Source organism: Neomonachus schauinslandi, chromosome 2 (genome assembly GCF_002201575.2).
Source record: "Neomonachus schauinslandi chromosome 2, ASM220157v2, whole genome shotgun sequence".
NCBI classification, from domain to species: domain Eukaryota; kingdom Metazoa; phylum Chordata; class Mammalia; order Carnivora; family Phocidae; genus Neomonachus; species Neomonachus schauinslandi.
Window position 1 is genome coordinate 58,437,185 of NC_058404.1, and position 72,089 is coordinate 58,509,273.

The 72,089-nt window shown below is 42.6% G+C and overlaps 1 protein-coding gene across 1 annotated transcript; it reads left to right on the forward strand.

The window, feature by feature from the left end:
* Nucleotides 1-23,317: 23,317 nt before the first annotated feature.
* MFAP3L (microfibril associated protein 3 like) lies at nucleotides 23,318-59,962 on the forward strand. Its single transcript, XM_021698789.2, has 3 exons — nucleotides 23,318-23,438; nucleotides 44,872-45,297; nucleotides 57,024-59,962. The coding sequence occupies exons 2-3, from the start codon at nucleotides 45,003-45,005 to the stop codon at nucleotides 57,953-57,955; spliced, it is 1,227 nt and encodes a 408-aa protein (XP_021554464.1). The 5' UTR covers nucleotides 23,318-23,438; nucleotides 44,872-45,002; the 3' UTR covers nucleotides 57,956-59,962.
* Nucleotides 59,963-72,089: the final 12,127 nt, after the last annotated feature.

Consider the following 72,089-nt stretch of genomic DNA (forward strand, 5'->3'; position numbering starts at 1 on the left):
AGAGGGCTCAGTGAAGCTGGGACAGGTCACAGCTGAGCAGAAAGCAGACTGCAATGGGCCAGGCAGGTATCTGTGAGAAGCACTCCTTGCAGGGGGAGCTGGGAGGGTCAACGGCTCTGAGAAGGGACAGCGCTTGATTTGTCTGAAGAACTATAAAGACCTCAGACAGGCTAAAGACTAAACCAAGGTCCATTAGACTGCTCGGCTGCCATGACCAAGTACTGCAGACTGGTGGCTTAAGAGAAATTTATAGTCTCAGTGCAATGTCCAAGATTGAGGTGTCAGCAGGGTTGGTTTCTTCTGAGGTTTCTCTCCTTGGCATACAGATGGTCACCCTCTCCCTGTGTCTTCACCTGGCCTTTTCTCTGTATGTGGCTGTGTCCTAATTTCTTCTTCTAAGGACACCTGTCACACTGGTCATATTGGATCAGGGCCCATCTTATGACCTCATTTTAACATAATTCCCTTTATCTCCAAATACAGTCTCATTCTGAGGTACTGGGGGTTGGGACTTCAATACAAGAATTTTAGCAGGACACAATTCAGCCCCTAACAAGAGGTAAGTGGTAAAAGATAAAAAGTCAGAGAGGGGGCGCCTGGGTGGCTCAGTCGGTTGGGCGGCCAACTCTTGATTTTGGCTCAGGTCACGAGGTCCCAGGATCGAGCCCTGAATCAGGCTCTGTGCTCAGCGGGGAGTCTGCTTGAGATTCTCTCTTCCTCACCCTCTGCCCCTCCCCCTGCTCACACTTTCTCTCTCTGTAAAATAAATAAATCTTAAAAAAAAAAAGTCAGGGCGCCTGGGTGGCTCAGTTGGTTAAGCGACTGCCTTCGGCTCAGGTCATGATCCTGGAGTCCCGGGATCGAGTCCCGCATCGGGCTCCCTGCTCGGCAGGGAGTCTGCTTCTCCCTCTGACCCTCCTCCCTCTCATGCTCTCTGTCTCTCATTCTCTCTGTCTCAAATAAATAAATAAAATCTTTAAAAAAAATAAAAATAAAAAATAAAAAAATAAAAAAATAAAAAAAGTCAGAGGGATGGGAGGGTGAGGGGAGAAGATTAGGTAGGGCCTTGAGTTTGAATTATTCTGATGGAAATGGGAAGCCATTAGGGGGTTTTAATCAGGAGAACAGCATAAGCTGTGCTTGGTTTTCAAAAGGTCACTCTGACCCTAGCGTGGAAAATGGATGGGAATGGAGCAAGGGTAGAAGCTGGGAGATCACTTAGTAGTCTGGAGACAAGACCTTCTCTTTTGCTTAGGACAGTCAAGAAAGAACTCCCTGACGACAGAGCATTAAAGGGAAGTAAATGAATAAAGGGAAATTCATGGAAATACCTGAGGAAAGAGAGAAGCAAAACAATTTTTCAATAGAAATTGAATGTAAAGAGGCTACCTAATGAATTTAAGGTGAAATAAGTATTAGAGTATTCCTACTCTCACATGATTTGAATATGTAACTCATTTATTAATCTTATTAGCCTGACTTGTCTAATTTGCATTTCTTTCCTATTCCTGCTTTCAGATTTTTTTATTCCCATTTTATTTCACTAATTTTGCAAGCTGTTTTGTATCTTCTTTTATTTGGAATTTATAACTGAAATTGAAAATTTAAGTACTAACTTGAAATATGGTCATAATTTCAGTAACACTTAGTGTTGAAATAGCTAGATTATCCGGATACTACAACCAAGTATTCATTAGAGTCACTGAAAAAGCAATCAAAATCAGAACTTAATGAAGCTCTTAATAATTTTATGTGTTTAAGGAAGAAACTATATAAAGAGAAAATAAAAACATTTCTTACTACACTTCAGACATATTGGAAACTGCTTTGAAAGTTCAGATCATTTGAGGCTCTCCGTGCTTATGGCATTTCAACCATCTGCCACCCTCAACTCGCAGACCTGCCACAGGGTCTTCTTTTCCAAGACTCCTTGAACCCCATCTTGGGAAGGAAGCAGCAAAATAACAGGGGTCCTAGAATTCCCTAAACACCTAAACTTCCACCCTTCCAGCAACATAATACATGGAAAATTTTGAGAGAGGAAGAAGGAAGGAGGGATGGCAAGAAGACAGGGCGAACCTGCATATATTTTGACCTAGCAATTTTAGTTCTAAGAATTTACCATAAGGAAGTATTTTAAAGATCTCATCACCACATCTACTCATGAAAGAATGAAACAGCCTGGAGGTCTAGTCATAACAACCTTCCTTCTAGTGCCCCTACTTGGCCCTACTTCCTTCACTTGCCTAATTCCTACTCATCCTATAGGCTCAGCTTAAATTCCACTTTCTGAGAGAACACTGCCCTGACCCCCAAGGTGAGATTAGGGCATTCTGCTAGTGACTCATATAGCACCCTATCTCTCTGATTCTGTAGCACTCACCACAATAGTAAGTAATATTTGTGCAGTGCTTAGTTAATATCTGCCTGTCCTCTTCTCTTCCCAGACCATAATCTCTGTAAGGACAGAAACTATGCCCATTTTCTTCACAGCTATATCCTCAGAGTGTATCACTGTGGGGCAGATAGCATGCTCTCAATAAATATGTGTTGGCACTGGATCCACTTTAAATGGATAAATTTTATGGTATGTGAATTACATCTCAGTAAAGCTTTTTTAAAAAGATGTTACCATTAACACATTAATTAAGGGGTGCCTGGGTGGCTCCAGTCGGTTAAGCATCCAAATCTTAATTTCAGCTCAGGTCATAATCTCAGGGTCATGAGATCAACTCTGGCATGGGCGTCCGGCTCTGTGCTCAGCAGGGAGTCTGCTGGAGATTCTCTCTCCCCCTCCCTCTGCTCCTCCCCCCTGCATGCTCACTCTCTCTAAAATAAATAAATAAATATTTTTTAAAAAACATAAATTAGGGGCGCCTGGGTGGCTTAGTCGTTGGGCGTCTGCTTCGGCTCAGGTCATGATCCCAGGGTCCTGGGATCGAGCCCCACGTCGGGCCCCCTGGTCAGCGGGAAGCCTGCTTCTCCCTCTCCCACTCCCCCTGCTTGTGTTCCCTCTGTCACTGTCTCTCTTCTCTGTGTCAAATAAATAAATAAAATCTTTAAGAAAAAAAAACATAAATTAATTAATTAAACAAACTAATGAAAATTGCCAGACAGTGGCAAACAGTGTAGATACAAAAAAGTATTTGAGCTATATATCTATTGACATAGAAAAATCTTCAAGAAATATTATGCAAAAAGTTTTATAGAACAATTTATACAACATGATCTTGCTGTTTTTGCTTGACAAAAGGATATACCCATATATGTAACTAATATATATATATAAATATATATATAAAACCAATATTAAATGTGCCCATATTTCTAGGCACAGTTCTAAGGGTTTGTGATACCAGTGAATAAAGATCCCCATTATTGTGGAGCTTACATTCCAGCATGGGAGACTGGCCATAAGTAATAAACATAATAAATAAGAACATTTTACAGTATGTTAGAAGGCAAAAAGGGCCATGGGCAGGGGGGTGCAGGGGGTTGGTAGATGAGGATTTAAGAGTGCTGGGAGAGGCATGCTGCAGTTGTTGTTTTTTTAAGATTTATTTATTAGAGAGAGAGAGAGAATGCAAGCAGTGGGGAGGGACAGAGGGAGAGAGAGAATCCCAAGCAGACTCTTCGGTGAGCGTGAAGCCAATGTGGGGCTCCTCCTGTGAGATCATCACCCCAGCCAAAACCAAGAGTTGATGCTCAACCGACTGAGACACCTAGGGCACCCCCATGCTGCAGTTTTAAATAGGGAGCTTAGCCTAATCTTTGGAGAAGGATTATCTGGATCCTACAACCAGAGAATTAGCCAAGCGGGTATCTGACAGAGCAGCAAGCCCCCGAAGCATGTTGTAGCCTTTCCTGTCAAGGAACAGTGAGGAGACCAGTGTGGATGCAGCAAAGCAAACAAGAGGGAGTACATTAGGAGAGGAGGCTGTGGCAGCCATAGTCCCTGCTGCCGTTGTGGGAACTTCAGCTTTCACTCCATGAGGGATGGGGGCCATTGCAGGAATGTCACCAAAGAGAGAGATGATCTCCTTTTTGAGAGGATGGCTCTGGCTGCTGAAATGGGGGGGAGTAGAGAGGCTGTTTAAAGGTTAGTGCAGTAATCCAGGCAAGAGAGGACGGTGGTTAAGACCCAAGAACAAGCAGAATAGGCGGCTAGGAGAAGTTAGTGCCCAGATTTCCAAAGACGGAGCCAACAGGATTTCCTAATGGACTGAATGTGAGGTGTGAAGACAGGAATCAAAAACCAAAGTTTGGGGTCTAAGCAACTGGGAGATGGAGTTGACAATAACAAAAATGAAAGCAGAGGATGAAGGCTGGTTTGAAAAGAATTGGAATTTAGCTTTGGATGTGTTATTTTTGAGCCGTTTACCAAACATTTGTGCTAGATTATTTTCAAATTATCATCACTGGCACCCTCTGCTGAAGTATCTGCCCAGAAGCCAGGACTACACTTCCCAGAATCCCCTTCTCCATTAGTTAGCCAATGAGAGATGTTCCAAGTGGCTTCTGTTTGAGCTTTCTGAAAAATGCTCACCTGGGGATAGGTGCTTGTTATTCACAGTAGCTTCAGGACTTTACTGACTGTTGCCTGAAGGAGCTGGTGGGAGGATCCTGAAATCTGTGATAGCTTCCAGACCTGTGCTTGCTGCAGGCTGAAACACAAGTGACAATTTTTTGTCCTTTCTTCTAACCAATGGCCTTCTAACCATCATTTAAACTTCCAATTCATAATCAGCACACATAGTCTTCTGTTTTCCTGACAGATAAAACATGCAAATGGAGATGGGCAGTGGGCAGTTGGAAATGTCAGTCTGGAATTTGGTGGGGAAGTTGGGGCTGGAGATGAGATTTGGGGGTCATCAGCAAATGACAGCATTTAAACCTTGAGCTTGAATGATCACCGAATGAAGAGAGAGAAAAGTTCAAGAACCAAGCCTGAAGCAAACCAACCTGGACAGGCTGCAGGAAAAAAGAGGCCATATCGGCTGAGAAGGAACCAATGAAGCAGAAACATCCAAGCCAGCCTCACACTCCGGAAGCCAGAAGACAAAGAGCAGCAAGGAGGAGAGAATGGGCCACCCATGCCAAGTGCTGCTGACGGGTCAGTTTTTAGCTGACGGCTGAGAACTGACCCACTGGATCACGAGGTCACCGGTGACCTGGACAAAAGCAGTTCTGTGAAGTGGAAGGGTTTTTTTTTTTAAGCCTGACTGGAGTGGGTTTTAGAAAGAATGACAGGGAAAGAATTGCACACAGCTGTGTTCGTTGTAAAAAGCCTGGTGACTTACATGAAGAGGTGGGCAAGCAATATCTCTGGGTCATGTAATCACAGGTGAGGTTTTGTCCCTTATATCTTTTTATTGATTAGCTGAAATGAACATGCACTCCTTCTCTAATAAATAAAAATAAAATTATTATCAACATCTCATCTCTCTGTTTCAACTACCAACCTGCCGTGGCCTGGGGCTGACTCTGAGTTCCAAGGGGCTCAGGTCTAAGAAAAACAAACGGTAGACACATACAAGTTCTTGGGTGTCAGTCTCAGTTCCCAGACATTGCTCCACCTTCTCTTCACCCCAACACCATCAAATGATGCACATGCTGTCTGTTGTTCCCAAACTCCAATTACTGAGCATTTTCAAATTAAATAGTACCTTGACAACTTCAAAATCCTTTTCAATAATTAAAATAAATGTTTATGGAACACTTCCCATGTAGTAGGAACTTGCTAAACACTGCATTTAAAAAGATGAACGTGATTGCCAAGGGCTTAATTTATACTGTGAGCACTGTTTATGCAGGAGAGCCAAAGATCCGTCTAACAGATACACCTGTCAACTCTACTGAGGAGAGAAGGGAAAGATGAGAAATGTCAGGCACTTGAAGCCTGTAAGACCTAAAAAGGTAAAAAAGAATCCTTGGGAAATCCAAATGTGACATTTTATAAAGAGTGTTAACCTGTTATTGGAATTAAAACGCCGAGAGATTTTTGTGAACTGCTTCTGATCCTCTGTACCCAGAAGCACTTAATTAACATTTATTGAACTAATTACCTCACTTGCTCTCCTTTACTGAAGTAGTCATAATGATTATCCCCTCTTTCTAGCAAATACAAAGTTAGGTTTAATGAGTGCAGACTAATTAACATACAAGTAAAGCTAGAGAATCTTCAAATGTTTGGAGGGCCCACGGGGGCATTTCTCTCCAGCCTCCAGATGATTTCTGTCATGGTAATGGTGATGTGCTCAATTTCTAGTCCCTGGGGTTGCAAAGTCCATCTGCCAAAGAAGGGGGTCTCCAAAGTACAAAAGGGAAGAAAACAAGGATAAAAAAATGGATATGACAATATAGCTGAGGTGAAAAGTCATAGTGTTAAATCTTGGTGAATCTCCTAACTACTGATAATAGACATACAGTAAAATCTTACCAGGTTAATGAATAATAATGATGAAGCTAAGTGCTTTTCACTAATTTAATGCTTTCGCCTAATTTAATGCTCAAAACAACTGGAAGCAGAATTATTAGCCCTATTTTACAAATGAGGAAACCGAGTTTCTGGATGGCCTGAGTGATGAATGACCCCAAGGCTGGCTCAGGGCCAGCCAGATGAATGGGGGCAGCTGCAGGCTGGGGTCCCACAAGGCGACACAGAAGCATTACCAGTATGTTTGTGCAAGAGTGATCAGAAAAAGAAGAGGCAGAGGAGTGCAATTCTGCAGGAGGTTTTCAGCATTTAGGGACCTCTCACCTATAGCTAGATTCTTGGCACACAATGGCTCAAGAGAAAGAAGCCAGAATCGAACTCAGATTATGTCAAAGACTCAGAAATAGACCGCTGTAGATTTATTATCAATGGTCATCAAGAGGGAAGAATCAACATGAAAGCCTCGTGGGGATGACAACTGTCAGAATGTACAGGCTTCAATAATTTGTGACAACCTAGGAAATCTCAAAAGTTGGTATGCAGAATTGCTTCATATTGTATTACACTACTATGTTGTAATGAAAAATGCCAAATTTATTTAAAATGTAAAATGAAGTGACAAATCTTGACCAGCAGGTGGCAGGCTTACCTCATGATGATGTCTTAAAAACCTTGCGGAAGGATTACAGTAAACTTTCGAATCTAGGTAATATCATTACAAAAATTCAAATATATCTCATACTTAGCAGGAATTAGGAATACAACATGATTTAATCATACTATGTCCTGTAACTTCATGGCTAATGTTGACTAAATGTGTTCATTCAATTAACTGCAAGAACATAAGATAATACATGTAGGTATTAAGTGAATTCATCATCAAGACATTTCCACACACTAGACACAAAGTACAATGTCTAGACCATTCTAAATTATAGTGGGGGAAATGATATATTTAATTATTGATTTCCCACTAAGATATTTAATATATTCTGTCTTCCTATGTGAGGCTTGTACAATTTTATATTGCATACTCCTGTTTCACTTAATTTTTTAAAAAATGTTTAAAGTTTTCATTTATTCTACATTTAAAAGTATATTTCACATACTATTCAAAGTTAAAATGGCAAACCCCATCAGATAACCATGGTAAATTTATGCTTACTCTTAAAATATATGTTGAGTCTAGCAGAGTAAGATAACACATTTTGCTTTATTGAAAAGAATATTTCTTTCTTTACCTTATTTACATTACGACAACTTCTGGCTTCACTAACTAATGTAATAAGTTAATAAGCATGCCTTCCCCCAGAAGTCTGTTGGGCACTAAGAAGGAAAAGAGAAGTTTCCTGCCTTTGAGGAGCATATAACCATATTACAGAGACAAGACCAATGGAATCTTATGTTTCTGGGAACCTTCTAAAATTCCAAAATATATGATTGCATATACATTGCCTTCAAAAGGCTTACATTATCAAAGTGCAACACGGCAGCTGGTTTGACTTTTGAGTAAGGAATGGTCAGCTAGGCACTCCTTAACTGAGTTACTCATTAGCACCTCACACCTGAGCCCGACCTTCACACATTCACGCAGCCACTCTTCAAAATTCAGGTGATTACAATTTGTATCTCAGAAAAGCTTCACAGGCCTAGGTATCTGAGTCCCCTTTACTTACAGAACCAGAAAATGTTCAATCTACAAATGCCAGGCGTCTAAGAAACTCATGGCATGATAAAAACATAAGGGGGTGCGTACATTTCAAATGTCGGCTAAGAAAAGTCAGGAGACAGAATGGACCAAGTCACGGAAGGCTGGGGGTGCAGGTGACAAGTGCAGAGCTGGACAAGTGCGGGTGCGAATAGCTAAGGAAGATCTCCTGACAGCAATAAAGGTGAGCTGGAGCTGGGATGATGGCAGAGATTCAGAGAAAGAAGGGCCGTTTGGGTTGGGAGAGAGATATGAGAAAATATAAAAGAGCTTTAATTATTATAGAACATTTGGGAGACACTTCACCTAATTTAATTTTTAAAATCATGTGCTCTTTACTGCTCACTAATCTTCTACGAAGTTTGTATCTAATAATTAATCTTCTAGGATCCTACTGTGCTAACCCTCCGTAAGCTGATTTTCTCCATGCCAACTGCACTGTTATGGGCCAAATTTTGTCCCCCCCCCCCCGCCCCAAATTCATATGTTGAAGTCCTAACTTCAGTTACCTCAGAATGTGACCTTATTTGGAAACTGGGTGGTTGCAGATGCAATTACTTAAGATGAGGTCACAATGGAGTAGCGTGGTCACAATGACTGGTGTGCTTATCAAAAGGGGACATTTGGACACAGACACACCCCAGGGAGAACACCATGTGAAGACTGGAGTGAGGCTGCCACAAGCCAGTAAACTACCAGAAGCCAGGACAGAGGGGCCTGGAACAGATCCCTCCCTAAGGCCTTCAGAGGGAGCACGGCTTGCTGACACCTTGATCTCAGACTTCTCGCCTCCAGAACTATGACACTAGTTTCTATTTAAGCCACTCAATTTGTGGTACTTTATTACAGCTACCCTAGAGCAAACTAACCACGCACATCAACCAGAATTCACTACCTTGACTCAGTGTTGTACAGGTACAAACGGATACAGTGAAATCCAGTAGGAGTATCCAGATGTAGCCGTCTATTGGAATATCAGAGCAGGGGACAAACTGTTGCAAGCAGAGGCTGTATACATCCAGAGACTCTGGGTCAATCTTCTTTTGCCAACTTGAAATCAAGTGCGGCTGCTGGTGGAGGCCCGTGAAACAGGAAAAGGGGCCGGATGAGGCTCCTCTCTGGGTTCCCATCATGGGGAGGGCGGGCCGTGCCCCTGCTCTATCAATCATCTGCTTGTTTGCCACATCAGCCGGATGCGAGGTATTCACACTGCGCTCCTTGACTCTTCTTGTTCTTTTTCTCATGGCTTATAGGTTGGCAGACAGACTACCTTGCATGGCAGAACTGGGCTTTCAGCTCCACTGCCAACCCGAAAAATGATCCAGAATGCTCCTGACCCTGATCCACACATCTACGACTCTCCACCTTTGGTGGCTGTACTGTGCTGATTCTGAAAAACAGAACAAAACAAAACAAAACAAAATAAAAAACCGTCCATATCTCTCTGCTTATTTGGTGACTTATTTATTAACTGACATCCCCATTTCTGAAAAGGACTTGAGGTGACTTAAAATAAAAACACCTGGCCAACATGTACATTGAAACTCTATGATCTGAAATGGACAGGGTAGCTACCCATTCCATAAAGTCTATTTTTATGGAATTGTCAGGTTTTCCCAGATACCTAGTGGAAACATATGCCCATCTGTGCTATTAGAATGATGTGTGCTTTCAAACTCTGAAATAAGTTTTATCAGCTATCATGTTGCCTTTTACACATAGCAGATAACCAAAAGTAAATTGATCAGTGGGAATAGTAGAGAGAAGGGGGGGGAAATGTTCCCATTTCTCATTCTTATTATCTGCTGATTACATTTCCCTAAAACAGACTCAGTAACACAATAAACTCCTCATGCAGGAAAATTCACTTTGTGGAAAATGTTTTGTGTGTATTTCTAACTTGTTACTGTACATACTCTAAAGGTGACAGAACTTCTAAAAGAGACAGAAAAAACTATAAGAGCCAAATATATAACAGAAGAACAAGGAGAGGCTAAAAATAGGAGAAATAAAAATGAATTGAGTGAATCATTTTTTTCTATGAAATAAGCATTCAAGCACTACAACTCCTTACAAATTTTTTTACACAGAGAACTGCAATTCCAGAAAAGAGGCAGGGGTGGGGGATGACTGACAACATTTAAAATTTGTAACAAATTGATTTTTTAGAAAATTTTTAAAGAAAACAAACAGAATCCAAGAATTTCAGTGAGAGCAAATGATCATAGACCTTTTCAGTAAGAGATGTTTTGAATTATCTTAAAGAGTCTCAAAATAAACAAACAAAAAACCAGAACCATTTCTTCGAAAAACGAACATATGGTACAGTTGCATTCAAAACCCAATCCCATGCAAACCACATTCAAACTGCATGGCAACACAGCCGCCCTCTCCCGAAAGATTAATCATTTAATTGCATCCTTACAAAAAATAAAACTTCTCAGGCCCTCATGCTAGCAGCACATTGCATTAGCGTGACACTAATGTTGGCCGCCTCTGAAATTGTCACTCATTTGCCCTGCTGTAAGCTGATTCTTCCATATAAGGAGACATGAGTCAGCGTAAGACTATTACACTGAAGGATGACACAATGTTCTAGACAAACGTTTTCTGGAAATACATGGTCTTAGCTCTGGTTACTATAACAAAATACGATAGTCTAGGCAATTTAAACAACAGACATTTATTGCTCACAATCTGGCAGCTAGAAGTCTGAGACCAGGGTGCCAACACGGTCAGGTTCTGGTAAGAGTTTCTTCCTGGCTGCAGAAGACTGCCTTCTGGCTGTGTCCTCCCATGGCAAGGAGAAAGATCTTCTTGAGTCTCTTCTTGTAAAAGCGCTAATCCCAGCAGGACCCTACCTTTAGGACCTAACTACTTTCTAACCCCACTCCTAACACCATCACGTTGGGGGTTAGGGTTTCAACATATGAATCTGGGGAGGACATAACTCAGTCCATAGCACACACACAGGATCTATCCAGTTCTGCTCCCCTTTTGAGGTCCTCTCTCACGTAAATTACTCATCTGCGCATAGCACCCAAACCCAGCAGAACTCACCTCAGTGGGTTTTGAGCCTGTACTTTGGGCTAAGACAGTAGGGCACCTGCCACCTCAATAGCAACGGGATGCTGTGCACGTTTGTGTATAGAGCTTCTCGGCCACAGGTAAACACCATAGGCAGTCAGCACTTTTTTTTTTTAAAGAGAAAGGAGGCATTTTTTTTTTTTAAAGATTTTATTTATTTATTTGACAGAGAGAGAGAGAGACAGCACAAGTAGGCAGAGTGGCAGGCAGAGGGAGAGGGAGAAGCAGGCTTCCCGCTGAGCAGGGAGCCCGATGCGGGGCTCGATCCCAGGACCCTGGGATCATGACCTGAGCCGAAGGCAGCCGCTTAGCCGACTGAGCCACCCAGGCGCCCCCAGTCAGCACTTTCTTACACCAGATCACAAGCACTCAAAGGAAGGATCAGTACACACATTTTGTAAATGAGGTGGAACTCGCGTGGTAGGTAGGCTACACGGCTGGGAGGAAAGTAGCATTCGTGGCAGGCTGGCCAGAGAGGCAGGATATAGAAGACTCTTATTTCCAAGCAACTCCATCTCTGGAGGTCCAGCTACTCTGCCCCCATCGAACACCAGGCCTGTTGGAAAGGGCCTCATTACATTCCACTTTGGGCTGGAAATGTTAAGTGTAATTAAATGAGAAGAGCACAAAGATTCGTGGAGCTCATGAACTCCATGCTCTCCATCATTCAGCTTTTATCAACAATATGCCTAGTATCAGTGCTCTTGTGACCATCGTGAAACACTGGACAGACTCCTCCAAAATCCAGAACAAGGTGAAATCAAATTCCAAACATAAATGATATCTTGGTTTTCCTGGCATGCTGTAGTATGTTGTGATCTGAGACCAGTAATCAACCAATTAGGCCTTCATCAAACAGTCCAAACTGGATTAAAACCTCTCTGTGCAACCCCACTCCAATGTGGCCACAGCAACTCTCAAGTAATTTGACTGAATCAAAGAACTGCCACGGACTCCCAGTGTCCCTTCACATAACAAAACCCCTACTTATAGGGCAAAGGGCAGTGGAGTCTCTGACTTCAGCATCCGATCCCTATAAGATACAGAATATATGAATCCTTATTATATTTAATCCTCATAGTATCATGCATTCCTTAGGTATTACAGTTATAGAGATTTAATATTAAGCCAGAATGGAGCCAACCCTGTGGGCAAGCAGGAACCTTTGCAAGTCTCCCCATAGGCTCCATTCACCTGGGAATTTGATAGGTATCTTCAAAACAGATGGATCTGATGCCCAGATATTTACATAGAGAATTTCCTTTCATCCCTCCCTTTGGAAATAGGTTATATACTCAAACAGGTATGTTAAATTTTATGGTTAATGGAAGGGATTTTCTTTTTTCTTATTTAAATTCAATTAGCCACATAGAGTACATCATTAGTTTCAGATGTAGTGTTCAGTAATTTATCAGGTGCATATAATACCCAGTGCTCATCACATCACGTGCTGGAAGGCATTTTCTAGATTAAGTCTTACTATATACTAATTTTAGAACCCAACTCTACAAGAGAAGCCACCTCCCCAAGTAGCAACTTGCTTCTAACTAAATAATCATTCTTTTTTTTTCTTAAGGCAAGCAACCATTCAAAATGAAGTCATTGCCTATTCTCCATATATCTCCTTTCCTAATATAGACTAGTTTATTTGAAAACTGTATAAGTCACTATTAAGCTCATATTTTATTCAACAGATATTTAGCAAACACCCACTATGTGCAGGATAATACCCTGGATGCAGAGCCTGTAAGAACATGAGCCGTGGCCTCTATCCTCCAGAGTTTTAACTAGTTTGGGTGGATAAGAAATGCCTGTTAAATGTAGCTTGCAGGGCGCCTGGGTGGCTCAGTTGGTTAAGCGACTGCCTTCGGCTCAGGTCATGATCCTGGAGTCCCTGGATCGAGTCCCACATCGGGCTCCCTGCTCGGCGGGGAGTCTGCTTCTCCCTCTGCCCTTCCCCTCTCTCATGCTCTCTCTCTAATAAATAAATAAATAAATCTTAAAAAAAAATGTAGCTTGCACAATAAAACAGTTTTAATGTTGTACCAGATAAAAATGAAATCACTTCATTTGACGTTTAGGAAAATTTTTTAGACTGATTAAAAATGTAAAATTCATTATATTTTTACTGTTGCTGGTATTTATTCTTGCTGTAGGCCTGTCACTGAAAATTCATTCATCATGCTTAATGGTTTTATTAATCTTCCACTATAAATAACTCATGGGATAAGAGTCACTCTCCAATTTGTTTGATAGCTAACAAAAAAAAAGGCACCCTAGTTCCTTTGTAAATGAACTGTCACTATAAATTATGCAATGTCCCCAAATTGAAGACAAATCTGGCATATCTATTTTGTAATAAATTAAAAATGTATGCATTAGACTTGATTTTCCCTCTTACTGCAATATTAGTTTCACTGATCCAAAATACTACATCTAATTCATTCTCAAACTCAGGAATTATATGGCTAATTATTGTGATGACATTAAGAGCCAATCATACTGAAACTCATAAAACATTACTCAATTTACCATGCCCTCATAGGTATGCTGGTGGGCCACATCACCTTAATGTTTAGGATGACACAGCTTGATAGTTAATGCAACAAATAAAAAATAATCTCACTCTAAACTTATCAATATGCACTTACAGATATTAAAGATAATTATTCCATTAAAAAGTCGCTTCCAGGGTGTCTGGGTGGCTCAGTTGGTTAAGCGACTGCCTTCAGCTCAGGTCATGATCCTGGAGTCCCGGGATCGAGTCCCGCATCGGGCTCCCTGCTCAGCGAGGAGCCTGCTTCTCCCTCTGACCCTCCCCCCTCTCATGTACTCTCTCTCATTCTCGCTCTCTCAAATAAATAAATAAAATCTTTAAAAAAAAAAAAAAGTTGCTTCCAGTTGATAAAGAGTACGAAGTGAAGATATACAGACCCCCTTCCTAAATTCCCGTTTCCTATCACTCCATGGCCCCACCTCTAGACCTTCTAAGGAACTCACAGCTCTAACCACCACTCCAGATGGAGGTGTGGCTCTGAGGGTCCTACTGGCATTTGAGGAGCTCTGAGGAAATCCCCGAGTGATCCATTGGATGCCAGATACCTTTACTAGGACTGCGTCAGGGGTAACAGTGCCTCAGCACTAAAAACCAGCAGGTCATCAGCCTATACGCTTGGTGAAGCAGAGATGATAAGAGCAAGGGGGAGAGTCATTTCAGCCCCAACACCAGGCTTCCAGCTGGTGCCACCATAGGGAATTGGGAGATTGGGGCGGGGGGGGGGGTAGCTAAGGGAAGTGGCAGAAGACTACTAACTATATTCTTTCATCACCCTCAACCCCGATGACAGAAGACAGGGGCCAAGAAAGAGCTGGAACACGAAGCAGGACACAACGCTCCTGACCCAGGGTAACCCTGAGCACCCAGAAGACCCCCAGCACCCTGTGTTTGGACATGAGCCTCCTGGCCCCTAAGCACTGCCTGACAAGAGGGCCACTTAGACTGTGACCTTCTCCTACAGCAAGTGAGCCCCTGGTGGAGCCGGGGGCAGGCGGGGCTCTGGGGGAAGCCGGGGAGGTTGAGCAAGGGAAACCCAAGAAGGGATCTGGTAACGCAGCAGGCTCTCTGAAACTGCCAATACTACTTTCTCAGTGTCGTTTCTTTTTTTTATTTTTTTTTTTAAAGATTTTATTTATTTATTTATTTGAGAGAGAGAGAATGAGAGACAGAGAGCATGAGAGGGAGGAGGGTCAGAGGGAGAAGCAGACTCCCTGCCGAGCAGGGAGCCCGATGCGGGACTCGATCCCGGGACTCCAGGATCATGACCTGAGCCGAAGGCAGTCGCTTAACCAACTGAGCCACCCAGGCGCCCTCTCAGTGTCGTTTCTTAAAAACCCAAATGCCTTTGTAAGTAGATCTCACAAACTGAAAAAGGTGTGTTTTGGTACCACATGCTGGCATCAAAGAGCCAGTGATCCTTGAATTGTGTAACTTCCATGTTCCTGATTTGCCTGTCAGACCACATTTTTAATATTTTAGGTTAGACAACAACTACTATTTACAAGAAGCCTATGCCTGAGCCCAAATCGTATAAGAAATAAATCAATCCAACCCCTGAAGCATGTGGTCTTTGGGAACTGTCCTGGAAGTCAGGTGAACAGGAATGGGATCTGGAGGGCTACAGCCGGGCTTGCATCTGAGAAGTCTCTCAGATTTTTCCCATAATGGCTTTGGTTCCTCATTTCCCCATTAGTCTTCTCATGAGTCTTCCCATAATATTATGAAAGGGAGGCAAGTAACACTCTCAAGAAAAATAGTGTGAGGGTAAATACGGGCAAAGATAAAAGACAGAAATCCAGGTTAAGACCTTTAAAAGAAAACCACCCTAGTTCCAAAAAGAGTACACAGTGACTTCAAAATGCTGACCTTCAAGCTATAAAATGAGTGTGAGGCAGGGGGAGAAGGAGTGTGATTTTCCTATGGATGCCTATTTTGGGGCTCTTTTGTAATACTACCATCTCCAGAAATCTCTTTGGTTCTCCTGCTCTTCAGGTACCCTGAGGAATGGGGGCCCAGTGCCAGATGAATTACAAGTTGGTAAAGGGCTAAGGGATGACAGGTAGTTCTGCTCGGAGTGAACTTATTACCTACCATGTCTCTTATGGGCAATAAGCAATAGTGGGCTTTTAATGTAATTAAATGTAATATTCATGTAACAGATTCCTAAAGATGGGCTGGGTACTCCCCTTTCAAGCTTAGTCCATTTTCAATAATTAGTCCTACAGGCCAAAGCACACACACAGAATTATAAATCACTGAAATCAATCACATCAAGACAGATGTGCAGAATCCTTTTATACTCCACTCTGTTTTCTCCCTGTCATTGCAAGCCAATGCCATTATGCTTATTAATGATTCTTAGCTGTACCTCTGATCCACCTCACCCTACATTCTATACTTGTGAGCACCAAATCATAATTTCTGCTCAGTTTAAGGAAACCGGTCCATTTAGTTCATAAATATAATCACAGAATTCTTCAAGTTTTAAGGATGGTTAATTTCAAAATTAAGCCACCTTTAAAATTCCTACAAAAGCAAAAAGGAAGACTAATTGAAATTAATAGTAGAAATGCTATTATATTTAATTAATAGCTGAAATTAGAAGAGAGAACCCGTAAACCATGATGCTGAAAAAAATAGCCACAAACTATTTCTTAGAAACCTTCTTCAAAATGTTTCATGCTTTCAGCCCTATAGTGATCCACAATATTTTAGCAGCTTTCCCTTTGTGCCAGCTGACCCAAATCAGGGAGAAACATGCTGGTAACAGATCTGAAACACTTCATCAGAAAAAAAAGCAGAATCAATGTCACACAGACTGAGGCCAAAGTCTGAATGGCATTTCAGACCAGCCAAGCGCCTGATGGTATTTGTATTTTAAAACGCCTGCCTCCAAGATACTCCAACACATAGTTCTAATACCAATATCCAGCATGTAGTTGAACAAAATTTATTGGCATCTATTACAGGCCAGAAACGATACTAGATTAGACTGAAAAGACTACTAAAGAGAAGCTGCGAAGCTTATACAGGCCTGAAAAGCAGGTGTGGTCCAAATGGGAGAGACCCTATTCCCTTAGCCATATAACCAGAGTTATCTCAAACCCCCACACTGTCCCTAAGTGAAAACAACGATCCGTGAGCACACTCATCCATGGTGGAGAATGAACCAAACACTGTGGTTCCTATAATGACATGTAGAAATTGTATGTATTATTTGGGAGAGGGAGGGCGGGGATCACACTAAAGGCTAGCACACAGAACTGTGTCTTTTGCGATAGGAAAGAACAGAGTTTCAATCTGTTAGAAAACTTCCTTCCTAGGGTTGGCTCAAACCACCATTGTAACATCGTCAAAAGTACATTTCAGTACCCTCTCAGCCCTCACCTGTGGTGACAATTCACTTGTGGATGTCCAGAGTGTTCATGCTCCCCACTATGAAGCCTCTCAGGGAAGGGCCTGGGCTTTGGACCACAGCTTTATGGAAACCTAGCCTAGCAGAGGAGAAGGCCTCAAGAAAGGAAACCAGATCTCCATATAATGAGGGCCTTCTCAGCCTTCCAGTGTCCTTCAAATCCTACCAAATGAAAACCAGTTATTTTTACCTAGTGCCGGGCAAGCATCTTATTCTCCCCATTCTTGCCTCTGTAAGTCCCCTAAGCCCCCAAAAGAGCTTGTGCTCCCCCATCATCCTCATCCTCTGCCCTCCCTGCCCTAGCCACACAGAGATTTCTGGTGTTACATTTAACTATAAGCTAAAAAGAAAAAATAATAGATTTTCCTTCCCTTCCCTCTCAACACAAGTATATTTACCACTCAAAAGACAGAGGCATGAAAATCACCAGCAGAGAAATGGGCAATTCACCTCTCCGAGTTTATTTTGGGTTTCTCACTGAGCAGATTTACCAGGTTATTCCAGCTGAGGTCACAGTGATGCTGTAGATGTTCACCTGGGCTTGAGAGCCCCTCCGGCCTGAGTGCCCCTCGGGCCTGAGCAGCATTCTGACGTTGGTACTGTGACCTCCCTGTCAAGTGTCAGGGACAAAGGACTGTCCTTGTGGGACTCTTGGGGAATATGTTGACTTCCTGTGGATGTTCGCTTTCCCACTTGTTGGACAGTGATTTGTTTGTTTGATTACTTGGGTCCCCCAACACTGACCTCTGCCACCCTATGGTGGGAAAGCGGATGTTTGACCTTCCCTCCTTCCCAAGGAAATTATAAACTAAAACAAAACAAGCTATGTGCAAAACATAACTTTCCCAGAATCCAAGAGAGAAGCACCTGTGAAGTCAAGTTTTTACAAAGGGTTCCCTCTAGGACTCACCCCATCTCCCTGGGCAGCCTTTCCAGGGCTCTGTTCACACTTCTCTTACCAAGGGATGCCCTCTTCTCACCTTCCTCTGCAAATATCCATCTGCCATTCAGAAAGCCCCTACACACAGGAAAAGATTCTTGGATTCATCCCTTTTCCTGCCAATAATTCATCCCTAAATGTGACTCACCGTGTGCACAGAAGCCCTGATGGGTGGGAGGCTTGTCTGCAATGGTTATTAATGTGGCAAAGTGTCCGGGAGGGCAGGGCTTTGATGCCTTCTCCCAGGGAGGGCCAGGAAGGGCGTGACCCTTTGAGCTGGAGCTTCTGCCCCACGTGAGTTGCAGGCACGCCATCTGCGCTCCTGATTATTGCCGCTGGCTAACTGGTTAGACCACACACACATGCCCACACACCTCCAAAGGACCAACACCAGTGCTCAGTCGAAACCCATAACGAGGAAGGGAATATTTTTCTAATACTGATTCATACTTCTCAAGATGCTTCACTCTCCTTGGCCAGCGTGTCACAAGATCGTGGAGAGAAGTATTTGTTTTCTTTCATTCCTCCCCCATGCCCCTTCCTAACTGTGTCCTTTCAGACTCCCAAGAACAAGGAAAAAGCCTAATGTAGGGTCACAAGACCTCTTACTGTCCCCTTGCAGGAAGGGGGTAAGGTCAGAACTTCCACTGTCCCACCCACCCTTTGTCAAAGGAGGCTGAATTGAGGACAGAGGTGCTGGCGAATAACACGGGGCCTACGTGGTCACTGAGTAAAAATCCTTGTGTGCTTCAACACAGAGAAAAACAAGAAGCTCCCTTCCTAGGGGCTCTTCCATATTCTCCACACTCTAAAATAAGTCAAGGCTATTTAATCAGCACAAACATGGATGACACTTTTTGAAATGGACTGATACCCTTTCCACTCACATATGTCTCTCTGCCAAAGAAAACCAATTATTGGGGCTACTCGAAGTTCTGGACTAAGAGTTACTAGTTTTCCCTTTATCCATATGATACAGAGCGATGTTTCACAAATACAGTGTGTGAAATCCCCTTGAGGGCTTGTTAAAATTGCTGCCCTGGAGACCATTCTATCCAGGAGGTCTGGAAGGCGTTCCTCATCCCCTGGGGGGTTCTAAAGCAGGTGGTCATTCCCCTCCATAGTTAGCTTTAGGTGGTCCAGGCAGACAATAGGAGCTGGAAGAACTATAAAAATTATGTTCATTCCTAAAGGGTTAATCTGCTTTCCTAAGGTGCCATACTTTCAACAGAAAAAATAAAATCTATTCTAAGGACTAACTATATAATTAGAGGATAGTAACAACCCCATGGAAAAAAACACAGTGATAAAGAACAATGGAATTTGTGGATTAATTAGCAATACAATGCTGAGCTTTGTGCAGTTAGAGACTGATAATACAAGTACATCAGACTGGCTCACAACACACTTCCTGGATTTCTGAAGCTGAAGAAAATTCACTGAGTTTAAGGTCAAATCTGAGATCTTGCTTATATTACTCAAAAAAGCATAACCATTCAGCAGGTCGTATGTGATGTGGCTTTGTTCTGGTATTTTTTCTTTGCATTCTATTTACAATACTCAGGAAGAATTTTTAAAAATTAATGAGTTTTAAATATTGTATGCGTACAAATGTCAATCATTCATTTATTAAGTAAAATATTACTGAAAACTGAAAAACAAAGATACAAAGATGATTGAAACAAGCTCTTGTTGTCACACTGCCTACAATGTAATGCAGGAGTTGAAAAAAAAAATAATAAACCAAGGTTAGGTGTCAAACTGAAGAAAGTATGTGGTACATAGGTGAAGTATTCACGAGAAAGTCATCTTGAGGAGATCGCAGGGGACCAAGCTTGAACTGGACCTTGAAGGCTTATCAGTTGCCAAAGGGTGAACAAGCAGAAAGAAGAAACAAAAGAACTAAAGGAACAGGGAGGCATGAATTCGCATAGCAAGTAGCTCGGGTTGGCTAGGATATGGGACACTAGCGGACACTGGCTGGAGACTGATCTAGAGAGGGAGACGGGCCAGTTCATGCTTAAAATTTGGACTTTATCCTGAAGGCACTATGAATCCATACACTAAGGGCTTAGCAAATATACTAAAATATAATTTGCTTAGAAGGAAAAGTCTGAGGAGGCATGGAGACTGGATTGGAGGAAACACAGGGAGAGAGAGGACTCATTTGGAAGGGATAATGGGCCTGAGAGGGCAGTGCAGGTGGAGGGTCCATATGCAGAGATGTCTAACGGTAGGGTGGGCAGTGCCCAGTGGCTAGCTGGATGACAGACAAAAGGCAGATGGATGAATCGAGGATAGCATCCATATTTGTGGTATGCAGATCTGAGAAGATGGGGGTTCCAGTAACCAAGTTAGGACACATAAGTAGGAGAGCAACTACAGCTCTTGAGTTGTGTTTGGGACATATAGAGCTCAAGTTTCCTAAGGGTCACAGGAATTAAGATATTGGTAGATTACATATAAGAGTCCAAACTCAGGGAGATTTGGAGAGGAATATAACGTTTGGGGCAAAGATAATACTCAAAATATTAATAACCATTAGAGACCAATGGTCAGGCATAGACACTGACCAATGAGAATAGGTGCCTGATGGACCAGAAAGAATTGCAGCAATTAACAGCTAGCAAGACACCAACTGAACACCACCTTGGTACTGACAGTCATCGGATTGGAAGAGCAGAAGGGAAAGCAGAAGGGAAGAGGCCACAGGACAGAACACTCACAATGGGGTGGTGCAAAGGAAAAGAACCTGGAGAACGAAGATGAGAAGGCACCGTCAGAAAGACAGGAAAACTAAGAAAGGTTTATGTCATAGAAGACTGGGGACCAGGAAGCTTCAGATGGGAAGGAATGGCAGTATGGACTATTAAAGAGATGTCTTACCCATCTCTTCCCCAGACAGACTATTTGTGGTGTGGATGTCTATAGGGAACAAGAGCAGTGCTCAGGAGGTACCAGGAACCATGGAGTCTCAAAGCTGAGGGATGAGGGTGACCCAGCACAAGTTAGGGTCCAGGGGGAAACACTTAAGTTCTTCCCAGGAGTGACCTTCCACTAAAGATGGTGTCTCCAATCATGCTGAAGCTGAACCGGGGCTGGATGAGAGTGAGAGGTTGAAATGAAGCCAACCTTTAGTGACGGTATCTCCCACTATCACACCAAACGTCACTAGGCAGCTGACCCATCTGCCCATTTCCTTCCTCAGACAGAAAACAGACAAATATCCCACTGACCTGCCTGGGCTCACTGCAAGGCTCTCTCTGGGTTCTCGAGTTTATTTACCTCAAGCCTGTAAAATCTCTTCCCTGTAATCTTTCTCCACTTCAGTCTTCTCCTCTGTGACAGAGCATTAAAAGCAAATTTCCCACACCTGCTTCAAGCCTATTTAAAATAGCATGAGAGCATTCTGCTGATTCTCTGAGAATTTGAAAAAAGGTGGACAGGAGTCGCAGTGAACACAGAATTGTTGGAAGGAAAAAAAAGTAATATAATACTGTGGGAATTATTTGAAAGTGAGGACAAACATTTAATCTTTGATAAAACAAGAGAAAATTTAGGGCTCTAGTGCAAATCAAAAAAAGATTCAGGTTTCTTTAAAGATGGGCTGAAAAGTTCTTAGAGCTTAAAACGTGTTACTATTGGAGATGCCATAAAGCCAATGTTAAAATATTATTTCTAATTTTAATCTTTTAGGGAAAAATCAGGCTTTGAGTCACTTATAAGCCAGATCCCATGCACCACCCCCCCCCCCCCAACACAGGCCTGGGTAGAAGGGACCTGTCCACGTGTCGAAGCTATAGCGCAACTCGAGGACCCCGCTTCCACCCGCCTCCTGACCTTCGATGTCGTGACGAGCGAGCGCAGCTACATCAACCTTGGGCAACGAGATGCAGCCGCGTGCGGCATTCTGGCACTGTCCGGAGCATGCTCAGTCGAGTCCTGACCCACTTTGCAGGTCCGAGCTCCTGGCAGGGGGTCGGAGGTGCTACTTTGTTCCGTTTGCCAAGGACCGAGAGCAGGAGGAGAGAGGCTGGGAGTTGCTTAAAGACGCCTCTCTCCTTGTCAGCAGTCCCTGACCCGGCGGCGGAACAGGCCCAGCCTGGCATAGGAGCCACCAGGAACGTCAGAGTTGAAAGTCCACCCTTCCGGGTTTTCCCAGCAACCAAAGGAGAAGAGGGCGGTACTGGAGTAAAAGGGTCGGTATGGGGGCGTGGCCAAGGGGCGGCCCGAAAGGAGCCAGGGAGGAGGAGCCTGGTCCGGGCCCCAGAAATTTTCTCCCGCAAACCTAAAAAAAGGGGGGGTGGGGGGTCGCTGCTTACATTGCAGGACGGTGCTGCCGAAGTTCTGCAGGCGTTTTCAAAAAATCATTTTAGAATAACATAGAATAACATATCTTATTTAAAAAGCACCAGATTGTCCGTTATAGAAAACTGAGAAACTGTAACCAATCAAAAAAGAAGGAAATTAAAAATCCCTGGAACCCCACCACTCAGAAGCCACCAGTGAACATCTTGCTGTACTTTCTTGCAGCCGCTTCTGTGTGGGCTTTAGAAGTGACAGCAGAGTCACCCGGTAAGGCCTGCGAAGCTTTTGATTGTCAGGTGGCTTCACAGGTGGCCTTGGAATAGGGTAAGTCCAGAGGCTGGACGGTTAGCTCTCTCCCGAGTCCCAGGATGGAATCCTAGGAAACCTGTTCCTGGGTGTCCCTGAACAACAATGCGACGCGACGCTCAGAAAAGTTGCGCTGGAAGCCCTGGGAGCGCCCTGCTCCCCAACAATTATCAGTCACGCTGCCCAAGCATCACAGCGTCGGAAATAAGTGCCCTCGGCTCCAGCAACACCCTAGGCGTGCTTGAGCGGAGCCCCGGGGACCGAATCCCGCCCCAGAGGCTGCGCCGGCTGAATGAGGGACTCCTGGGCACACTCAGCCCGCCCCCCTCCTCTGCGGGTGGATCCCGCGGCTCTCACAGGTTCGCCCGGCGCCGCCCGCTCCGCCCCGCGCCCGTGGCTGCTGCGAAAACCCGGCGGCGACACCCCTCCCGGCCCCGCGCCTCCGCGCCGCCCGGCGAGCCGCACTGGGCATGCTCGGCACCGGCCGGCTCCGGCTGCTGTAGGTGGGAAGCTCCGCACTCCCGGCCGCCCGCGGCGCAGCCCGCATCGCTGCCCGGCGCCTGCGGAGGCAGCTCGCCCGCAGTAGGCGCTGCTGGGCGCGGGGCGTGGAGCGGCGACGGCTCGCAGGCTGGCCATGGCGAGGAGCGCAAGGCGGCCACCTGAGTGGCGTGGCGGCGTCAGGTTAGCAGGGGCGCCGGGACGGCAGGGGCGGCGGGGCGCGGGTGGCAGGGAGCCCCGCACGGGGTGGGCGGCCGGATCGCTGCGGCCGCTGGGGCCGAGGAACTTTCGGGCGCTTAGGCTGGCGGAGCCCAAGGAGGAGGCTGCGTGCTGGAGGCGCCGCGAGGTCCCAGTAGCGGGCTCCTGGGGGTCTCAGGATGCTTCGAGATCCGTGCGGGGCGGGACCCGGGGGGCCGGTGGTTTGGGGACAGCCACCTCCCAGGCTTGTGCCGTAATCTTCCTACAGCGAAGAGCGCGGTGTCTACAGTGTGATGCCTAGGAGCCTCCTAAACCTCCGGGGGGCAAGGGAACGCCAAGCAGCGGCGGGGGCCTTCGCCGGACTTCAGATCGCTAGGGTCACCGTGCCTCAGTTTCCCCGGGACGGGGGTAGGGTGTACTGTCCCGTGGCCCGGAGGCCCTGAGTTCGTGTCTGCGCCCAGAGCCGGGAGAGTGCAGCGTCCTGATGCTGCAGGAGTGCGAGAAGCTGTGGGTGCAGCAAGCCACCGCCTCGCGACTGGAGCTCTCGGAGTTTGTCGCATTTGACTCCATAGCAAGTTGACATCGAATTGCTTCATGGCATGGAATGGGGAAACGTGCTTCATCGGCTTAAAAAAACCAAAGTAATTGCAAAGCCGATTTATTTTAAGCTCGACTATTAACTTGCCTTGGCCTCCAAAAAAACTTGAGCTTGCAAGTTGCAAGATTTATAAAGCAAGCTAGCAAAAAAAAAAAAGAAGAAGAAGAAGAATGTAGGTCCATTATCTGCTCACACCGTAGAAAATAATCTATTATGGTCGAATTGTCATTGTTTTTAAGGATACTTGTTAGCAGAAAAGTTTGGTTACTGTAGCAGTCTTTATTTTGTGTTAGCTTATATTAAGAACTTGGAAATCTAGTTTTGGAGAAGCTCAGTGTTTTTTGTAAAGGTTTCTCACTTTTGCTTCTAGATGAAACATTTTTTTCAGTTGCCACTATGCTGAACATAGTAAAATTGTTCAGGATGAAATGCAAGATGGAAGAAGATTTATATTCAGAAGGGAGAATGTTAGAACGATACCGTTCCTACTGGCATTTTACTTTTACAGAAGAATGCAGTTTGTAGATCCCACTGGGGTTTCTACTGTTGATTCTTGCTAAAACATTTAGTACCATTACAACTCTTAGGATTATTGGATTTAATCGGAGCAAGGTAAACAATCCTTGTTCTAGTGGGAACCTGTTCTACCTCTCAGGCTATATCCTCAAGCCTGTTTCCGTAAGTACCACTTAGTAGGTTCAGTTGTTTTATTTATTAAGCTTATTACAAAACTTCTTGTTTGCATTCTTGACAGACCTTAAGACTTTGGAGGTGCATTGACTTTTCATTGGTTTGTGAATAGCCTTTAATGTTTGTTCTGGCCTGAGATGGCTCCAGCTCTAATTCCAGATCCTCTGAGTGATTTCCCCAGGGAGCTTTCTGCTTAGCCTATACATAACCAAGATTTAAGAACAGGAAAGGCTTAAAATGTCCAGACAACAACAGTAGCAATGACATGATAGTCTTTCTACAAATTAGGCCTGAAGTCCTCCATGTTAGCCCAGTTGGTTGGTTGGTGGTGTTCATTGCTCCTAAATGTACTTCTAACTACATTCACAGAACAATTTAGAAGTTTGGGGGAAAAAAACAAAAAAACACAAACACTGAGAAATTGCACTTCCCTTCTCTATAAAAATGCACCGAGTTTAAAGTCGGCCTTGAAGCACCGCATATATGCACAATTAATCCTGTAGAGCAAGTCTTGTGTTCTCAGGCTGCATTCCCAAGTGGCAGTCAGTAATGTCTCCCCTTAGCCTTGGCTTCTTGGTGACCTAGAGGAAGCAGCAAGGCCTAAGTGTCCCTCTTTGTGAATGTGAGGTTTAATACGGATCAGTAGGCCCCCTTTTGGATCTAAAAAAAATCTCATTTTTTCAAGATTAGGAAAAGCGGTGAAATTTAACAAACGGCATGTTTAAACACTGCTTATTGCCTCAGGAATTCCACAAAAGAATGGAGTTTCCTAAATGCAAATGACCAAAACTGACAAGATTAAGTCCAAGAGGGGTTTTACTATTGCTAATGAAGAAAAAATAGCAGAGTAGACTTTGTATTCAAATTAGGAAACAGGTGATCAATTCTTCTTTTTCTTTTCTTTTTTTTTTTAAGATTTTTATTTATTTATTTGACAGAGAGAGATACAGCGAGAGAGGGAACACAAGCAGGGGGAGTGGGAGAGGGAGAAGCAGGCCTCCTGCGGAGCAGGGAGCCAGACACGGGGCTTGGCTCCATCCCAGGGTCCTGGGATCATGACCTGAGTGGAAGGCAGACGCTTAACGACTGAGCCACCCAGGCACCCCCAATTCTTCTTTTTCTGTGCCTCTTGGGTTCTTTCAACTCAACTGCTAGGCACATAATTTTTCATTTTATTTTCATGTCTTTAGATTTCTGTACTGTATGGTGTTGGAGGTGACATTGGATATTCATAGCAAACTATTGGCCTTTAAAAATAGATCTTCCCGCATTCACGTGGCCATAATTTATTCAACCTCTCCTTTGGCTTATAATTTGAATAGTTGAGTAGTTAAGGCTATTTTAAATTTTGTTTAATTTTGAACTTTTGTTCTATTGTTTTTTTAATGAAAAACTTCCAGATACTGAAATACCAAATAAATATTGTGGCAAAGTGGCTTTTAACCTCCAACGTAGTATAGTCAGATTTGTTAGATGAGTGTCATTTTTTGGAACTCAGAAATCATTCAGATAGTATCACTTCCCTCACCTAACCAAGCACTTGGGGTGCAGCTTGCCCTTTCCAGCCATGCCTAGGAGGACACTTAAAACTGACATGTTGTGATCCATGGCAATTCACATTAAAGTTAGAAATCTTAAAAAAGAAAAGAAAAGAAATATCCTTAGATGTGAATTGTCTAAGTTTGCTATAACGCCTCCTGGAATGGTTGAAGAATTAAGGGGTTTGATTGAAAATGGGTTAAGACCAGTTAAGAGCTGTTGGAACTAGTTTCTAAGCTACACTCAAAACAGAAGCCCTGTGAATTTATGGTCTTGCCTCTGCCTCCACCTGAGGTCTTCACTCATTAAAATATCACATTCATTTTTCTTCCCCACAGTCTTTAATAGTTAGGCCCCAGGGGCTGCAGAAATGAATAAGACTTGGTGACTCAGAATCTAGTCAGAGAGACAGACTTGAGGACAAATAAACTATAGTGCAAGGTAAGTGCTCCAAGAGAGGTATTTGTACATGGGACTGGGGAGACAAGAGAAATGAGCCCCTTGGGTTGGAGGAAGAGGGGGGGCATGAAAATAGTGACATTTCCATAGGATCTTAAGGAATGCCTAAGGAATTTGGGCAGAAGTCTTCAAAGCAGAGAAGTGAACTCTCCAGGCAGAAGGAGCACCACTTTGGTAGTTAGAATAATGGCCTCCCAAAGATGTCCACTCTGGGACTTTGCAGATTGATTAAGTTGAAGATTTGGAGATGGAGAGATTATCTGGATCATTCAGTGGGCCTAGTGGAATCACGAGAGTCCATACAGGTGAAAGAGGAAAGCAGAAGTCAGTGTCAGAGTGAGGCCATGTGAAAAAGATTCAACTGCCCCTTGCTGGCTTTGAAGATAGAAGGGGGCCACAAATCAAGAATGCAGGCAGCCTCTAGAAGCTGGCAAAGGCAAGGAAACAGATGCTCTTCTAGAGCTTCCAGAAGGAACACAGCACTGCCAACTCTCCGATTAGGCTAATAAGATCCCTTTTGAACTTTTAACCCACAGAACTGAAAGATGATACATTTGTATGTTAAAGTCACTAAGTTTACGACTTAGTGTCATAGAAAGGAGCAGTAGAAAGCTAATACAACCATTATGCAAAGCAAGACTTGATATGATGGAATAATGAGCAGAGGCAGGAGAAGGAATGAAATGGTCCTTTCATTGTGATGAACTTGGTGCCATGCAAAGGGGTTTGGATTTTATCCTATTATATATGGAGAAACAATGGGAAACCAGCTAAGAATTTTTAAACAGGAACATGCAATGAAAGACTGCTGCAAGATTTATCTTCCTAAAAAAGCAATGTATGGCTACACCCCAAGTTTCATACAGCTGTTTGACAAAGAGTGTCTAGCCAGAGGTGGTCAGTGACAGAAATCTGGAACCCGCATGGTATATAATTCAGTTCTCTGAATTGATCTGAGACAGCATTTGTATACATCTGTGAAATTAATAGCTTAAGAGACTCTTATTCACAATTTGTAATAGAAGAAGGTCATAAAAAATAAAGCAGAAGGGCCAAGTCACATTTTGACTACTTTGTTTCTGCCCATTGTCCCCTTAGCAGACAGCTGCTCTGCTGGCTATGTACCATGCAGACATGACCAGAGAGCCATGAAAGCTCAAATCTAATGCAGTTAACTTGAGATGATGTGATGTCACCTGGGCCAGCTCTGACCAGTTGCTCGTAGCTTGTGGGATGTTATGGGCTTGTACAGGCTCAGCTGGGAAATGGCCAGAATCAACTAGCAGTCTTCACTATAGGCTCTGTATTTGCCAGGGTATGGATGAAAGCTATGATACTAGATGACCTAACTTCTGTAAGAAATTCAGTCATTCTTTCCAGACATATTTATTCACTCTCTCTCTGATGTTCAAGGGTTTAATTTCTGTCCTATAAAAACTTACAGTCTGGTTGAGTTGACATCTCTGAGTCTGAAAAACCTCAACTGAAGAAATCTACCTTAGTGTTACAAGAGAGGCTCTGAACTGAAACTAAACTATATGTTAGAAAAAATCGGTAAGAGAAAAATACACTTTTCAGATAGCATGGGTAAAGGAAGCCCTTGGCTGGCAAAATCTGAAACTGGAAACAGTAAGACTTGACTAAGAATCATCTTAACAAAAATAAAACTGTGTATCTACATTGTCTAGCTCCCGTTTGTATAACTTTTAAGATTTTTACCCAAATGTCCTTATAAAATGATGTAATAATTATTGTTTACCACTGTAAAGGACTAGCTCGTTGCAAACCATTCCTCTTTCCTGAATCTCCTCTGCCTTGGTCTACTGGGATATGCATCCCTAGTTCTCTCCATGCTTAGTTTATTTATTTATTTTTTTTATTGCTCTTTCCCAAAAAGAGGCTTTGTCTCTCTTTTCTCTGAGTTCTAACCTTGGTCTTCTCGTCTTGTGGTCTACTGTGTTCCTTCTGGGTGATTTCTTCTTCCTCATGATTGCATCACTAGCCCACACACCAATGTCTTCAAATCGGTATCTTCAGATAAGTTTCTCTCATCCATTCATTAGTTAATTCATCAATCCATTCAACAAATATTGATGACCTGAGAGCTTAATGGTGGGGCAGATGTGCCCAAAAATAATTGCAGGGGGAAAAATGAAGGTATGGGTAAAGATCAGTGAGAAGAGGAGTGTCCGGGGCTACCTGGGGAAGTCCTAGAGGGCTTTTGAACCAAGACTTAAAAGCCAAGTAGGGGTTTGCCAGACATGTAAGGTTAGGAAAGGCAGCATGGCCAGCTGGAGACACAGAGGTGCTGTGGGGAATGTGAGGAGGTCAGGAAAGAAGAGGGGCAGGGGAAGCTCCAGAGATGAAGTTGAAGAGGTGGATAGGAGTCAGATCATGAAGGATCATGTATGTCCTGCCAAGAATGTTACTTTCGTACTACTGACAAAGACACGGAATATGTTTTAAGTCGGATCTTTCAGAGTCAGCTGATTTCGGCAACAACCTGGTATGTGGATTGGAGGCAGGCAAGGCTAGAGGGAGGTCAGTGAGGAAGGAGTCTGGTAGAGTGGTGCCAGTCAGAGACAATGAGCACATGAAGCTGGGACAAACCAGGGGTGTGATGGCCACGTGGGCAGGGAAGGAAAGGAGGCACCAGGAGCAACTCCCATGTAATCGGATCGTCTGTGTCAGGTACTGCAGTGTGGAAGGTGCAGTCTCTCGAGGGTTCTGCTGAGTGCAAGACTTTGCAGGACCAGAGACACTGACTTCCACTGCACGTGCTTAACCAGAGGGACCTAATGCAGCAGAGGAGCGGGAAAGCCCAAACACACAGCTGTGTGTGGAGGAGGAAATCAGAATTTCCTTGCTGGGCACGTACTTTTAAGGGAGACATCAAAGAAAGAAAGAAGGAATTGATTCCCTGATGGTTCATCAGCTTCTGGGCAGAAGTATTTGGGGATGCTAGTGAGGCTGAAACGATATTGATATGGGGTAGACTTCCCTAATTCTGGATTAGAAGGTAACTGTCTTAGAGGCTGGGCTGAAGTTGACTCTTTGTAATCCATGGAGAAGAGGAAGTTTGCTGAGCAGGTATTTAAATATAATTCAAGATCTTTCCTTCCATTGAGGGTTTGAGTTGGCTGATTGTGCCAGGTAGGGTGGGAGGGAAGGCTTTGCTCCTTAAGGAAATAAATGGGTTGGAATAAAGTGCTCCAGAATTACTCCTTGACAAGTCCCACCCAGTTCAGGACTTGAGGGCCCCGGCTGGGGCTAATTCACTTCACTTTCATCGGTTTATTAAAGCAGTACCTCTCCTAGACATGCTGGGATGCATCTGTCCCAGGCTCTGTACCTTTCTGTGCCCTCTTGGAACTAGCAAGAACTCTATAATACTTGTGAAAGTGGGAACTATTCCAAGCTGACCAGTTAATTCTTCCCAGTGGCCAAGCTCCCCTGTAAAGAAGTAAGTAGATGTATGTTTAGGCATTGTGTTTTCTTAAAGATGCAAAACCCACTTTCCTTGGTCTTCAGCATGGGGAGGTATTTGAATAAAGACTGCATTAGTATTTGGCTCCAAGCTTCACCCAGGACTTTGTTCTGGGTCTTTACACCCCAGGCTGGCCATGGGATGGTTTGAACATCTAGTAACCCTTGAGATTTCTTGCTTCTCAGCTGCTAGTGCTAACTTCACTTTGTAAATTCCTGCTTCGTTACCAAAGCCAGGCACTGGGCTGCATTGCCCTTACTAATCACGCCTGTGCTTCTGCTCATGCTCTCTCCCCACCCACCTTTTTACCATTCCTGTTGTCAGTCCCAAGTTGGAGGGAAGGTTTTTTTTCCTTCAGGGTTTGGACAAGCCTGGATTATTTGGTGTCCGAATGAGTCTTGCTCGTTAGACTTCCCAAAGGTAACTTGGTTTTCTCCATCTTAAAACACTTTTGAGGAACTTGAAATTAATTTCTAGAAAACACTTGAGTATTACCAATACTTTGCTTCACTTGGGGCAGAGCATTTCTCCCTGTGCAGCTGGACCCAGGACCTATAGTGGACTTTTGCTTCCCTCCTGCCTTGCTAGGGCATCTCATCTCTACCTCTGTGTTATGGCTGTCTCCCCTTCTTTCACTGGTGTGTTAGGTTTTACTTCCTAAGAAATGGATCATCCATCCCAGAACCCTCTTCATCATTTCTCGTAAGCAGCCTTAGAGGCCCCCTTATTAAATAGAATTTCTGGAGGAATACTCTAATATCCCAGAGTTCTTAAGATGAAGATCCATTACATGAGTGTTGCAAAAATATACTATAACATAGATTTTTATTTTTAATTGGCATGCCGTGTTTATTTCCATCCCTACTTATCTAAACTAAGCCATTACTCCTGCTGAGAAAACTATCCTGTCTCCTTTATTCATCCTTCAGGATTTGACCAACCCCAGGGAACATTCTATGACTTTCCAGCTGGCCGTCTGAATTTCTGTGGCATTTGCCCAGTTTAGTGTTAATTATATATTGTTTGGTATACAGTTATCACCAAGATTCTAAGCACCATTAGGGTAAAGAACTGGTCTTAAAATTTTTTTTAAGCCCACAGCAATTGGTACTAACCTGATAATAGTGGCCTCATAAATACTTTGAGTTCAGCTTAACTGATATAACTGGCTCTTAATTTTTTATCACTTAGCTGAATCTGACTGCACAGGTTGAGAAATCATTAAGAACATCGGGCAAGTATGCTCAGGGCCTTTTCCCATCAAAGCTGAGAGAATAGCAAAGCTTCCTTCAAAACTGTGTGTGGCAATCACTAAATCCATATTTTCAACTTTCTTCTGGTTTTTTGTTTAGTTAAGGTAATTTTCCATATTGTTGCACTGAAAAACACTTAATTTGGGGGAAAGGTTGATCTTACGATATGCACTAAAGTCAAGCTAGAAGAGTATTTGGATTCAACAAAATTTTGAAAGATAATTGATTTTATGTCCAAAATTTTAAAATAATTTTTAAAATAATAACAGTATTTCAAAATAATTAATTTTAAATAACAATTCTGAAAGCTTGGGTGCTTATGACATTTAGACAGTTTGGCCAAGCCGTGGTATTCATTAAGTGATATTTGTGCATGGGCTGTAAGAGCCAGGGAGTGAGGGAAGACGAGGTTCTGTGAGGGGCTTCTCCTAGTGGGTTGGCGGCTTGGTCTCTGCTGCTTTCACCGTCAATGTGGACAGAAAGAACACCAGGGGCCTGCCTGTGTCCTAGGGTAGCGTGAGACTCAAATGGGATACCATCCGTGGGAGTGTTTTATAAACCGTAAGTGCTAGGTAAGCATAAGGGACATTGTTATTGAGCTCTTAATAACAAATCAGATAGGGTTTGAATTACAGGATCTCTTCTGATCTGTTTTTCACTAAGATCCAGTTCCTAGTGTCTGTGAAAAACACTTGGCATATGTGATTCAGGGAAATATTCATTATGCAATTTCACTTTGTGATAATAAGCTGGTAAAGGAGGAAGGAGGAAAGGCTTTTTTAACTACCCTCTTCAGTTACTGAGCATATTTTTTCAAATAGATGAAATTTTACTCTGCTGAAAGAAGAAACCCAGGGTAATCCAGTTCCTATACCGTGAATCTGAATGGCCTTAATCAAACAAGCAGAGAGATAAGGAGTAAGGGATGGTTTTGACATTTGATGTATAAATTAAGTAGGCGGTTGCTTTTCATCTCAACAATAAAAAGAATGCATATTTCAGGCATGGAAAATAGTCCCCAGATACATTACGCATGCCAGACAGCAGCCCCAAGTCCTCTGATAGACCGGCTCCCTCAGCCTTGCTCCAGGGCCGTGTTGGGAGCAGCTCAGCCCCTCAGGGCTCTCTGTAAGGAAGGATGGGTCTCTTGAAGACTGACTTTTAAAGAAATCTTGGTTTATATTTTAAAGTTAGTTTCATGGTAAGGAATAGACTTAGTTACCCAGAATTTCTAAGAAATGGGCAGAATTTGCAGGAAATGTAGGGCAAATGTAGATGCCTAGTAAGTTAGTAATACATCGAAATGAGAGGGCATAGAACTAGTATAAATTCACTCAGCAGGGTGCCTGGGTGGCTCAGTTGGTTAAGTGACTGCCTTCGGCTCAGGTCATGATCCTGGAGTCCTGGGATCGAGTCCCGCATCGGGCTCCCTGCTCAGCGGGGGGTCTGCTTCTCCCTCTGACCCTCTCCCCTCTCGTGCTCTCTGTCTCTCATTCTCTCTCTCTCAAATAAATAAATAAAATCTTTAAAAAATAAAAAAATAAAAATAAATAAAAATTAAAAAATAATAATAATAAATTCACTCAGCAGATATCCAAGCCCTTGCAATGAGCACAGCATGTTTCTAGACACAGGGATACGACATACTACAGCGAACAAGGTCAACAACAGAAGTCCATCCGTCCAGGAGCTCACATCTGCATAGGAGCAGGGTAGTTCACGGTATGGAGAAAAAGGCAGGGTAAAGGTGACAAGGATTGATGGCAGGTTGGAGCACGCTATTTTTTTGTAAGATTACCAGGGAGGGCCTTGCTGATGAGGTGACATTTGAGAAAGGAAATGTAGGAAGTGAGCCTTGCAGGCATACCAGGGACTTATTTCAGACAGAAGGAATAGTAAGTGCAAGGGTTCTAGTATATCTGGCACATTCCAGGATTAGCAAGGCCCAGTGTGGCTGGCAGCGAGCGAGAGAAGGGTAGAGAGGTCAGAAATGAAGATTGCGAGGCTGCTAGGGGCCAAATATCGTAGAGGCCGTGGGAAGGCTTTCTCTGGTCTTTACCTTTGAATGAAGAACCTCTGGAAATGTACACTGTAATAATTTAAAAGTGTTCGTGTTTCATTTTCATTTTCTTTGAAGCTTCCCCATGTTGTTACTAGTCATTAAAAAGGGGGAAAAAAAGTAATGAACACCTGTTCCTAGGACAATCAATAAATATTTGAACACCAACCATATTTTGTCATAGTGGAATTTCATGATAAAAATTGTACCCCTAAATGGCAAGAGCAGACCCAAGACCTCTCTGTAGTGAATTATCAAGTGAAATGTAGATTTCACGGCCCCAGTTGGGGACTGTGGTATGCCTTGACCAGCCCCTGCAGGAATCTGAGCTGATTCACCTCAGCAGTGTGGTGAGGGTGTCTGGAGGGTGTGGATGGAGGGTCCAAAGGCCTTGGGAGCTTGAGTCGGTTTTCTTTTTCATTATATTGCTTAGGATGTGAGAAACACTCAAGAAGTTGCCTTTCCTACGGAGAACAAGTTACCATGTGCTGTATGATGCACAAGCTGGTTCCTGGGCCATGACCAAGTCATGAATGGCTTGGCGACTACAGTTCTTTGCCCTGGTTGAATTTCCTGCAATGGGATCTTCCTTGGACACAAAAAAATCCCTGCTCTTTCCCTCTCCCCCTGCCCTTCTTTACCACTCACCATTCCATCCCTTGGCCAGCCCCAGCCACGCTCCTGGTTGTCATGGTCATAGAATGGTAGATCAGAAGGGGCCTAAGAGATGGGTCTGCAGCTGAGAGGGATCAGCTGACTCCCAGAAGTCATCTACTAGTAAATGGCAAAACTGAGGAAAGGAATTTGTGGGTTTTAATCCTAAAATGCTAAACTAGTTCCCTCTTCACAGCTCATCCTAAAATTTCTGTTCTTGACTTTAACCTCAGGGCCCATCCCCTTTCTCATCTTAGGAACCTAATTCCAACCCTTTGCTGTATTATGATGTCAGTTCTCTGGCTACAGGGAGTCCTATAGCAAGTTCCTCTCCACATTGGCTATCCCTTGGAACACTGGATGTATTCCTATTAGACATTACTCTGTGTCTTGTTTGGGTACTATTAATACTGTCCTTCATACTCATGATAAGTGAAATAGCTTTATCATGGGCTGTCCAAGCACAAAATAATCAACCACCCTCATAATATCATGTCAGTGGAAAACTGCCCACAAGTGCATTACATCTGGCCAGTTGGGAAGCTTTCTATGTCCAATCAAATGGGGAAACTGAGAAAGGCACTTTTACTCTGAAGGCCTTAGGAGTTTACAAAGTATACCAGAATCCACAAGAAAATGTACTTGTTGGCAGTTGCCTCAGGCCATATATCCTATTTAGGAAAGCAAGTGAAGAATATTGCTTCTGATATGTAGAGCGGCATACTCTGCTGCACGGCAGACATGCATCTGCCTCTTCCATCCGGGCAGAGAGCTGGCCAGCCTGGATCTGCAGGCAGGCAGCTAGGGGTCAGCACCTCAACAAAATATCTCCCTGATACCGTGGGATCCTCTGGCCATTTTTCCAGGCTGGAGAAGAGTTCTTACTCATTGATATGTGCAGCCTTCCAGATGCCCATCAGCCCCTGCCTGACTTCACTCTGGATAGAGGGGCTTATATATTAAGTACCTCAAGAACTTCTGAGGAAATGGGCTTGAGATGAAATGAAAAAAAGAAATGAAAGTTGGCAGAAGTAGTGCTATAGATTAGCAAGTGACATAAATTAGTTGTGCTAGAAAGAAAATGTGAATCTCTCTATACACGCACTCCAAGTGCATAGGGAAAATATTTTGAAAGCACTCAATTATTTTTTAAAAGGGAGGAGATACTGGAAAAAATATCTTGTGAATAGGGACAGGAAGAGAAAGACATAAACAGAGGTGCTTCTGAACCAGCTTTAGGTTTTATAGGTGTATAGAATCTGATAAATGATGGTGTCAGAGATTCAAGAAAAATGCCAAGACAGCATCTTAACCCTTTTATCTGCATTGTAATGTGTTTTGGGTATTGAGCTGGTCGCATAAAGGCACCATCCACCAGTGCGTCTATCCCATTTGTATTCATTTCCCAGTTTTGGTTTATTCCCTGGACCATCAGATTCTGGAGGAAACATCTCTCTGATCAGTTAAGGATTTGCATTAATTGGGCCCAAAACTATTTTAGCCTGTTCGTTTAGAATGAGAATTTGAAGAAGCTGAATACACACTGAAACATCAGTAAACTCTTCCAAAAGATATACCTATGATTAGAATAGCCCTCAGTGCATGTTTCAGCTGCTGGGACAACTCAAGAATTGCCTTTGTGGAACCAAGAGATTGTAATGTAATTCAGGCCAATCTGGGTGTGAGCTTTTTATCCTGGTTCTAAGCCACTCAAAGTATGTGATGCTGGGAAATGGCTCATCTTCTGTGGGCCTCCCTTTCTCATCCTGTATAAAGGAATACCTTTATGAAAACACATGTGAGTTTTTCCAGATCTAATATTCTAGTTACGTGAACAGATATGTATGATAGACCTGTTTTTATCTTGCCTAATGTAACTGGACCTGTACAGGAAAACCTTTATTATAATTCTCTTTCTCTTCCTCCTTTTTAAAACATTACATTTCTGGGGGCGCCTGGGTGGCTCAGTCGTTGAGCGTCTGCCTTCGGCTCAGGTCATGATCCCAGGGTCCTGGGATCGAGCCCCACGTCGGGCTCCCTGCTCCGCGGGAAGCCTGCTTCTCCCTCTCCCACTCCCCCTGCTTGTGTTCCCTCTCTCGCTGTGTCTCTCTCTGTCAAATAAATAAAAAAAATCTTTAAAAAAAAAAAAAAAACATTACATTTCTGGGGGCTTTATTTTATATCAGCCTTACTTTTAATCAGAGAAACATACCATGTGGGAAATTGTGATGAAGATCCAAGAATGGTTTCTTAATATTATGCACCACCAAAAATAAAGTATTACAAAGATGGCATCTCTGGGCCTAGAGTTCCTTTTCAGGTTTGAAAAACGGTGATTTAAAACAGATCCGTCGGGCGCCTGGGTGGCTCAGTTGGTTAAGCGACTGCCTTCGGCTCAGGTCATGGTCCTGGAGTCCCGGGATCGAGTCCCGCATCGGGCTCCCTGGGGCTCAGCAGGGAGTCTGCTTCTCCCTCTGACCCTCCTCCCTCTCATGCTCTCTGTATCTCATTCTCTCTATCTCAAATAAATAAATAAAATCTTTAAAAATAATAATAATAAATAAAATAAAACAGATCCGTTTTTGAAAAGTATGTGCCTTTTATGTATCGAAAAAATAACAAAGCATAGAATTCTGTAGACGCCTGAACATTAGCGCAGTTGATAAAGTAGGATTGAGACCTTTTGTTCTAGCTCCTTCTAAATTGTTGGGTGAGCTTAAAAGAGCTCATCTGGTGGCCATTCACAGCAGTCCAGCAAGTCAGGGTATACATTTTGTTCTGCCCATTAAGTAGCTATAAATTATCCCATTACCAGGCAGTTAATAGACAAAGGGGGTGCCAAGAATGCCATGAGGCCTCTTAGTGTCTTTTTCCTTCTAGGGGCTGACTACTTCCCTAAGACAGTCCTACTTCTCCCATGATATGCTGCCATATAGCTCCCAGTTTGTGACAGTTGGTAAATGTCAGTGTCGCGGCAGCTGCTTGTCCTCCTCCCAAACCTTCCATCAGCGGGGACTTGCGGAGCAAGGAAGGCGTGAAGCCAGAAGGAGAGGGTCGTGGAACAGGCAGGAGCCACCACAGGCTGTGCTCAGCCATGCGGCGAGCAGACAGGCCCTCATCCACGTGTAGCCGCACCTGAGCAGCGCAGCCCCAGGGGGGTGTTGGCTGCAATCCCTAACTCCTGCGTTCGTGCGTAGCCCACACACAGTGCCAGGCGCTGGTTCTTCCGAGAGCCGTTGGTGTGACCCGAGGCACGGCTGCTCCAGAAGTCCGGAGTTCCTTTCACCCGCTGTATTGTCAGGCACTCATTAAATCCTGTACGTTCTAATTCCTGCACCTCTTTTGGATCTGCCCACATCTTGGCTGCCCCACTGCTCTTAGTTCACACCCCTCTGTTCCTTCTTTCCTTCCGGCATATTGTAGTAAGCCTCTAGCCACCTCTGCATCACCACACTCTGAGCCGAGTGATCTTTCTAAACACGAAACTGGCATGTCACTTCCCCCTTCCAGAACCTGTGAGTGTGCCCCATCCTTGGTATTACACACCATTCCCTTCATTATTTGGACCAGCCTACCTTTCCAGCCTTCTTCCCCCTCCTTTCTTCTACATATCACGAAGTGGTGCCTAATTCCATGCAGCTCCCTAAATGTACCAGGTTCCCACCAGTCAGCATTTTCTTGAATATGCTCTTCCTCTGGGGTCAGCCTCACTCCCTTGGCCTATTTTGGTGAACTCCTTTATAATTGCACTAAAGGGCCACTTCTTATAGAATGTTCTTCCTGGCCCTTCCAGACCACTTGGGTCTCCTCTCCTGTACCCCCAGAGGATCTTTGACCTCTTTCTGATGGGTCAGTTTTCATACTGCCTTTAATTGTTGCCTTACTTTTCTCTCTCCCCCTATTAGATTTGCAGATGACAGGGGGTAAGGACTGTGTCTTACCTTTATACTCCTAATCCCTGGCAGTATGCCTGGCACAGAAAAATTTCTCTGTTAATGTGTATTGATTTGGATTGAACTGACCTATCTGGGTGCCTCTAAAAGTAACCTAACAACAGTGTTCTTCCATTCTTTCATGTAATGATCCCATTTGCCATCTGAGTGAGCAATTACCTTTGTGTTATTAGCGGCATTAAGAATCTCTACACATATAGATTCCAGAACATCCAAAGGAAAGAAACAAAGACAGTGTGAATCTTTCTGCAATATAGCTGGACATTGAGATAAAACTTATTAGACTTAGCACTTAAATGACTTGATTCTGGACTGTCATAATTGCTACAGGAATACTGTTGTTCTACAAGTTTTTTGGACTTTGACTTTGGATCCTCATAGTCCATATTCAGACACCACCTTAGCTACCTAAAAACTCGGTATATGTTGATCTTAAAAGAAGTTAGGGGGGTCCAAATTGGGGCCATAACCAAAACGGCCCCAGTTGCCTACGAGTTTTTAAATAGTGTTTATGACGTAATGAGTATTTCAGTGTCTCTGTTCACGTCCCATGAAGTTGGGATTTCTTCTCCTTGCTGCAAGAGGAGAAACCTATCAAGAATGTGTTCTAAACTAAAAGGCAGCCTTTGTGTCAATGGCATCATTTACACACAAATGAAAATAGTGGTGACTCTCAGTAGATGTTGTGACAAAATCTAGTTATGTAACTATAAAATTACTCATCATAGTTGATGGGGAAATGTCAGCGTGAACTGTGCCAAGAACAAACAACAATGTATATTCATTTAGTCCAAAACACTCTTAAACAAGGGGCCCTTTCCTCCCAACTCCAGAAATACATGGTCAATAGTCATGTTTTATTATAGGTGAGGGAACAAAAATAAGATCCAAAAAAGCATTTTATTACATGCTTTTAAGATAAAGTACAATCATTGGGAAATAGGGAAGAGGCTGAGTAAAGAAAGGACATTTGATATTTGCTAAATATTTTCTCTTTTATTTATAGAAAATATTCTATGACAGTTTTCCCAAAGGCCATGAGTAAACACATGAAGCTTAACAATTTGTCCATTGTAGCTTTTGTTAAACCCTGGTTTTGGAATCTGTGGCCTTTGTTCTTGTATTTTGAAGGACTGCATTTTAAACTGCTGGATTATAGTGCTTGTGGTTTAGTCTTTGGTATCTAAAATGTCTTTCACAATGTTATAGTGTTATTAACTGAACTTTTCACGATGCTGTCTGTAACATCTGACAAGCTGCACGAAGTACATTTGTAGAGTATTTCCCCAGTGCCCAAAATGACATGATGTCTCTATGTTTTTCTGGCAACACATTGTGAATTTACTCCAGTTGCCATTGGATCTCACGTAAGTGTGGCTTCATACAGCAAGTATGTAAGCATTACTTCGGGTGCCCAGTACTAAGAAAACTCTACAGAGCTATTTGCCAGAGTTTCTACCATCAAGGAGCTCTGCTTGTAATTGTGAAAAGACATTTCCTCAGCACAAAGCTAAGAAAAATGCAAGATCATACACCAGGAAGGAGTGTCACAGGTTCGGTACAAGCTGTAGGCTCACGGGAAAATTAGAAGGACCGGGATGGCTGTGAGCTATGGGGCTGTGGTAAGGGGAAAGTGGAACTGGGATTGGGTGCTGGGTAGGCAGTCAACAAACAGCTCCTCCAAGTGTCACCCGGACCAGCCAGTGCTCCTTCTACATACCCACCACTAAGCTCAACCTGGAGAACATACTGGAATTAGCTATATTTCTCTCCCTAATAGATTGTAAGTGGACTAGCCTATGGCTTATTGAGCTTTGTAGCACTCCCACACCCTACCGCCTGCCCTAGACCCCTAGCAGTGTGACCAACACAGAAGCCATACTTAAAAAAAAAAAAAGAACTAAAAGGGCATGGTATGCGATCTGGTGAATTCCTACTAAAAACTTTTAATTCATTAATGTTGATCAGTTAAATGCTTTATTTTTTAAAATAAATGTTCACAGAGAGTTTCTGAGTAAAAATGCATTGGCACAAACAACCTACAAATTACACATGATGATTTCTGTACTTTGGTAACTTTTCAAAATGGGAATGAGATGGGGGAGGGAGGAATGAGTTTGCTACCTGAAAACCCTGCACTAAAATCTCTGCCTCTGTTCCTGTGAAGGACTCTAAGGGAACTCGTTACAGTTCTGGAACAGTTGCTGTGTTTCTAGCCCAAAGTACCTACTGACATTATTAAAATAGAATAGCAGTGTCCCATTCTCTTTATTCTTGCTAGCACAAGGTGTTTGAAAGTAGAAAACCAAAGTGGCCAGCCTTTGTTTGAAAACAGTTTTAGAGTTCTGCATTTTAAAACCCAGTTTGATCTTCCATTTGTTGCATTCTCCCTAGTCGTGAAAAAAAGAAATGTTACAGAATACTTACTACACACACTGATTAGAACCACCTCGTACGTTGTCTTGTCTGTCATTCTCCCCCAAGCTATTTAGTCAGGCATTGGCTCTGGTGTGGGCGTCAGGGCGTCAGAGAGGAGTGACCCCAGATGCTGTCCTCAGGAGGCTCAGTTCAGGGTCTGCCCAGAGGGGCAGCTCGTGTATTTTCAGACTCAAGTCCCTGCAAAAGGAGCCAGCGCTGAAAATCCTTTGTAATTACTTCCGGTGCTGGTGGGAGGGCAGTCAATAATGTCTTAGACAAGACCAAAAACAACTAGGTAGGTCTTTTAAATGCTATAATAAAAATCAACTCGAGAAGCGTAATTTCAGCAAAGGCTACTTTATACGTTAGGCTGGCAATTCTTGTTTCTCAAGCTGAGTGTTTAGTAAGTACGTTATGTACATTTGATCATGAGTCCTTGTAATTGTCCTGTACTTGGTGAGTTCTTGGCCAGAAACACATAGCCAGTGAGGGTGGTTAGATCCCGGGTCCTGGCCCAGTCTACCTGCAACCTGAGGCCGTGCTCTGAACAACCATTCTGTACTGAATAGGTCAGCTTTACAACTTCCCTGTTCAAAGGAAACCACAAGTGAGCCAAGGAAACATTTACAAACTCACAACAGGGTATGTGTCATGCGGTTGCAGCCTGTGCTATCTCCCATAGACCACGATTCCTGCTGGCGGAAAAATGTGTTGGCCTTCCTGACACAGGAAGGCCCTCACGTCCACGGGGGAGTGTGGAAGTCCACAGCACTAAGAAAACTCTTTGTCTTCCCCACTGAAGAAATGTATGCTCTGAAGCTAATTTACCACCCCTGATTTATTTACCTCTTCAGTTTCATTGTCTACCGAACTGGAATAATTATTTCTGCCTTTGGAGAGAGATTCATTTATTCAATAACTTACTGTCAGGGGCAACTTCAGACACTAAGGATGCCAAGAGGAATGAGGCAGACAGAATGGTTAGTGTGGGACAGGCCCAAGGATAGACATACACATTAGAGGAACAGAATGCAGTTTAGAAGTAGACTCACTGTTTTTGACAAGAAGGCAAGACAATCCATGGAAGAAATGATACTTTTTTTTTAGAAATGGTGCTGAAACAACTGGCTATCCATATGGGGGAGAAATGAACCTCAGCCCTTACCTCATGCCATACATAAACACACAGCAAATACTGGAATGGATCAGTAAAAACATGGGGCACAAGGGAACTTTTGGTGATAATGGAAACATTCCATATTTTGTTTATTGTGGTAGTTACGTAGTTACATACATCTGTCAAAGCCCACTAAAATGTATACCTAAAATGGGCACATTTTATCGTTTGTAAATTATACCACAGTAAAGTTGATTTTATTTTATTTTATTTTATTTTTTTAAAGATTTTATTTATTTATTTGACAGAGAGAGACAGCGAGAGAGGGAACACAAGCAGGGTGGGTGGGAGAGGGAGAAGCAGGCTTCCCGTGGAGCAAAGAGCCCGATGCGGGGCTCGATCCCAGGACCCTGTGATCATGACCTGAGCCGAAGGCAGACGCTTAATGACTGAACCACCCAGGTGCCCTGTAAAGTTGATTTTAAAAAAGAAATCATATCCTGTCACTCCTTTGCTAAAATTTTCCAGTGAACGTTAGGTAAATCCAAACTCCTTTGCTCTGTCCTACAAAGTCCTAGGTGATCTGGACCTGTCCACTCCTCTGTTTGCTTTTGTTGTTCTTCCTGGAATGCTCTTCTCCCAGATCTAGGTGTGGCTGATTCCTAAAGAGGCTTCAGCTCAGGGGCCACCTCCTTGGTGAAGTTGCCACCTCCTCAGTGAAGTTCTCCCTGATTGCCTAACTCAGTATTTGAGTACATCATGGTGTGTTTTCCGAAGCATGCATCATTAGCTGAAATTCTTATTTACATGGTATTTATTTATTGTCTGTTTTTCCCCATGAGAATATAATATCCACATAACAGGAAAGGTCTGTCTTGTCTACTCTTCTATCTTTAGGACCTACAATAATGTCTGCCTAATAGTTGATGTTCAATAATTATTAAAAAATTAATATAATAAAGTAATAAAAAGGGTAAGGAATTCCGATTCTATAACATAGTGCAGAAACACTGAAGGTTGCTAAGTAAAGAAATGGCACCACAGAATTTGTGTTGCAGAATGGTTATAGGGATTGGATTGGGATCTGGGGTAAGACTGAAGGCAGGCAGATGATATAGAAGGCGAGCCCACCATTTCTGGTAAGGAAAAGATAGGGAGGCTAAGCTGAGGCTCACTCAGAGGACACAAGGGGTGGAACAATCCAAGCAATATTTATCAAGAGATGGAATCAGCAACCTGTAGCCACGTACATTCTGAGGGGCCAAGGGTCATAGTGGAATCGAGGATTCTATCCATGCATACCCGAGCTAATGATGGTGCCCTGAACTGACAGAAGGGGATGAGGGAAATGTAGCATAGTTAGCAGATGAGTTTGGCTTGGGATGTTAATTTTGAGTTACCTGCAAAACATCCTCCTAAAGCTGTTTACTGGACAGTTGGTAATACCAGTCAGAAATTCAGGACGGAGTCAGGACTGAGGACATGGATTTGAGAGTTATTAAATAAAGGCATGGAAATGGAACTTTGGTAAGAGCTGAAAAGAGAAGAGGGCCAGTGATGAAACTCTAGGGGTTAACTGCCTTGTAAGGACTGGAAAGAAGAAGAGGAACCAGTAAAGAATAATGAGAGCAGTTAGGAGGAGCAGAGTGTGGAAGCCGGGGAAGCAACTTTGCTCACTATAGTGGCACTTGCCACGGAAATCTGGCAAGAGAAAGACTGAAAACTTGGCAACTCAGCGTGACTGGTGACTTGAGCAAGAGCTGTTTCAGTAAAGAGCAGGCCAAATACAGAATGTAGTCGTTTGAGGAGTGAGTGGCGGGGGGGGGGGGGGGAGATAGGATAAGACGCAGAGGATTCTTTCCAAAAGGTGGGAAAGTAGGAATTCATGCCTACACAACCTAGTAGGAGAAAGCAGTCTTTTGAGAAAGGTAAGGATACCACTGGGCTAAGGTGCTTGATTCAAAACCTTAAGGTGTCTATAGGCATCTTGGGAAAAGGCTACTGAACGAACTCAGCACTGATACACAGATCACCAGATGTCACCGAGGGCCTGGCTAGGGTGAGATGGTTCCTTTAGTTTGGCAGTAATGACATGGTTGTATGATTCTCTCCAGTAGGTGCTCCAGCCTCCTGGGTGCAGGCACCAGGATGACAAGTGATCAGCTTGATCACGGTTGTATACTGGCAGAGTAGTTGTGGCAGAAGGACAGGGGGTGAGGATAGCAGGGACTGTGGTCCACGTCATTGGGTCTAGACTGAGACAGAAGTGGAGCATGCAGGTCTGGTGGGGGGCAGAGATAGAGACTGAGGAAAATAGAAGGGCTAGAAAGTTCAGTGAGGGGAGTAAGAGATCTGGAAGAATGGTCAGGTGCAGTTAAAGATGGTAGAACTTCAGAACTCCTCGGCACTTCGGAATTGAGAATGTGGAGAGATGAAAGGTGCAGGGTGTGGCTACGTGGTTCATGGATGAAATGGAGGATAGAGATATAGGTGAAGGTTAGATCTTTATAAGCACAGCCACCACAGTGTCACCCCATTCATCCTGATGTCCCCCTGCCTCCGGGAGACAGATGAAGATTGAAACCAGGGAATTCCGTGAGTGATCACTAGTTGATAGGTAACAATTACATGGAGCAGAGAGAGCTAGATAGTATGAAGCTCAAAGGAGCATGGGCAGTTGCCAGAAACGGGGGGAAGGCATATCTAGAAGCCATAATGGGGAGTGAGGAGAATGCCAGACTGATTCTGGTGGAGTGCTTCCAAATGCTGGCAGCACTCAAGCTGTGACCACTGAAATCAACTGGAAGGAAAGAGAAGAGGTGAAGAAGGACCCCAGGTGAACAGTCAGGTCATCTGCAATAGCAACAGGTGACAGGGTAGAAGGAGACCTTATCATGCTAAATGAAGGGAAGCCTGAATTGGTTTTGGAACTCTCTAAAGTCATGTGATATAAATTTAACATACAAAGTATATATTTGTTCCTACTAAGCTATATGTTTCAACAGCAAAAATAACAAAATTGTATTGTTATGATTTCTGTGAAAAATGTAATTTAACATTCTGAACATCTAGTTTGTGTGTTTAAAAATTATATAGGTGTGTATTTTAGCTGGGTTTCTAACATTTTATAAATAATATTGTTAAAGTATGAATGCTAATATTTATGTGTGTGTGGATTTTTTTTTTAACAGGTTCTTAATCAAGAACCAGCTCTATGGATCCAGGACAGGTTTGTCCCATGGCCTGCTCTGAACAGCGTGTTGTCCGATAGAAGATTCCATTGGCAAACCATCTCTATTGCCTTATAGAGCAAGCAAAGAAGATGGATCGATTAAAGAACCATCTACCTGTGTGCTTTCTACCTACTGTGCCCTTTTTAATCCTAGTATCCACTCTAGCGACTGCTAAGAGTGTGACTAATAGCACTTTAAATGGCACTGACGTGGTCTTGGGCTCTGTGCCTGTAATCATTGCCAGAACTGACCATATCATAGTCAAGGAAGGGAACAGTGCCTTGATTAATTGTAGTGTTTATGGCATCCCTGATCCACAATTCAAGTGGTATAATTCCGTTGGCAAGCTGCTGAAAGAAGATGAGGAGAAGGAGCGAGGAGGAGGTAGGCTTTCAAGTTGTGTCAAATGTCATAAAATACAAACACAGACTCTGGAAGCCACACTGAGAATGTTAGTTGCTCTTATTCAAGTCATTTAAAGATCTCATTCTGTCTTCTTTGCTAAGGCAAGAGAGAGAAATATATATCCTTAAGGATTCGAAGCAGTAATTAATTCATAGTTTTCACTCTTCGACTCAGAAGACAAAGGGCAAACATAAAAGTCTCTTAAAAGGCCTCTTGGAATTTTGTAGTATAATGCATACAAAATGTTACGGGGACGAATGTAAAGTGGATTTTCCATTAGTATACGTTCCATTTATAAGGGAGTTTTATTTTGTTTCAGGGGAGCTGGCTCCAGTTAACAATATAGCAGTTGTTTATGGTTAAATGGTTAATTCATTGACTGTGGATTTAAGGACCACACTTCTTAAAAGAAGTCTCTGTGCAAGGTTGTCAGGCACTGACTAGAGATGGCTCTGTGCTCCTGAAGACCTGGCTGAAGTTTCTAGATTGTCTGTTGCAGCTGAGGCCAAGAGGGAGGGAGGATTCATGAGCAAGAAATAACATGTGGCAATCGGGGAATGTTTGGTTTTTAATGAGTGTATTTCTGGCCAAAAAGTGTGAATCACCTACCTAAGCACCAAGCTTGCTTCAGGAAAGCCTCCAGCCAAAAAGAGAGGATTGGCTGGGTCATTGGGAATCAGTACATTTCTTGTTTTAGATGGGAGAGGTACTTGTCTAAAAACCCAAGCCTGCTCTAATTGACCTGAAGGAGTTACCCGGCTTTCTGAAGCATTTACTGTGTGAAGTAGGGGAGTAAAAAGACCGTTGTTCCTGAAGTAGCGGCTTATTAGTTTCTATCACCTTTCATTCATATTGTACTTCCCATCCCACAGCCCTTTGACCAATGAGTAATCCCCAGAGCGTTTCTGCTCCAAGAAAACCTACATTTTTAATCTCTTTCCCTCATTTCATCTTCTGTACTCTGAAAAAGAGTAGAGGCTAATGCCTTATGTCTCCTCAGGAGCTGAGTGAATGGAGTTTTCTTGCAATTACATACTTCCGGTTCCCAGCTGTGTTCCTCACGGTTGAGGCGCTAGCAGTCCAGCTCCCTGGGATGTGGGGTTTCCTTGTAGTGCTCTCATTACACTGCTTTTGGTTAGCCATTCAAGGATGTACAGTATGACAAAGCTTCTTCCCTTAATGAAAATACTGTATGTTACATATCACATGTGTGTCTGTCGGTTTAACCTAGGAGAGCGGAACTCTTTCCCCACCAAGTAAAATTATGAGGCCATAGAATTTTTAAATTGGATGGGACTTAGAGACAGTGTAATCCAAATCCCTCTTTTACGCATGTTTTCCCAAGGTCCTACTGTTATTAAGTGTCTATGACTAGAACCTTCACTACTGACGCTGAGAAGATGAGACACCACCACCCCTTAGCCCACAACTGGCTTCCATTCCTCCCATTCCTTCCTCCCAGACTCCCAGGCAAAAGGAAGTGATATCACACTTGTGCAGGGGGGCAGTAACCGTGGTAACATATACACTCTCAAGTCCCTGTACCTCATCAGATCTCTCCGCAGGCTGGGCCACTGCGAGGAAATAACAAGGTAACTGAAGTGAGGGGAGCGAGGACTCCAGACCTGAATCTACCTTTCACGTGGACACTGAAGCCCAGGTTATGTCTGGTGCCCAGGAGCTGGGGCTGGGGCACTGAACCCCTGAGTCCTAGAGAGGAAGAAAACCATGGGAACCTGACAGTGCTGGGGCCTGAATTTCAGGCACAACATTCTGAGTGCATTCCTGAGGTGGTACCTTTCTCCTTCAGAGAGATCACGTGTTGCCTCCATTGAAAAGGTCCTTATCGCTATTAACTCAGTCCGGCAAGCATATGCTGCATCTTGCCTTCTCTGTCTGTGTCCTGGGAGGGTGGACTAGAGCAAAGCCCCACACGGCTCAATTTCCCTTTGTTCTGCTGGTGCTCAGGTGACCCTGTAGTAGCAGCCTGTCCCGGGACCCGGAAGCAGGGGGAGCCACTGAAAACCTTTGCTGCAGACACCTGCTCCATCAGAAGCCAGTGCTCCATCAGCCAGTTAGCTGTTTTTAAACCTCATAAGGAAGATGCACTGCCGATTTTTAAAAAGAACTCACGATACTAGTACTTGATGTTCCAGCTCAGCTTTTGTGTTACGATGCATAATAATAGTAACCTCCGAACATAAGTAGCACAGGGTAATACACAAAACACTGCACCGAACAACTAAGCAAGACGTAAGAAATAGCAGAAATGAGACTCCTCACCATGGAATACTAGAATTTTAGTGCTCAAATGGCCTATTAGAGGACCCATAAGTCTTTAACTCTTCCTTTCTGATGGGGAAAATGCCCATATTATAACCATGGACAAAAATTTCAGTTTTCAGGCTGATAGTCTAGGAGTTTAAATGGAGCAGTGTTTCATTTATAACTCAACAAAAACGTAATTGAATATAGTATGAAAAATGATGCTAATATCCCAGAACATTACCTAGATACAATAGACTACTGTGAAAACCAAACTAACAAAATTAATGCAATTTTCATTAACAATCCCCACCACTGATTAAGCCCCCCATACCAAGTTTCAGATATTATTTCTAATCCTTACAGTAAGCATGACGGGTAGATGTTACTAATCCTCATGCCTACAGACGAGGAACCAGGTGAATAGAGAGGATATTGCACAACCAGAGTGTGGCCAAGCAAGTGTGTATTTTCCCTTTCTGCCCGACCAGCATCTGCTCACCCTCTAGGCCTTGGTAGGCAAAAACCGCTGAAGAGCATCTAACCCAGACGGAGTGAAGGAGAGAAGCCCTCCAGGATAGAAAGTGCATGGTGATCACCCATATCACAGTCACAGTGTTAGGAAGTGTGCACATGGCATGCGTGAGCATGCACGCTCACACACACGCACACACAGGTCATCAGAATCCAGGAGCACACCACCATTAGTGTGGAAAGGAACAGTTTCGTTTCTTGGTTATGCTGAAGAAGTGAGCTCGCTGCCAGTCCTAGAAAGAATGGGGCTGTCTCCTGTCACTGGCCGGAGTGGCAGCTGCTTTGCCTTGCTTCCCTGGTGCTTGTTACTTGGAGTCCGCAGGATCAGGAGAGGCTAATGTGGAATCTATTTCTGGAGGAGGACTTTCTTTTATTTATTTTTTTCTTGGTAGTTCACCGAAGGACATGTTGGGGGTGGTCTACCAACCACATTACAGAAATAACTCAGAATTCGAGTACCATGCATAACCACAAATGGCCACACACTGCACTGTTTTCCATTTTCCTTCTGCTAGAGGTGAGTAGAAATAGATAGTTGTCAGCAGGTATTATGAAAGAAGTCCCAGTTATTTCAGGTACGAATTACCCAGTGTATTTGTGCCATGCCTTCTTGCTCCAACTTTAAGCCATGGAAATGCACATTATTAGCACCTTTATCAGATGACAAATAACAAGCATTTCAAGAAAGTCAGCTGGCACTGGCCTTGGTAAACACGTCTGGCTTGTTAGCGATTACGTTTGAAAGTCTTCCTTCAAGTTAGGTTTGAGACTTTCCCGTGGGCTTGTTCTCCATACCCTTGCCGCATTCTTTCACCAAAAATAATTAAGAACGATAGAACGAGCTTTGAAAATAAACCTGCACAGAGTAAACTGAGCTGAACTGCACAGAGTTCACAGTTGTCACAACTGGAATTCATGGTTATAAATTTTGCATTTACTTCACGTCACTCCATTGTTTTTATCTTCACTTTTCAAATTTTTTGAGTAGACTGTGAAATGCTTATTAACTACTTCTGCAAGGGACTAGACGCTGTGCCAGCCCAGTTTGCAGACCAAAGCGTCTGACCTCCCTACTTACTACATGTAGATAAAAGGAGATCCATCCCCACCTTCAAGGTAAATTATCCTTTGCCTCTAAGATTGGCACGAAGTAGTGCATTAACTTCTGGAAATGTGATTGCTGAATTCTTCTTTTGGTAGATTAAATATCTGAGATGAAAAATCAGCTTATCAAAGGCCTAAAACAAGATTGATGCAATTACGAACATATGGTGGGAAATTCAGAAGCATCACAAAGAGGCTTTCTTTGAGCAAGTGCCTCAACTTCCCTGAGCCACAGTTTTTTGTATCTGTAAAATAGAGACCATCCTTTTTTACTAGCAGGTGGGGCCGAGAGGCTTGAACAAACTATTGTGTATGAAATGTTTTGGATAGTTACCTGGAGCACACCAAGCTGTCCATAAAGGGCACCTGCTGTCACTGTTATTGGTAATACTGCCCTGTGTTGTCACAGGCATAGAATCCAAGTGCTTACATCTCTGTTTCATAACCCAGTGTGTTTTTGAAAAAACAGGAAATAATTTTCTGGGTGATTTCTTATTCTCTAGCTCAGTTTCTCAGCCTTAAAAATGTAATTGATATAAAAAAATTGTATGTCCCTTAAAAGTTATTGGAAATTTCAAAACAATGTCATGACTGCTATGATAGCGAGTTTGGAACCCTCTTCCTCCATCAGAGGCTTCCCCTTGCCCCAACATCACTCTTGGGTACAGATGGGCCCATTGATAGCCAATAACGCTTCTATCTCTGAGAAGGCAGCAGATGTGCAGATTACTAAGCATATGATGCACAAGATAAACTTTACATTTGCCTAACCCAGTGGTTCTCAGCGGGGGCCTGTTTTCCACCCAGAGGCCATTTGGCAAAGTCTGGAGATATTTTTCAGTTGTCATAACTTGGGGGAGGAGGGAAAGGAAGGGGGAGATGATGCTACTGGCATCTGGTGGGCAGAAGGAAGGAATGCTGCTAAGCGTCCTATAATGCACAGGATAGGCCCCTACAAAGAATTATTGGGCACAAAATGTCAGTGGTGTCAAAGTTGAGAAACCCTGATCTAACCCAAAGAAGCACTCCTCAGCTAACTAAAGGATCATTCCAAAGTAGATCTTCAGGTCAGTTGTTTGAACCCATTATGTATTTTCCCTCAAAAGTGGTTTAATTTATTTTGGTTCACTGAGCCATATCAAGGGCCAACCTGACAACCACCATTGATAGTTTTTCTTTAATGAGCTGTGCTTTGTTTGGGAGATGAGTTCAGAGCGCTCTAGTCTTAGCTGTGAAAAGACCCTTCCAGATCCATCTCAGATAAGGATGACAGCTGAGATTCCCCAAATGGAAGTTATTTATATGAGCCCAGTGTTGGGTGCTCTTGTCTCGGAAAACCACCTGCAGCTCTTCTCAGAAAAGACTGTTGCTAGCCTCTGTGGAATTACACGCTTGGCACTTTTTAAAAAAAATGAAGATCACCAGATCAAATTAAGCTAGAGGGTCAGATGTTTCCTTTGCCGGGAAATGAAAAGACAGTAGGTCCTCTTCAGATATTATTTATACCTTTAAGCAGAGCGTACTGCAGGCTCTGAACAGAATAGCCTTCCACCCCCACCTTCCTGCGCTCAAAGCCGAGCTAAGCCCGTATTATCCCGGGCCACCTTTGTTCCACATGATGTAGGAAATAGCTTGTTCGAACTGCCCTGGTAAACTCTGAAGAGGTCTCTTGGGAGGACTGGGGCAGGAAGGGGGGGGCACACAAGAGCCCTCGAAGCCTGCGGTGTTTATAACCAGTCTTTGCCGTGGCTTCAAGGAGCTGTCACCTACTGCAGAAGCCCTGCAACAGGTGCAGCCATGCAGTGCTAAATTTGTTTTCAGTTATGTTTTGTAAAAAGGCGTGGATCCTTTCTCTTCATCAGTCTATATTTCACATATTGGACAAGAAGTGCCATGTGTTATAGGCACCTACCCACATGTGCATTTTGGTCTTATTTATAAAGAGTGTCGATTCAATGTGTTACTCATTCCAGTGAACCTAGTACTCCATTTATGTTCGCATAAACATTTCTTGGAACTCTTATCACATAAAAATGTTTAAAGTTGGTCTCAAGAAAGTAACCTACTTATTTTGGCCAGTTGAACCCTCCTCTTTAAAAAGCATGGGCATGTAAGGCTCGAGAGCCTCAGTATCTAAATGGGATTGTGAAGAGAGCTTTAGTCTTTTCATACCACTGACTGGGGAGGCAGACAAACCGTACATCAGCTTGTTTCCACATTCACAGAAAGATACCACCAAAGAAAAAGAAATCCTTATCGTCGAATAAGTAATTTGGGGGAAATTCTAAGAGCTTAGTATTTGGGCGTAATTGTTAATGTCTAATGCTCCATGATCCTCAGGAAGAACTGGAGAAATTTAGGACTGTAGTGGACATGGTGTTTGAAGGAAGCTGTATTTAAACAGTATCTTTGTAGGTTGTGCTCTCACTTTCTTTGTGGTTCTTTAGTTCCAGAAGGTATACGGATGCTGCTTATTTCTCTACAGCAATAATGTGGTCAGAAGTTGCATGAGCCATAGCTCTGATCTGGTGCCATTCAGTGGCTAGACACTGAGCCACAGTAACTCCTATAGGTTTGACCGTAGCCATATGACGCCACTGATCTGCTTCTCTCATTACCGGACGGTCTACCCGACACTGTCGTAGTGACATGACATTGTACTTTCTAGAGCGACTTCCCCCGGCATGTTTGTGTGCCCCACAGTGAGCACAGTGGTACCAGGTCAGCCACCTTCCTGGGTTGGGACCGAAGTTACGGCTTCTCCCAGGGAAGGAAAGCTTCCCTGGCAGGGGAGGAAAGCTCTGGAACTATGTTCCTTGGAGAAAAACTATCTTGAAAAGGAGATTTTTGTTGTTGTTGTTACCTTGATTTTCTTACGTTCATTAATATTTTTCCAGTCAATTTAGGCTTGTCTGATTTGAAGAGTTTCAAGAAATCTAAAAGTGGGTCATAGATTACATTCATTCTGAATTTTTGTCAGATGTCTCCATATCAACCTCCCAAAGGTTTTACCAGCCCAACTCCCACCTGCAGTGTGTGTGAGCATCCCTTTCCCCATTCTCTCAGCATCCTGTCTAATCTGTGCCTCCCCGCTTTTCCTGGCACTCTGAAAGTTTAAAAAGTTACCTTTTTAAAAATTACTTTAATCTCTTTGAATTCCATTGTAATGTAATCATTAGTGATTTTTATAGTTAGACACTATTTGTATTTCTTTTTTCTGTGACCTATCTGTTCATACCTTTTCCCCATTTTTTTCTTTTGGGTTATTTGTTTTGATTTAGAGGAGTTCTTTATGTTTTATACTTATTCAGCATTGTCAAATATTCAAACAAAGTTTTCTTCCACTCTGTCATTTGCTTTTAATTTTACTTAGTATGATATATTTTGTAGTGTAACAACTTTAATTTCAGAGAAATCTGATCCATCAATGTTTTCCTTTACAGTTTCTGGGATTCTTGAAATGCTTAAAAAGGCCTTCCTATCCCCAGTTTGTGAAAATGTTTTTATATCCTCTATTAATTTTATACTTTTATAGATCTTCCAGATACTTGGAATTTATGTTTATGTATCACATAAAATAGGGGTGTAACTTTATTTTCTTTTAAGTGAATCGTCAATTATCCCAATATTCTTTCCCTCTGATTTGATATATCTTCCTTTTTTTTAAATTCCCATGCTTCCTGGCATCTGCTTCTGGACTTAATGATTTTCTGCACTGGTTTAATTGGGGGTCTGAGAAGGCCTTCTCAGGGAGCGCAATGAGACATGAGGTGGTATCTAAACTGGGCTAAGAATGTGTGAGGTAAGGGCTTGGAGTGGAGGGAGGAGAGCTTTCCAGTCAGAGAGGAAGCATATAGGAAGGTCCTGTGGCAGCTCTAAGAAATGAAGTAAGGCTGGCTTGTCAGGGGGAAGTCCTGCAGGGTGAGGGGTTCCTGTTCTCCCACAGGATAAATACGAAGCTCTTTAACATTCTGACCCTGCATTCCTCTCAGCCCTGTCTCCACCCTAGCCCTTCTCTTGGTGTTAGACACTGTTTGTCGGTTTGTCGGCTGGAGCAGCACTGTCTGGCTTCCCCCTTTTACTCGTAGGCTCCCAGCATCCCCCTCCTGCCTGCACCCTCCAGCCTGCCCTCACCCCGGCCTGGTGCCCCATGCCTCACTAAGAAGCTGGTGCTCCATCCCACTGCCCTGGGCCAGCGCCTTTGCCAAGTGACCCACAGTTGTTTGTAGCAGTCTGTGCCCTCGTTGGGCTGGATGGTTTTCTCAGTCGGGGATCTTGTCTTACTCATCTCTGTATTTGCATAGTCTAGCGTGGAACCTGGTGCAAACGCAATTTACTCAATAATATTTGTTGACTAAATGCGTGAACAAGATTAAAAAAAGATCACTGCCCTTCTAAAAATGTCAGCTTTTTTTGTGTGTGTGTGCTGCATAATATACACACTGCAGTACAGCTGAGAAATAACATCTGTCAGCTTTTCTCTCTGCAAAGGAGAGATTGTCACCACACTACTTCTGTTCGCACGTGGCAGATTTTCACGTGTGGTTCTTGTGCCTGGAGTTTCTTGGGGAGACTGTGACAGATTCCTGGGCAAACTCTGGTCTCCAGCAGAGCAGACTCCAGCAGCCCTTCTCCTACCGCATGTGGCAGTGTTTTAGCGTGAAGCCTTCAGGTGAGGGTCCCCTTACAGGACCACAGCCAGACCAGAGGAGGTGGGGGACGGGCTTTCCAAGGAAGGAGCCACCATCTGAGCAAGGCACAGGACTTGAATAAGTGAACCACTGGCAAGGGCGTTAGAGAGACATTTTGCACATCATCTTTGGTAATATATTCAGAAAGTCATGGTTAAACATCCGGCTCTTTCTTTCCTCCAAAGTCATTGCATGTAGAACCAACTTGGCATCAACTACTGACATTTTAGGTTTTTATTTGTGCTGAAGTGATGCAACTTAATGAAAATTCAACACATAAGTTTGACATTCCCACTCAATTACCATCTTAAATACACGAGAACAGCACTGTATCCCCACTCCATGTATAGCCCTGATGGTTTCCTGTGACAGTCATTGTGGGTTATTTTTGTTTCTTTAACTAAAGTTAAAGCCAAAGTCAGGACCCTTCCAGAATGAGTCTCAGGACAAGGTATTTATAGACTGAGGTGAATGGCAGTGTGCAGCAGAGAAAATGTTCTCAGGATGATCCCAACTGCTGGGTTCCATATGGAGATTCTTCGTGAGCCTGGGCCCGAAGATGTGGGAGGACCCTCAAAGTGCCATTTGTGCCATCTTCCTAGTTTTCAGGGCTGCAAATGGTAGTAAAACATGCAGAAAGCTTTATTTTCCACTAATCAAAGGTCAAGCTGAGACTGAGAGGAAATCTGTAGTCTTAGTATCAGCCTTTAAAAAAAAAATGATACAGATGTACATCACTTTTGAGGTTGGTATCTTAGCTCTTCTGATACTGTAATCTTTAGAAGTGAGTGTGTGTGTGTGTGTGTGTGTGTGTGTGTGTGTGTTGGCTACCAAAGACCTGCTTGCGACCCATAGCAATTAGAATACAGCTATCACTGTAATTCTTAATAGGTATGAGGAGAAAGCTGTTTATAGTACCATTGGATGCCTGCCTTCTTAGTTTAGTGTTCTTGTCTGCTTTTCTTCTCCTACACCCAGGTTCTGACTACCTTGGAGGTAATTCCTCCATAAAAGGAGTGGCCATGGGTGGTTAGGAGGTGACAATTTGACCCTAAGCATTCGCTATACAAATAACCTCACCTCACCCTCTTCCATCCTATTCTCTGTTATATTTTCCAACAAAAGAAGGAAGGTAAATTTGAGAAACTACTACGAGTATAGTCTGTAATTCTTTGGAACCAAATACCTTGCATATCCATAATAAGCTTTCAATCAACTAGAGCTTTTTTCCTATGTCTGCTGTCGTCCACTTTCATGAAACATGTAAATTTTAAGAAAGTCAATGGATAATTTCCCTTGCATATTTGGATAGATCTGCAGCTGAAGTATCAAAATCCATGTTGAGGGAACGAAGGGGGTGGAAGGCTTGCCCCAGCCCACTCTGAATGAGACACCGTTTCACAGACTGGGTGCTTAGGTTTGTCTGTTAAGACACAGTCACAAGAAACTGAAAATTCACTAGATTTTCCAAACCAGTGTTTTCTACTCTTGGGGAAAATACACTGGCTGAATTTGTTAGAAAAGGGTTACTCAGGGACACCAGGAACCACTCTCCACAGATGTTCTTTCAGAAAGCAAAGTGATAGGACAGCATCGACGAGAGGTGTCCTGCCAGATCCAGCATGGCTAGCATGGAGGAGAAACTGTAGGCCCCCAGAAGGCACCTCGCTGCTCTGTCTAGCTTTCTTAAGAATGTTCCTTGGAGCAGAAGATGCTGGAAAAAAGAAGGCCCTCTGTTGCCTCCTTCCATAGTCCCTTGAGACTGTAGTCACTTAGGTGCTCACAAATTTAAAAAAACATGGGGAGGGGAACGTGTTGCTTGTTGCTTTTGGGAAATATCAGACTTTTAAATAGAACGAAAAGTCACTGTCAGAGGGGGAAGAAACAAGAAAAAAATACAAGTCAATAATAGATGCTGAAAAGGGAAACTACATATTAAATTACCCCATCTCTCAGGAGAGGTTCCTCCAGTTGGCTTAGGGAGTTGGAATGCTTTTATGGGGAAATATCTGCCTGCCTGCTCCTCAGAACTTCCAAGGGGCCTGATCTGGACCCTCCTTTCTCTGTAGGACAATATAGGGAGGTGGTAGGGTTTCAGAAAGGCTCAGACCCAATACCTGGAAGCCAAACGTCATATCATGTTTCCCAGGGGTCTTCTGACGTGTGGGTACGCAGGCAGACTAAGAATCAATTCCAACTAAAGAGCTTCTCCTGATTCAGAACCTCATTGCCAGAGCAACACTAGATGCTTTCCATCTAGGAGAAGGAAATTGCACTTACCAACAGGCATTGTCGATCATGTGAGGCTTCTTTTCAACTTGATGGTCTATAATTTATTTGCAAGGCTAAAACAAATTGATAGTAATTCATATCCAGCCTCTGAATGTTCACATTGTTAGCTTGTAACTTTTAAGTACTATAAACAATTCCTTGTAAATTTTCAAAATTAATGACAGGTTATGTTTTAATTAACTGAGGTCATACAAGCATAACTCCAACCTCAAATATGAAAAATCCAGGTAAACAATTATAATTTAATTGACTTACTCCAGATTTTACATTGATCCTAAAATACTCTTTATTCTGAGAAGCATTAAACTCCCCAGTGAACATATATCCAACAGAGTCATGCTCACAGGCGGGTTAGAAAACCAGATGCTATGTTTACGGAATTCTTTAATAAGAGCACAGGATTTTCCAGATGGTTTATTTTTCCTATACATTTCCTTGATGGTTTATTTGTACTATGGAATTCCATAGTACGGTTTGGGGGTTAAGGGTGTAATCTTTTGAGCTTGAGTTCATCTACTAGCTCTACTCCTTCCAAACTGGTCACCTTGGGAAGGTGGTCTAATCTAACTGTGCCTAGTTTCTTCATCCTGTGAAATGGAGCTGGTATTAGTACCTACCTCACAGAATTGTTGTGAAGATGAAATGAGTTAGTATGTGTCACTGTCTGGCACACAGTAAATGTCCATTGTCATTATCATTCGTAGTAACAGAAGCAGTAGTTGTAGTAATAAGAGATGTTTTTAGTAACGTGAGAATTTGTAGACACTTTGATGGGACCCATATGTCCTTGGTTGAATTCTCCACTCTTCCTTCCAACAGGAAAATGGCAGATGCATGAAAGCGGCCTCCTGAACATCACCAAGGTGTCTTTTTCAGACCGAGGTAAATACACATGTGTTGCTTCTAACATCCATGGCACTGTGAACAACACGGTGACCCTGAGAGTCATCTTTACCTCTGGAGACATGGGCGTCTACTACATGGTCGTCTGCCTTGTGGCCTTCACCATCGTCATGATCCTCAACATCACCCGCCTGTGCATGATGAGCAGCCACCTGAAGAAGACCGAGAAAGCCATCAACGAGTTCTTTAGGACAGAAGGCGCAGAGAAGCTGCAAAAGGCATTTGAGATTGCCAAGCGGATCCCCATCATCACCTCAGCCAAAACTCTAGAGCTTGCCAAAGTCACCCAGTTCAAAACCATGGAGTTTGCCCGCTATATCGAAGAGCTTGCCAGGAGTGTGCCTCTGCCTCCCCTCATTATGAACTGTAGGACTATCATGGAGGAAATCATGGAAGTGGTTGGGCTGGAGGAGCAGGGGCAGAATTTTGTGCGGCATACTCCAGAAGGCCAGGAGGCCTCAGACAGGGATGAGGTTTACACGATCCCAAACTCCCTGAAGAGAAGTGACTCGCCCACCGCAGACTCGGATGCCTCATCGCTGCACGAGCAGCCCCAGCAAATTGCCATCAAGGTGTCTGTGCACTCGCAGTCCAAAAAAGATCACGGGAATGACCCAGAGGGTGTACAGTTTGAAGTCAAAGATGATGAGGAGACAGAACCGTCCGCTGAACATTCCCCAGAAACTGCAGAGCCTTCTACAGATATAACATCCACAGAGCTAACATCTGAAGAGCCAACGCCTGTTGAGGTATTGGATAGAGTCCTGCCACCAGCTCACCTGGAAACTACAGAGCCAGCGGTGGGGCATGACAGAAACACCTGCATTATTTATGAAAGCCATGTCTAATATCAACTATGAAAAGCTATGCATATCAAGAAAATCAGGGGCTGCTCCTCGTAGTGCAGATGTAGTACGCACTTGCCGCTAAGCCTTACCAGGAGACTCTCATCCCTTAGGTAGGAGTGATGCCATTTTCAAAGGGGAAACACCTGAGTGCAGTTTATTATGTGACTGGAATTTCCCCAGTAGAAAAGGATGTGAGAAGCATCAGGGTGCAGAATTGATAATACTGGACAGAAGGCGTCTGTCCACGTGATACGAATTTTAGAGGCTCTTCTCTGCCAAATACCTTAATGGGTGATGCCCTTTTGGCAAAGAGAATATTACTGTAAGATATTCTGAGGTCAAGAGCCCTGTCCAATGCACACTGCATTGCTTTTCCTTAAAAAAAAAAAAAATATATATATATAGGTCTGCTACGATAGCAAATGCACGTACATGGGTTTGTTGCACTTTCTTCTCAGTTTTTATTCCTGTCACTGTTCCTTTAAAATGGAGTAGTTGCTGTTGTTATAGTAATACTAATTGCTCTTTCCGGTTTAGTCCTCTTAGCCACTTTGTCCTTATTTTCCCCTCGAACGTGTACCTCAGAGGCTTTGGTATCAGTCACTAGTACCAGGGCTGATATCTACAAGTCAGTTGTAATGTTCCAGAGTAGTTACTACGCTCATTATTTTTGTCACTTCCCAAGCCTATTTTCATACATTACTTTTTTTTTGTTTCCAATGAAGCTGCTATTGTGAAACTGAGAAAAACCTTTGCCCAGGAATAGCACTTTAAGAGCCAAATAAAAATGTGTTTACCTGTCCAATTCTGAGAGCCTTTTGGTGAGCTCAACTGAAGTATGGAGGGAGATTGTAAAAGGTTGAATATACCCATATTACCCGTGAAAACTGCTCTTTTTATGGTTAAGTAACATCATCCTACAAACAAAAACTGATTCTTTATCTGGAAAATATAATGCTTCCAAAGACAGAGGCATTTGATGAATCCCTGCAGGTTGTAGAGTATTGGCTTCCCAGAAGGGCTTGCAGGGACATACGCTGTTGGGTGACTCAAACACTGGATTTGGGGCAGCAAAAGAAAGATCTGGGAAGCCGTGTAACCAGGTCCACTTTTGTAAACCACAGAGCTAACTCGTTGGTCTTGAAGGGGAGAGTGAAAGGTTAGAACAATGACCTACGGAACTGTGCCATCAAATTTCATGCCAGATTGTGGAATTATTTTTTAGTCTCACAAGAAAGCAGTTATACGCGAGACTGAATGATGTTATGGAAAGAAGAAAAAGTCAGTCTATGCAAAGACCAATACTTTACCTGACTGTGCCAATAATCAGCTGCCTGGCTTTGGGCAGGTCTGGGTCTCAGTTTCCTTATCTGTTAGAGGGGGCAGACTAGATGGGCTCTGAGTACCATCTAAATGGTCTCACTCTCACAGAACCAAACCAATATCATCATGCTTGCTCTCTTTCCAGTTACTTAACAGATTTTCACTTTTCTCTCTGGGTTCAGCTCACATTGTTTATGCTGCATGACTTACTCAAAGAGGATCAATTTCAAATAATCATAGCATTTTAAGCAAGTTGTGGATCTTCTCTCCCAAAACATCATTAGGACCACTTCTGTAGTTGAAATTTAATCGTGGTGAGAATGAGTGGTATTTCATTTTCACTTAGAACCTTAAAGTTGTCGTAAGGGTCGTGGCCACATCAAGTGGATGGGATCATGACAATGGAGGTTACACGGGCCACGTTGGTGGAAAGAGAGCAGACGCAGATGTGTAGTCCTCACTCTGTCACTATCTGGATAAGTGACCTTGGACAACTCCTTTTCCCTCTCCAGGGTTTCATCTTTTTCACCTGCAGAATATGGGGGTTGTGCCTGATGAGTCACAGGATCCCTTCTAGCTCAACATTTATTGCTTTCTAGAAAGTTTGTAATCTCCCAAGATGGCATGGTCCCCACTGCAAGAGACAAACAACATTGGGAGCAAAAATGGATACAGGAGATCGGTTGCTTTTGAGGTTCCGATTTTACAATGAATGTGTCTAGCTCTGCAGCCTGAGGGCAGTGGGTTTGGCTTTAGGGGTGGCCTGCTGGGCTTCTTCATTCATAGATAATTCGTGTGGAAGGCAATCTGACAAGACCTGGAGTTTGGTCAGACATCACTTAGCCAGGAAGGAACTGCTGGCATCTAGTTAGAAGTGTCTTGGGTCGTCACGGAAAGCAACTACTAGTCCAGCAGTCAGGAGTAACCATGACTCCCAATGGGCTCTCTGGGCTAGGATTTTATGTATTTGGGTTGCGGAACAGCTTTACCTCCAACTCTCAGAATATAAACATTGTCCAGTTGCTGTGGAGGTCAGCATATTCTTAGTATGGATCTGTTTGCCCAAAACAGTAACAGAGATTTAAGCTCATTTTGTGATAGTGTGTAAACTTTTCCCCATTCTGTTCAGTTCTCATTCCACCCAGACCCATGTGCAGATTTCCACATGGAAATTACAGGAGAAGGCATCAGTTCTATCTAGACATTGATTAGGATTTAAAAATGTAAAATCAGCAGATTTTTTATGAAGCGGGAGCAGCAATGTGTAGACCAAAGAATGTTCCAGATTGGTTTTAGCTTCTTAAGACTGGGGAGATTATTATATAGATTTTCCAAACTTTTACCTTCTGAGGCATCAAAAAGCTCTTGATATAATAATAGCCAACCTAAAAGGAGGTTGGCTTACAATGGAGATTTCTCCTTCCAGAAATTCTGTGCTCTTCCTGTCCCATCTTACAGCTTCTTTATGAAATGAGAAAGGCTCTCCTCTAGAATATAAAATGCAGAAAGACCTCGTGACTTTCAGCTGATATTTCAAAGATAAACTGTTCAGCTTCATAGAAATGCATAGAAGTATGGCTGTAGGTGTGTGTGTTTGTGTGCGCGCATGCACATCAGGCTCATTTGGGCAGTTTTAAAAGCTTAACCCTAAATCCCAAGCCATGTCCTTTGGGTCTTATGTAGTCATTCTCAGTATCAAACAGCTTCTGGTTTCTGAGTCATATCTCTAACAACTTTTTTTCTTGAAATTCTGAAAATGATTCATATATGTGTGCATATTTAATTCACTTTGATGACCTGTAAACTTGGACGGTATTTATTCTAAATGGAAAAAAAAAACAATTTTATACTGAAAATCTATGTAATTTATAATGGTTTTGTTTTATATATTATATTTTCATATCTTTAGGGCACATCTACTGTTCTCATCTTTTTGTATATCATACTCGGCAAAAAGAAATACTAATACTTGACTAAAATCTAGGAACCAAATGTGACATATAACATATAGAAATTGCTCTAAAAATATCTGAATGTTCTCACCCATCCCAAGCATTATTGTGCCATTACATCCGGAATGATTTGTCTCAGATGCTTGTGAGCATTCCTTTTTTTTTTTTTTCTCTCCCAAAAGTAAGGCTAAAAGGCCCGACATCCCACACAACGGATTCTGGAATCTCCTTCCTTCCTTTACCTTTTTTATTGTTTCTTTCATTTTTTTTTTTAAATTTTTTTTTTTTTTTTTTAAGATTTTTATTTATTTATTTGAGAGAGAGAATGAGAGAGAGCACATGAGAGGGGGGAGGGTCAGAGGGAGAAGCAGACTCCCTGCCGAGCAGGGAGCCCGATGCGGGACTCGATCCCGGGACTCCAGGATCATGACCTGAGCCGAAGGCAGTCGCTTAACCAACTGAGCCACCCAGGCGCCCTGTTTCTTTCATTTTTAACTGTAGAAGTCTGTGTTGTTTATGTTTCCCTTTGAAGGGCAAAGGTGAGATAAGAAAGCAATTTGATGAAAAGACTGAATTGAACTATGGCTATGTAAATTATTTAATGGACTGATGACCTGTTTGAAATCTAATGCTTGGATTGTTATTTATCGGTGATCTAGGATCTGCTCAGCTCTTTAGCACACAAAGAAAATGTAAGGCACAAAGAGTATTTGCATGTCATGAGCAGGCCCCCTCTCGGTGTAGTGCAGCCAACATGAATCAGCTTCACTGTAAACACGCCTGTCCCAGCCACTGGAGATGCGGTTTTAGAAAGGCAAATCGGACACCTCTTAGTCACAGGTTGAAATACAGTGTTCTGTCAGTGCTAAAACTCCTTTAACGGCAGCCCCTATGGTTCTGTTAACAGGGGACTTCCTCTCAGTGTTTCATTTGGGAAGAAAATGGGACATTTAACTTATCTTGCAGATACTCTATTTTGTAATCGGCACAGTTCAGTTACTATTCTGTACCTATCTTCACAGATAGGTTGGCATTCCCTTAAGATTATAATCCCTGTTCCTATTCTTGCTTTTTAAACCAATTTACTGGTACTCTTTCAACCTACCAAATCTCACTGTATATTCGCACACATATTTTGAGCACCTGATACCTTCAAGACACTAGTCATTTGGACGTTCACTTATTCATTTAAAACTCCCTCAGTAGATAACAAAGTTCATTTTCCTAATGACTTTTTTAGGGTTTCTACAGTGATTAATCAGGTTTGGATTAAACAAACCAATGGTGGTGGGGGGGGAATCAAAACAGAATTGCTTAATATGTTTTCCAAAGGACTGAGTGTGTGTCTGCTATACAAGAAAGTATCATCTGAGGATGATAATGATCTTCGAGATTTTTTAGAAATACCAGTTTTAAGGGGGCTAATACTTAGAATACCACAATCAAAAATGAAGCTGTTAGGGAATGTAAAAATAGAAAACAAATAGTTCTAAGAATATTCTGGCATAAATTGATTTTATTTAACCAGTAATAAAAGGCTTCAAATGTATCTGTCAGATACCATAGAGCTGCTTACAGTGAGTTAGGGTTGAAGAAGATGCTTGCTTGTACTTATGTTTGGCTTGCTATATCTCTAGTTCTGGATGTCCTTTGTTAAAATTGGAAAATAAGATGAAAAACTATCTGGGCAGAAATTTCAAACTGTTGATTTTGTGAGCTATAAATGTTCACATTTAAAAAACAATTTAAAGATATAAACAAATGACTTTTAAGTTGATGTTATAGTAGCAAAACAAAAAAAACCATGTGCTCCATCCTGTATTTTGATTGTTGCTTTAATAAAAGATTTGTGCAGGTGTGTGGATTATGTGTCATGTCTCACCTGAAGGGCATTTGATTGTGGCCTGATTCACTCTTTCAGTGGTAAGACGTCTGTCACCAATTCTTTTCCCTACCTTTTGCATCCATGACATGTCTTGGGAGAAAAAAAGGAAAAATGAAATTATTTGTACGTAAAACTACAAAACTTATCCAAATTCAGAAACCTTAACTCCATCCTAACAAACTTTATAGCAGTGTATTTTTATCTGTATCAAGAAATCATTTTTAACATGTAACATCAAGCATTCTGTAGAGAATCCAAAAAGTCCAGGAAACTTACATACTCAGAACATTCCACAGAAGGTATGAGTAATAGGTCTGCCTAGACACCACCTAGACAACAACCAAATCCAGGCCAAATGCAAGAACATGCTAAGTAGGTTCCTTTGACAATCAGTAAGCTTCAAAAGCTGAATCCCTCTCTGATAAGATGAGATGTGGGGCATGTAAGCAAAACAAGAAAGGTCACAACCAAATGGGAAAGCAAGACAAAAAGGGAAAAAAGTTATTTACTTCAGACTAAAGAGGCAAACAAAATAACTGAGTTATCCAATAAACTACGCAGATAACTAACCATCCCCAGGTTCTCCCAAGCAAAAAAAAGAAAACTAGCCTAAGAGAATTATGCTGGCATTAATGGAAAAATTAGCACTTGTGTCATCATGAGAGAGAAAATAGGAAAGTTTTGTGCTAACCAGCTAATTTTGACTAGTGCATATTTTCAGACCCAGAGCAAAGAGTTGCTCAATTTTTTGCAGGTTTTGGAATGCAATGGACCTTAATCAAAGGAGCTAGATAAAGATTCATATTAATCAGTGATTTTCAAATAAGCCTATAGTCACTGAGTGGGAAAATAAATGTAAAGTTATCTGATTTACATATCTTTTTTACAAGCTTGAAAATCTCTGATAAAGGGGGAGCTCATTACCTCCTGCAGTAGCATATTCCACTGTGGCGGGGTTTTAAGTGCTAAGTCAAAAACTGTTGAAGTGGTACCACACTGGTCCTTGAGCTACCTGGAGCTGAAAATGTGAGTTAGTCTTACCACAATAAAACTGCCTTTTTACTGTCAACGCAAAACTAAAATTGTAAATGTATTCATGTAAAAGACAGGATTACAAAAATTTGGCGTGCTCCTGATGCTACTACATTAATTAACATGCCATGTGGCAAACACCTTTTGAGTGAATGGTTTCTGCCAATGGGTGGTAGAGGCAGAAGTCAGGTGAATCAGGTGCTCCCCTGGCCCCACCACCCCAGCCCCTGAGATGTCCTAAGGCGACAGCTCACTAAATAAAGGATGGTTCAGCAGCCAGAAGAAAGAAGTGAATCAAGCAGCAGATTAATTGCCTCAGTATATTAGTATACATTTGAAGGACTATTAGAACTGACTACTGAGAGACGTGTATATATGTGTTAGGTGGCATATTGAGGTATTTTAAAATAGCAATCGAGTTAGAGCTGGCCCCAACTGCATTTACGCTATTAGGTAAAATGAAGATACCAAGGGTAAAATAACAACTTTGCTAAGATATTAACTAATGAGTAAGCTAAAAATATGAAGATTGATAAAGCAATATGAATTTTTCAAAAAACAAATTTTTCACTACCAGTGGAGTGGCTTTCCTTACAATTACTCTTGTTTTAAAGTTCATTATGGAATAGGAGTCCCAGTGAATTATGCAGAAAAATCACCTGCATCTAGAATTCTTTTTTTTTTTTTTTAAAGATTTTATTTATTTATTCATGAGAGACAGAGAGAGAGACAGAGGCAGAGGGAGAAGCAGGCTCCCCGCGGAGCAGGGAGCCCGATGCGGGACTTGATCCCAGGACCCTGGGATCATGACCTGAGCCGAAGGCAGACGCCCAACCGACTGAGCCACCCAGGCGTCCCTGCATCTAGAATTCTTAACAACATTAGGGGACTTTCTGTTCAGTGCAAATGCTGTACAGCACCTATTTCCTGAAGCTCTTCGTGATTCATAGGAAGCTGATGTGTTTTGGAGACCCCTGAGGTGTTCAGTGCCTCTGGTTTTAAGTCTGATTGACTATCGTGTTTGCTGGGCTGCACACTTCTTCCAACTAGGCAAATGGTGAGGTGAACAAAGTTGTCCCAAAGCTGTAAGAAGCTTCCTAATTCTAACCATCAAGGAGAAAATGACAAGTGTGTGTGAAGAAAGAGGTACAACTCTCTGTCCCAGCTGTACAGACTGCCCCCATGGCAGATGATGTTTCCCACTCTCATCCCCGCTAGCATTACCTCAGCTGTTCTGCCAGAGGACCAAGTTACTGGGCATGAAGTAAAATGCTTGATTACAGAATAGAGTCTATGAAAAAAAATTCATCGACCACGTAGTAGACATTTTATCAGTTTAACATAAAAGAAGCAAATTTTAATGCTGGTTATGTTTGAAATTATTTTAAAACTGAAACATTACAAAAATTATGACTTGGCATCATCTTTGTAGCAATGTCTTCATCTAAAGAAGAAATTTGAAAGTGTTAAGACCTTAGAAATTGCAGATGATTTAAATACATTCTATTTGTAGGGGGTAAAAATGACAGCTGATGTAGAGCATCTGTGATCATTAAATTTTTTAATGTGCAGAATGTAACGTTCTTAATTTTTTGGTCATCACAGTAATTACTGTGATTAATAAATTTCTGAAACCCTGCCAGATCATGAAAAAAAATTTAATCCCCCAATTAAAAATATATACGTACTATTCTTGTATCATGTTAACTACTTTATGTTAGCTTCTCTCATTCCACAATGAGTTTTATGTGATTGAGTTATATATATTGTACTTTATGTGAGTCCTTTGAAACTGGAAATCGCTGTTTCATACAAGCTCACTAACTTTCAATAACAAGAATACTTTATTAATCAAACATCTTACTCCCAATCATTTTGAGTCAATGAGACATTTACAGTATGATTAAAAAAGCAGAACAGCTGGATGATCTATAAATGCTTTTCTTTATCTGAAGCTAAAAATGGAAGGTCTTCTGCTATAACACAAGAATAAGACGTTATTAGGCTATGCTTACATATAGACCAAACGTTTGTGTCCACCTCAAATTCTACATTGAAATCCTAATCCCCAGTGTGATAGTGTTTGGAGATGGGGCCTTTGGCAGGGGGTTAGGTCATGAAGGATGAAGCCCTCATCAATGGGATTAGTGCCCTTATTTAAAACGACCCCACACAACTCCCTGACCCCTTCTGCCATGTGAGGACACAGCAAGAGGTCAGCTGTCTATGAACCACGAAGCAGGCTCCCACCAGACACTGAATCTTCCACTGCCTTGATCTTGGACATCCAGCCTCCAGGACATTAAAAAATAAACCTTTGTTGTTTAAGCCACCCAGTCTATGGTATTTTTGTCGTAGCAGCCCGAACGGACTAAGACAGGATGAACAGTGTAAAACAATGTAGGAACACATAAAGCATGCAACTTATTTCCTCCAAGTCCTTACACATGGATTTGGATTACCTTTTTAAACATTTTCCTTATAATATTTTTAACACTTCAATATAAAAATCAATACAAATATAGAATTATGAACCTTCAATTATTTTTCTTCATTAAACATGTACATTCACCAGGGGAAGAAAATTATGATAGTCATGATTGTCTTCTTTGTATGAGATCTAAAGAAGATGGCTACGCCTTATGACACCAAATTTAGATTCAATCCTTTACCTAAACACAAAATTGTCTCCAATTGGTAGCAAAAATGTATATGTACCTACTATGGCAGAATGAACCTTGACTACTGTTTGTGAACACGTGTGTTTGCTTCTGTGTTGCATGTATGAATTTTATCTTCCTAAATACTCTGAGCCTAGAACATTAAACCCATTTTAATTAGACTTTATTTTGAGATAATTGTAGATTCACTTGCAGATGTAAAAAATAATACAGAGAGATCCCATGTACCCTTTACCCAGGGCAAAGGGTAACATTTGGTAACATTTCACAAAACTACAAGTACACTATCACAATCAGGGTATCAACACTGATACACTTCTCAGTCTTAATCAGATTTTCTCAGGTGTACTCATTTGCATGTGTGTATTTTGTGTATCTGCCACCACAGTCAAGATATGGAACTATTCCATCACCACAAGGATCCCTCGTGTGGCTCTCTTACAACTACATCTACCCCCATCCCATCCCAGGACACATTAATTGTAAATCAGTAAACTCAATTAGATAACTAAAATGTGTCGGGGGAGCCAATTGTAACAAGTGTGTTTTTCCATAGAAGTATGTTCAAATTTATCAGTTTCTTGTTATCTGGTTTCCTGTTCCTTTTGAAGGACTTACATGGTGAAGACAGAGAGATGGTTTCTGAAACACAAAGGAAGGACAGCCATATATTTGAAATTCTAGAAAACTCTTGAGAAGTAGGGGATCTGAAGTAGCAACAGGTCACAGTGTGTTGGTGGGGGAACTCTTGAACATCCCATTCGTACCCTAAACTGTTCCTGTAGCCAAAAGACACAGAACATAGAACAAAGGCATGATTTTTACATGTCTTTGCAAGTCTCAAGGGAAGAAAAAGTAGTCCCTCCAGTATCTAAAACATCTAGTACTCCAGAAATTCTAAAACTAAGGGAGGCAGAAAATCATGAGTAAAGATTCAAACAACCTCTGTGATACTGGTTGTCTTGTTAGCCTTGTATTCTTCTCTCTTAGATAAGACAGGACTTAGAATTTAAATGCCCAGCACCTAGGCCATAATGAGATATCGATTCTGAGGCTATATTAAGCATCAAGGGCCTTAGTAAAACCCAAGTAATGACAGTTACCATCTCAAGTATTGAAATCAAGACAACTGGCCACACCGTTGAGGGAAAAGATCCTCTACCTTCCCAACTCGAGGGAACGTGCAGGAGGCAGATTCTTAAGCAGGGTCACTTGAGTCTTAAAAGATCCTTACTCAAGGCCACTGAAATGGCATCATGAAAAATTCATTCCTTCAGAGTAACGTTTTCTCTTATTACACAAATACCCTAGGCTTGTAATCACTTTTAGCCTCTGTCAGGCATCATGAATACAGAAAAGGAATTGGTTTAATCCTATGACTCTACCTAACAACCAGCTAAGATCTGAGGACCTAGGGGGCAAGAAGTGTTGAGAGGGTAGAGGAGAAGAATGATTTTGACTCTAAGGAGACATCCAGAAGGGCAGACCTAGATAGAGGTCCAGAGCAGCCAAAAAGCTGAATGCTGACCTGTCAGAAATATGAGAGGAGTTGCCTAAGGGAAGTATGAGAAAGCTAAAAATAAATAAAAATAAGTATGAGAAAAATAAAAATTTCACACTGTTCCCCAGGACGAGCCATGCCCAGACAATCAGTGAGTTTTTAAAATATGGCAAATAGTATATGCACTAGCTAATACAAATCAGTCATTAAAATTATGGAAAGTTATACTAATCTAATTTCTAGTCAAAAAAAAAATCCCTTCAGTTTTAATCCTTGTTCTCTCAATGACACGAACCTCAGTACTTAAAAGCATTTTGTTCTAAGCTAATCAACAGTGTCCTGTTATAAAAAAATCAAGTTATTAAATCACTTCTAAAAAATTATTCCCAGTGAAAGTGGAGGGCAGACTTTCAGCTGAGTAGCAACATTAAAGCATCTTTAAAATGCTTATTTATTAAAAAAAAATAAAAATAAAAATAAAATAAAATAAAATAAAATGCTTATTTATTTTGAGTGTGATACATTAATTAGGATGCTTTATTTCAATCACATTCAAAAAGGTTCTTTACAATTGCCAGATCAGTAACATTACTATTCTGTATTTTCCACTCAAACTCCAGGATTAAACACAAAATCTACACACCATATTCTAACTATAATGCTCAATTTTATCCTGTTCTACGTAAGTTTTGCTCTGTTTTCTCTGCACATGCTGGATTTCAGTCTTATAAAATTGCTTCCAGTGGTTTATCAACAGTGGGATATAACATTTCCTGTCTTTTTTTTTTTTTTCAGAGTAGTTAGATAAAGCAGGGTAAAAACCCTTAGGACTTTTCTTTGGTCTCCCCTCTGTAACAATACATGCCCTCCCTCCATCTTACAGGCAGATTAGCTTAATAGATGGTCTTGTGTTCTAAAAAAACAAAAAAGTAATTTTCCCAAGACCATACTAGAGTCTTCAGCCTGTGAGCTCTACACAAACAGGAATCACACCCATATTGCCATATGGCCACAGTGCTACCTACAGAACCTTAAGGATTACTGGCCTTTAGTAAATGTTAATTAAATAAAAACTCTTATGTCTTCTAGCTAATTAGGATTTATTAGGATTGGATTAAATGTCCTCAGTTATAGGGCCCAGTGAAGGGTAAAGAGTACATTTTGAAGAATCTCTTTGAACCTAAAACCATACTTGTACAGACTCCCCTGATCTCAGCATGGTTTTTCTGGGTAGATTCCTTTTTTTGTGAACAGAATATAGCTGTAAATTTCTTCCTGTGTTCTCTTCTTTCACACTTTAACTTACTATTTAAAAGGGCTGTTTAAAAGTCTTTGGTCCATTCTAGTGGTGTCATGGTGAGACAATGTTCCCCAATTCAAAGTCTGCAGCGAATCCAAGAGAAATGAATTGTGACACTGAAATTACTTCTATGTCATCACATGTTATATTCTCTGCAAGAACTTTATAGTCACCAGAAGACGGAGCAAGATCAAACCCTGTCCTTTCTGCAGTGCAGATATTGGCGTGGACAGTACATGCATCCCAACAGGTTAATAGATTACCTGTTCGGATTGCCCTGGTTTTGTTCTCAAAAGAAACAAAACAAAATTCTAGTGAAAAATAGGGTTAGAGATTCCAGTTCCTGGAGCTCGTCCTACCTCCCCCTTAAATCTTCACCAAGGCAGACTAGCTCCGATGGAAAAATAATCCCCAAACAGCTGATGAGTTTAAATTTTCCTTTCCTAAATGATAAGGTGTTTGTCTTCCCTGATTTGCTTTCAAGGCACAAACAGGGCAGCACTGCACATGGACCTCATTGTAGGAGCAAGAAGATGGGACGCATTAGGTGAGGGAATTATTTCAAGATTGAGAAGGCAGAGGGTATAGACATAACTGGCACAATATACCAACTGATACCTATATTGACTCCGAAATCCTGAGCCTGTACAGTCCGGTGTTGCCCGCATGTATTTCGCTTACACGAATGCCAGAGGGTCTACGTGAAGGGCCACCATTGGACCGCACCACTCACGGGGACACAGAAGCCTTCTGCAGCTTGATGCTGCTTCACTTCCTCAAGGACTCACCACTGTCTCCCTCCCTCCTCCTCTTTCCCCAGAGAAACCCAGTTTCCCCTTATCTTTTTATGCCCCTGCATCTTGATCTTTTTATTTGGCATGTTGGACCAGTTATCCAGCTCTGGCCTCAGACCCCATGGGTAATGAACACTTTACTTTTCCTCCCATCTTGAAGTTAGCCAGCTGCTTCACAGTAGCCTGGTGCTCAAATTTACACAGGCAACTTCTGAATACACTCCAAGAGATATTGGCATTTACTCATATTTCTGCCTTAATTATCTCTGGCCCCTCCACCCATTCTTGGTCACCATATGTCTCCGCTGAGACCCAAAAATGTCCAAACATGAATTGCTTTCAGTGCTGTGAGTTAACTTTTCCTCCATATTTTACAAAGGCCTTCGAAAGATAAGCTGCATATTTCCTTAATTCCACCTCTCTTTCCAACCTTCATAACTGATTAGGTTCAATTTATCTCTGCTCGCCTCACTCGGCCTTACTGTCCTGATCCCTGGACCTCACAAACTCATTCTTGTTCTCCCCTTTCTGAGCCTACCCTCCACTGACCCACGCTCTGAACATCGTTAATGCCTTCGGAACATTATCATCATTGTTCATCCTTGTTCTCTGGGACACTGAGCAAACTTGTCTTAGAGGCCTTGCGCTATGAGGCCCTGAACTGCTTCCCTATGTGAGAAACTGCTTATGTACCTATGTGCCCCATATGTACATACAACCCGGCACCTTACCGGCCAGCAGAGGCAAGCAAGGAAGAAAAAGAAGTGCCAACAGGGATGTGAGCCATTCTGGTCATTCTCAGAAACGGTAAATATAGATAATCAAAAGGATAGGTCTTAGAATGGCAGAACCACATCACAATACGATACACATGTGATCTTGCAACAGTGGGACTGATAACTGCAACCATGAAAGTCTACCTATCCCCTCTCACGTCCTCCCTGATGCCCCATCCAGACAGAAACACACTCATAACCAAATAAGCCAGTTCTTTGCCCTGGTTCTAATACTACCCTCCATCCTGAAGTTTAATAACATTCTAGAGGCAGTGGTGAAGGCGGAATTCAGAGCCAGATTCCAAACTTGTCTCTGCGAGAGTCCATTTGCGGCCACTCTTCACGCTCCCCTGAATGGCCTAGTTCCATAATTGCTGCTGCATGAATGTGAGAAAGTTCTGGGATCCCAGAGTGCTCCACTGACCTGGCATCTGGCAAGGTGGCTCAGCTGCTGCCTTCTTATGTAACATCAGTCTTCCCAATCTCACTGCAAATCCTCTTTTCTAGCATTTGCAGAGTCACGAGAGGCTGGACCCTAGGTATTATTTAGCGGCAGAGTAAAAATCCTTTTGAACCCTCTTTGTAAATCACTTCTCTCTACTTATTTGCTGTGTTTCTCTGAGCTCCATTTGACCTCTTTATCACCACTTGATAAAGGAACTATCAGACACAGCTATGGATTAAAGGTGGGCCCAGTTGTTTTTTACTTTTATGAGAACATTATACAAATAAAATCTTAATTGTTCTTGCTAAGTACTAAGGAATTCAATTTTACGAATTATCAAGTGCTTTCTTTGTAATCTGTCCTTAAACTAACTGAGTCAGAATAAATCCTACTGTGTTATTGGGTTACATTATCTTCTTATCCAATAAGCAATACTGGAAATGAA

Bases quoted from the DNA above. Each gene is read 5' to 3' on its own strand.
- MFAP3L (XM_021698789.2), top strand. From the start codon at position 45,003: ATGGATCGATTAAAGAACCATCTACCTGTGTGCTTTCTACCTACTGTG. The intron at 45,298-57,023 runs GTAGGCTTTCAA...TCCTTCCAACAG, and splicing joins GGAGAAGGAGCGAGGAGGAG to GAAAATGGCAGATGCATGAA.